The sequence below is a fragment of the Telmatherina bonti genome (genome assembly GCF_933228915.1).
Source record: "Telmatherina bonti genome assembly, chromosome: 2".
Taxonomy (NCBI): domain Eukaryota; kingdom Metazoa; phylum Chordata; class Actinopteri; order Atheriniformes; family Telmatherinidae; genus Telmatherina; species Telmatherina bonti.
In genome coordinates this window covers 29206482-29278570 of record NC_136620.1, presented here as the reverse complement: position 1 = coordinate 29278570, position 72089 = coordinate 29206482, and the positions used below count along the sequence as shown (strand labels likewise).

Below are 72089 nucleotides of genomic sequence, written 5' to 3'. Positions count from 1 at the left end.
GCGGATAACCTATTGGAGAAAGCAAAATCAATTGCATTATATTGAGTAGCACAGAGTGCTTCTTCCTGAGTCGGTAGCGTACCTTGAGGTCCTTGTTTTTTTTAAAGGGAGTAGAGTATTGCCACTGCAATATCAGGACAGACTTCTTTTGAAGTGCTGTGTGATTCTGTCATAATAAAGACAAAGGCTGACAAACCTTTCCTGTGTTTCAATCCAAGTGTTGCTTGGCAAATAGAAAACTTTCCTGGTGAGAAGTAGTTATGGATTGCCACAGTGGCTTCATCATTTTTATAACCTGTTCCTCTAATAATTGAGTGGGTGATATTTTCAGTTCACAGGTCTCTTAATTAAAGGTGCTCTGTTCTCTGACAGATGAGACCATTATCTCTGTAGAGAGCGAATGAATTGCTTGCAGCTCATAATAACATAATGAGTCCATTCCTTGCTTTGTAGAGATCAGATTAAAGTGTGTCTCATGGAAAGTTGGAGGATGTTCTGAGCACACTGATCTTTCTCAGAGTCTTGTCATTCTAGCCTGCAAATTACAGAGAAGAGCAGATTTTTCTGTTGGATTTAGTTGTTTTAAGCATGTGGACCTTCATTTCCACTCCAGATTCAGACATTTCAGTCTGTGGGTTTAATAACAGAGTAGCTAATCTCCCTTTGAGTAGGCTGGAATCGGCTTCTGGCAAATTATATAATATTTGTGATAACAGTGTGACTATAAATGTTTTCTCTTTTTTTTTTTTTTTTCTTTTTTAATTACAGCATTAAAAATAAGACCCATGGTGAGAAAAGGCCATGTGAACGCTCCAGCAAAGAAACTTGAGCTAACTTTTTCCAGCTTGAGGAAGACATCCGAAAGGTTTGCAGCCAAAATACTGCAATTTTCTGCCCTTTATTCACTATATGTACCCATTACGCATTTTTATAGATGGAGTGCTGCACAGTACACCTCTGACTTAGGTATTTAATTGGGTGGTTAGCTGCTGGGAAGTGACTTTACACACACATCTGCCTTTTTCTGTGGTGCATTACATAAAAAAATAGCTAAAGCAGGGTGAAGCACTACCTTATTAGCTATGATTCCAGCTAACCCTCTTATCATTTCACAGTCAAACGTAGGCCAATTAATAGTGAGAGAGTAGCTAGAGAAAATGTGGCCCTATTTATTATTCCCGCTGACCGTTTGCACCTGGAACTCTGGATCTTTTCTCCCTTTTTTCTTTCCAACTTGCCTTTGAATGCTTTTAACAAAAGCTCTCATCTGTGCTGCTCCAGTAATGATTAGTCTTTGTAGTTTTGCCCACATACTGTGGCCTGGACAAAAAAACTCAGACATCAATCAGTTTTCTTAGGCATTACCTCTACGACACATTAAAACAGAAAACAATGGGATTTCTTGTTCAGGTCGATAATGTAACCTGTTAAATCTGGTGCCACTTAGCTGAATGCAATCAAATGAAAGGAACATAATCATAATTCATGAGGTTGCTCATTTCTGTCCTCCCATGCATTATGATTTTTTCCCCCATTTTTTTTGCTTTATGAAACCATAAATAAAGCAGTTCTTGTTTTTATGAACCCCTTTCATGATTCTTATTTACAGTTTACAAAAAAAACAGCATGTATTTTTAAAGCACTGCTTTAGCTTCTTCTCTCATATTTGTTATGATGCACACCTACTTTATATATCAACATGTATTTTCCAACACTTTTAAATTCTGTCTATTTTGTTGTTTTTTTTTGTGCAATTTCCCAGCATGTATTCTTCACTGCACAATGTGGATTAGTCTATGAGAAAAGTTCCCTTTTTGTTGTTGCAGCTCTTCCTATCATTCATAACAACTTCCACTTTTTTCTAGGCAATCCATGCCAGCTGTGGATAGACACGGATGCTGTCAGGTCGTCTGTGCACGTGAGTCCAGACCATTAGTCTTGCCCAGGGAGATTGGATCTGGGGCAGCACTGCTGAAACAATGCTGTGTGGGTAATCGACCCAATCTGCTCTTTATGTCTGGAAAAAGAGGCACGTGACTGCACTATGTAATTTAAACAAACCAAATGAAAGAGAAAAAAAAAGGATAGATGTCTTATAGTTTGAACTTTCAGATCACCACATCCACACAAACATCTGTTTTCAGCCTCTGTGAATAGAACATGTTCATAACTCCAGCTGAGAAGAGGGAAAGTGGTTCTGCCATGAACTGAATAAAACTTACAGCTGCTTTTATTATATTATACAACAGTTTAATAAAAATGATCACATTCAAAGACAGAGTTTAACAAAAAAAAAAAGAAAAAAAAGTGACCTCAAAGCCAAACCTTTTACAGCAGACTTTAAAAAAATGTCTCCTCTCAGATGAAGCATGAAGGAGGAATTCATGTTGTCGACTTTCTCACATGTAGGTGGCAGTATTCAACACTGAAGTATTTCTTTGTAAATTATGGCTGGCATGAATAATGTTTGCCTGTATCCAGTGTAGGTACAGTTTTGTTTATGAGATTGACATCTGAGTGCAGTTCCAGGCAGCAGAGATGAAAATAACATACTGAGACACACAGGATTATAGAAGTGGAATCAATGAAGTCTGAAGCCATTGTTTGCTGCAGAAATGTTTTTTTTTATGAGTTACAATCAGCTATTTTACACATAAAAACTTATTCTGTGTTTTAGAGCGAGTTATAGTTGTGAATAAATGCTTTTCACATTCTCACTTTAAGCAGTAAAACATCACTGAGTATTATATACAGCTTTTTTGTTTTTCTACTGCAATATATTTGGGAAGTGTATCTGTACTTTATTACTTTTATATTTTCCATACATACATACATATAATTACACACACACACACACACACACACACACACACACACACACACACACACACACATATATATATATATGTATGTATGTATGTACACATATGATGTGTATATAATGTGGCTCTTGTGATCTTTTGATCTTTACTAAATAGTGATTTTTACCTTTCTTTCTTATCCTTTTCAGTCGATTCCTTCAGGTGTCACCACAGTAGGTAATGCTCTTTTTTACAACATCCAGAATTCTCCTCTTCAGTCTTCCTCTACACCTCCTGCTTGGTATTTAACCTTAGTATTCTTCTACCAGTACTCAGTTTCTCACTCTGAACATGCTTCAACCATCTTAGTCTGGCCTTTCAGCCTTTGTCTCCAAATCATCTAACATGTTCTGTCCCTCTGATGTACTCGTTCCTGATCTGATCCATCTTGTCGCTTCCAAAAAGAACCTCAATATTTCAATCTCTGCTACCTCAGTTTTGCCTCCAGTCTTCACATTCAAAGACAGAGTTTAACAAAAAAAAAAAGAAAAAAAAGTGACCTCAAAGCCAAACCTTTTACAGCAGACTTTAAAAAAATGTCTCCTCTCAGATGAAGCATGAAGGAGGAATTCATGTTGTCGACTTTCTCACACGTAGGTGGCAGTATTCAACACTGAAGTATTTCTTTGTAAATTATGGTTGGCATGAATAATGTTTGCCTGTATCCAGTGTAGGTACAGTTTTGTTTATGAGATTGACATCTGAGTGCAGTTCCAGGCAGCAGAGATGAAAATAACATACTGAGACACACAGGATTATAGAAGTGGAATCAATGAAGTCTGAAGCCATTGTTTGCTGCAGAAATGTTTTTTTTTATGAGTTACAATCAGCTATTTTACACATAAAAACTTATTCTGTGTTTTAGAGCGAGTTATAGTTGTGAATAAATGCTTTTCACATTCTCACTTTAAGCAGTAAAACATCACTGAGTATTATATACAGCTTTTTTGTTTTTCTACTGCAATATATTTGGGAAGTGTATCTGTACTTTATTACTTTTATATTTTCCATACATACATACATATAATTACACACACACACACACACACACACACACACATATATATATATATATATATATATATATATATATATATATATATATATATATATATATATATATATATATATATATGTATGTATGTATGTATGTACACATATGATGTGTATATAATGTGGCTCTTGTGAACTTTTGATCTTTTGATCTTTACTAAATAGTGATTTTTACCTTTCTTTCTTATCCTTTTCAGTCGATTCCTTCAGGTGTCACCACAGTAGGTAATGCTCTTTTTTACAACATCCAGAATTCTCCTCTTCAGTCTTCCTCTACACCTCCTGCTTGGTATTTAACCTTAGTATTCTTCTACCAGTACTCAGTTTCTCACTCTGAACATGCTTCAACCATCTTAGTCTGGCCTTTCAGCCTTTGTCTCCAAATCATCTAACATGTTCTGTCCCTCTGATGTACTCGTTCCTGATCTGATCCATCTTGTCGCTTCCAAAAAGAACCTCAATATTTCAATCTCTGCTACCTCAGTTTTGCCTCCAGTCTTCCTTCTTAAGTTTCTAAATGGTTTTATCCTGAATGATGTTCAAATGAGCTAAAAAAAAATCAAGGATTAGAGGAAAAAGTTAAAAAAAAAAAAAAAAACTGCTCCAGGGCTCAGATTTGTATCAGGGGGCATTCTACTTTCCTCTTCTATCATCTCAAATTTGCATGATGATACTGTAAGTAAAGCTTTTTAAAAAGCAGTTCTTACACACTGATGCATCTGTATTAATCCAGTTATGTCCTAGTAATATAGCCCAAGCAGTCACACTAACTATTGTAGGGAGCTTCAATTTAATAAGGTATATTTTCAGTAAATGGTGTCAATACTTCGCTGGGCCGCCTGCAGGCATGCGAGAACACACAGTGGGAAGCACATTCTCAAAAATGTGAAGTGAAACTGAGCTGGTACATTTGATTTTTCTCCTGTAAAGGCAGAAATTTCACTTTGCACAAGCAGAACTGAGGTACTAAAAATGACACCCTGCCTCAGAATCAATAACTCTTATTATTCCCTCAGGAAGTGAGCTCCTTTTGAGAGTTCCCCATCGAGTCACCCGATAATTGGTCCAACTGTGATACAAATCAGACAGCACCTTTGCTATGCATAATGAGCCAGTTTAGATGTCTTGAAGATATTTCACGGTTTCTTTTTGCTGATGTAAATCTCTTGTGTCTTACAATTCAGATTAAGCAGTGTGAGTGACAGATGAGTGGAGGAAGAAATGAGCATAAAAGCTTCTTTTGGGGATAAATCCCACATTCATTCTCTGCATTCACTGGTTTCCCAGTTTGTCAAGAAATTAATTCAAACAATCTTTGCATCAAACAAATATAACCACATTTATTTTTAAAGTATAAAATTTCACACTATAAAGGCCACTTTTCAGGGTTAATTGACAACCTCTCTGTAAGATTTACATGGACAAACACCCCGTCCCTCCGCTGGTCTAACACACTGTCCAGCTCTGTGGCAAAATAAAATAGCAATTGTTCTACTCCACCACAGAAAGTAGTTGGCAAATCTGAATAACTTACTCAATACAGGAAAATGGCAGGAGAGTGAAATTCCTGATTTGTACATCCCACAGAGGAGCAGGTACTCCAAATACTTCTCTCTCTTTATTAAACCGGCTTACAGGCACAGCTTGACGTTACAGGCACTGTTTGCCTTCTACTGGGAGACTCAAAAAAAACCAAATCTGCAGTTGACATTCTTTACAATGGCACCAGTCAGGCCGCAGGAGCATCCCCCACGGAGAGCGCATCCTCTGTTTGTACGGCACACCTTGCTGTCGGAGGCGGTTTGGCTCACTGCGGATCTGGTGAGGGGGTCCAGACTTTGAGCATAGTGTTCACATTCCTACTCACTAAGCATGACGTGGTGCTCACTGAGGTAGAACAGTTGTACCAAAAGACTTATTAATAAAGAACAGAAATGAGTAACAGTCACATCAATAAACTTAAGAGTGGAGTTGTGGGGAGGGGAGGCAGGGCAGCATCACGTTTCACCCACTTTTTCAGTACAACAGTATGCAGAGTGCTGATGTGTCTGGATATCTGAATATCCTTCTCTCCAGCTCAAACATCTACTGTACATCTCTCCCTTTCAGGCATAACAGTTTCACAGATGCGCAAAAAAAATTATATGATTACACCTACAAGCCAGTGGGTACAATTCAGTCATGTACAATACTTGCTCTGGGTATCTGGGCATGTGAAATCTATCCTTCTGACTCTCCCACACATAATTCCAGAGTGCAAATGAAAAGAAAGGGGAAAGACAACAAAAGGGGAAGAAAAGCAGACACTTTTCATGTCAGAGAGGGCATGTTGCCACGCAGAGAGTACATGTTCGTCAACACTGAAGAGGAGTCTGTGACATCCCTTTTTAAATGCTCCCATCTCTCCTGAAGGCTGGAATGACCTAAGCGAGCTGACTGGCTCCCGGTAGTGTGGGCAAGGCGAGGCTGGTCTGGGCTGTGCGCCAAATACAACTGGACACCCAGCCCTCTTTTTGGACTAGGACCAGCTGCTGTCCATGAAACCCCCTGTCCCCTTGCGCGTGATGATGCTGTCTGTTGATTTGAGGAGCCTCTCTAGGCAGGGTGCGTTGATTTTTCCTGGTGGAGGGCCTCGGGGCACAGAGTCTGTCTGAGTGTGGCTGTCTGTGCTGGAGGACACAGCACTGTCCTGCGTTAGGTCTCTGTCTCTGGGGGTCAGCAGGTGCCTGGGACCAGCCTGGGCCTGCTCTGCTGTAGGGGAGCAGATGGGCGACGTGTGGAGCCACTTCAGGTAATTGGCGGAGTAGGCTCCAGGTGGAGTCAGGTCTGTGACTCTCAGGGCCTTGATGCTGACCGGATGATCACTGACCGCCGCAGGGCTCACTGCTGCAGTTGTGGTCACTGGAGACAGCTGCTGGGACAAATGGAAACAAATTTATTTTGCCCTTTTAGCAATTTGCTGCTGAGCAACTATATGCATCAGTGAATGAGCCTACCTGGTATACCAGTACTTAGTTATTTAAGTAATCTTAAAAGTAACACACATACACATATGTGCAGAAATGTGACTATCATCTGCAAGATAACTTGTGAATTGTTAAATATTTGAATGGTATCAGTCTGACAAGTGATGATGTGTGGTTCATTATAGTTCAGTACCACTGAGGGTTGCTAGGTGATGGATTGCAACAAATCTTCTCCTGGCAATTATCGAGTCATTTCTTAAATTGATTCTCTGTGATAACAAGACTACTACTTCTGGAAAATGCAAAGTCATTTAGGAGAAACTGGTCCTGTGTTGTAATCTGTTGGCAGAGTTGTCAAAACGTTTTCCGCTTTATTTAACTTTTTGACAGCAATTTTCTAGTCTCTGTAATCATGTTCTTAGGTAAAATATATATACAGACTCTAAATAAAAGCTATGAAAGAAACACATTATGTACTTTTATGTTTTTTAGGTGTCTTGAAAAGAAACAGGGGATTTCCAATCACATTCTCATGAAATGGTTGGTGAAACAGTTTTTGGTTCTGCATATTGACGTCACGTATCCTATAAAAAGCAGAAACCAGAACCCCCCCCCCATGCCAACAGTAAGTAGACAATATGTCATTACTTTATAATATCATCAACTATGATTTCAACTGTTTGTTTGAAAAATCATTGATTCTTATTGTTTTTATTGCCTAAAGAATATGAAAATTATAAAAAAAAGAAAAAAAAAAAGAAAATCAGATTTCTTTCTTTTCTTTTTATAATTTGGTAGTCATTAAAAGAATTTAAGTGACAAAATAAATATTTATCAATCACAGAACATCCATGTTTGGTTTGGACACGGCACAGCAAGATGAAGCATGTTACATAAAGAAAGTCTCTGTTACTGCCTACCGACGGGTTAAAAAGCCATTGTAAACATTTTTTAGGTTTGAGTTGTTTTATGTGAAATTAAAACAGCAACTTTTCCCAAAGAGAAGACAAAAAAATAAAAACATTTGAACACAGTTTTATTTATCTTTGATGTATCTTGCTAATGACAGCATCAAGCACAAACGTTAGATAACGTGACATCTCCAAGCGGGGGTGTGTATGTCTGCCCCCTCCTGTGCCTTTTACAACCCTGTTAGTATAAATTATCTAAAAGCTCAAAGTTCAAAAGCCATATGGCATCACTAGCGTTACTACATGATCATACGGTTTATAATCATTTAGCATTAGCACTCCTCCGTTTAGCTATGGCAACGTGCAAACTAATGGCTTTCAAAAGCTGTACACAAATAGTTGATGTCACAGAATAATGCTCTAAATCTATGATTTAGTTTTGGTCTGTGCTTTAGATTAAATGCATACACTTTATTTTTATCCAACCCGTAAAAAGATGTTCAATATTGTTTCTGACTTTTTAAGGGGACGATGCGTAAACATGAAAAATGCAACATGTTTTTCATTGCTTATTATTACAGTTGCTTGTTGCAACATTAGCTGCTATCTTTAGATGTTGTTTTTCAACCTTGACATTCACTGCTAGCTTTGTTTAGCTATCCAAAAATCCTCAAAGGAAATGTCTTCCTTTGTAGCTGCTAAATGCTAATTGAACCGCTATCCTGCATTGTTGTTAAAGTAGCATCTCCTGTTTATATGCAGACAATGAGATAGCATTTTCAACTTCTAAGATTCTCTTAACCAAAACAATTATCTGAAAGAAGCTAAAATGTTCTCTGAGCATTAGCAAAGAGTAATAAATATATCTGCATCCATGATAATAAGTGTCCCTTTTTAAATTACTTATGGAAACAGTTTATAGTTATATTTGAATTGATGGAAAATGTAGAGATTAATGGAAACAAAAATAACATGAGCAGTTAAAAAGAAAAAAAAAAGATGAAGTAGCTTCTTAACGGTGACTTAAAACTGAACATGATGCTCCTGTTTATGAGGGCATTTCAGGATTAGTCTCAGAAATAAATCCACACCAGTTAAATGCAATGGAATGTTCCTGAGGACTGTGTTGACCATACTTATCCCAAGCGGGACACTACTCCAAAATTACATTTTGTCCCCCGTCATTGTTCTTAGGGAACCTGAGACTGCAGTAATTCTGCAGTAAAAATAGCTTTTAATCCTCCTTTCCTTGTCCCAACCCTGCGATTAAATAATAATGGGTATTTCAGTCGCTCTTTCACTGCGTTGTCACCATATGCTCTTGGCAGCGACCCATGTCTAACTGAAGAGCGCTTACACAACAGTGCTGCTTTTTTACAAGTTTACCTTAAGCCTCTTGCTCGCGACGGCTTCTTCAGTCTGGGTGACAGTGACTTGGTCTTGGAGTTTTACATTAGGAAACCAGCTCTTCAGCATTTCCTCCATTTTAAGAATGATATCAATATATTTCTCTCTGAAAAAGGGAAAGACACACATGCATACACAAAATATTAACTACTGTTGGAAGCATGTCTGAATAATGTAATAATCTTGCCAACATCTTCGTGGAAAGGTTATCTCTCCATCATGCGCACACAGGAAATATGCAGTTTCGAACAGCTAGTGAACACATTTACTATGTAAAGCCTGTTCTCTGTGTGTGTGAGTGAGTGTGTGTGCGTTGGTGGGGGGTGGGGGGAGGAGGGTACCTTGATTACATTTCTCACATGTTTAGAGCTCACACGTGGCTTGACGTATAATAGCGCTGCTTGTGTCTAAATATAAACACCAAAGCCACAAAGGTACCCAACAACGTCATTGTGGAAATAAACTGGGTGATGCCATTGGAGGAGGGCATAGCCAGAGTCCTGTTCATGTACCTGACAAAACCAGATGGTGTGTAGGGATTATAGGCTGTGTCATATGACCAGAACCTTCTTGCTATATTCCATTCAGAGCATGTAAAATTCATGTGAAAGATTATCTGCAACAGTGACTGCTAAAAAAGTCACTTTGATCCTATCTGCCATTGTGTTGCTGCAGGGGCTGCCAGCTGGCAACACAGAGCAGGCTCAGGGGAGCAACAGAAGGAGGGGTTTAGTCCACCTTCCAGCCTTTGCCCCGACTGTCTGTGGGATGCTGCCACACCCACTCTTTGTCTCCTGTATGGAGGTGGCAGCTGGTGGGAGAAGGCTTCAATTAGTCTGTGCAAGACTCAGCAGTCTACCTTGATGCAAAGCCACACAGTGTGGCCCGACAAGACATGCATCAGGACTGGGAATGCTGCTTTAACATCAGGGGTATACTCCATTTAAATCAGCTTTTCTTTCTCCGAAGAACTTTCTTCTATATGATTGCCTCTGGTATCTTCCTGGGCTTCCAATAGATTTTACTTTAGTTTAAAAAGGCGCCATATTGGGAAAAAAAATATCCCTATTTGAACAAAGAGGCATCTAGCTTCTATTTTATCATGTGAAACATCCAACATATTTTAAGATTATCGTATTACAAGGACTAAGACTCTCTCCTTTAAAGGGATGATATCATACTCCATTACACTGTCTGGCCAGCGGAGAGCTAATCAAGCAGACACGAGTGTGCTTCTCCCACAGTGGAGCCTGATACATTTTTAACGAGATGCCCGGCTAAAGTGTGACCCGGCCATCTCTGCAGTAAATTTATCCTGAATGTGTGGGGGTAGCAGTGACCTGCTGTGAGCCATGTGTCGGAGACATAACGGAAACCATTTAGGCAGGAAAAAGCATTTCTATGCGGGCGGGGGGTTTACTTGAGATTCTGATCCAGGTCTGAAACCACATTTTGGCAACACCATGTTTCATGGCTAAAATAAGCATATCTACAAAAACATGGAGATGTATTGGTGGAAATAATAAAAGCCATTGTTAAATCTAAAGCTGTAACTAGGTCACACTTACCCCATGAAGGGGTTCTGCAGGACACCCATGATCCTCTGAATCCTGTCCATGGCCACGCTCTCCTGGAAACTGCTGAGTCCTGGAAAAGAAGAAAGCTGCAGCATGAGCCTCATGAACTGTGTCGACAGCAGGGCTGAGTCTGTGCAGCAGATGGGTTTGTGTGAAATGTTTGTGCGAGGGAACAGACTCCTTGCTTCTGTGGCCAGGAAGTGTTGGGTCACACAAAGTTTAGGCTCAACCAAGATCCCAAACTAAGCAGTTTCAGAGCCTCTCTGGACATGGTGGTATCTTCCAGAGCCCCTTATAATGCATAACCGACAACACACAAACAGCAGCTGCTTGACTGAACAGCGTGGTACAGTATGTTCCACTTACTTTTGCCAAGTTTACAAGGAAGGATGAAGTGTGACATCTCGTGCTCTGAGTCGGTATAATATAAAATTTCCAAGAGTGTTTAGCTGCTAGGTGAACCTTCACCCAGAGTCCGCTCAATTACAAAGGGCGCATGGGGAATAGTTGTGGTTACTCAATAGTCCCACAACAATACATGATTCAGACATCTCACTCTAAAATCTAAGGAACAAATATTCCACAAAGGCCGACACGCTGTTCATTCACTCCATTCTTTTCCTCTTGGACAAAGAAACAGGAGCACTGAGAGATAGTGTCATCTAATAGCCATAAAAACTTGTATTTGTCTCTTTTTTTTTATGCAAAAATGAATCTGGAAGCCAAAGTTTCTTCACAGCTGGAGTCAGAAAGCAGGGTTTCATGTGAACTGTGGCAATATGAGTGGTCAATCCAGGGTGGAAGGAGACAACGTGCAAAGCCCTGAAATCAAACTAAATCTGCACGTAGAACATAAAAACAGAGCATACATGAAATGACTGACTTACTTTCTTTGTATCTCCCTGAACGAAGGCCGTTTAGGATTGATGACAGGGGATGAATGTAGCATTGCAGCTCCATGCACTGGAAATGATAAAAGATTGATTTGTTGGCAGGTGATAAATATTGCTCAAAACCGTTTGCAATGCTGATATCAGACCAACTGGAGCTGCTATTTCTTTTAATATTGATCAAGATGATTCAGACAACGGACTAGTTATGTTTGCCTGATGATAAAAAGACTGGTTTATCAGAAAAACATGACAAATATTCATCCAACAGATATGAGAGAGAGTCATCTTTTCTGGTCGTTTCTGTCAAATCAACAGCAGAGAGGATTTAGGTAATAGGGCGCATCTTAGTTTTGCTGACGCCGCCAATCGTCTCCTGATGGAAACAAGCATGAGTCACAGAGGTGCTCACCTTTCTGCTAAAAATCCGGTCTTTCTCTGATGCGTTGGAAGTGAGCTGCCGTTCTTTGCACCGCTCCTCTGCAGAGCTGTAAGGTCTCTTCAGTAGTAGCTGAGGGTTTTTGCTATTCACTTTTTCTCCCTGCTGTGTTTTACACAGTCCAGTAATGCCTCTGTCCCATTTCTCCATGCAGCCGGGAGATCCCCGGCTGGAGGCCTCCCTGACCTCGCTCCAGTTACCGTCGCCCTCTTTTAACTCGCTGCTCCGGCGGCAGCTGCTGTCAGACGGGCCCAGGTGTGGAGGGGTGCTGGGGGACGAGGAAACCTCTGTCTGGCCGGGCTTTGTGGTGCGGTCAGACTCTTGTTCACTCTCGTTCTCCTCATTGTCACTAGCCAGCCAGTCAATGGAGTTGTCCGAATCTGTAGCAGACATCCTCAACTGCAGGCTCTAACTAGCACTGATCATCACTGTCCTGATGGAGAGAAGGTTGCTTTTAGTGAAACAGCCAAACAGAAGTGAAAGACAGTTGGAATAGGTCATTAAGTTATAGAAAAAAATGGCTAAAATTGAACTGAATGGAGCCTGGAGCATAAAATAACCTAGTGGTGTGACCTTGAATCAGTCCAAAAACACTGCATCTTTAACTGGGGAGATATGAATAAAGACACAGAGAAGCACCATATCATTTTGAACAGATGGTGGCAGACAGACCACAGTTGTTGAGACCACAATGACCTGTTTGTTTTGCAGCACCTGAACCAGAAAACACACGCCAAACACACCATCAAAGGCAAACGACAACATCATATTCCAGGGCCTTAAATCTTCATCAGGCCACCCTTCAAACAAATGTCTTTCACACGTTCAAGCCTTTATAGTTTTCCTATCAGTCACCCCCCCTCCCATGTGCAACGATCACATTCATTTATAAACACGGTTGGCTTGTTTATTCAAAGGGGACAGTGGTCTGCCACCACGACAACCAGTAGAGTCCAGACTTCCAGTTTGCACAAGCAACACTTGTGAGGTGATTAAAAACAAAACAAAAATCAGATGAAAAGATAAAAAGGAGGGAAAAAGTACCACAGTTTGTTCACAACAGTCGAATAAAAAAACAACAAACTCCAACGCTCCTTATGGATGCAACGTGTCTTAAAGGAGCTTCAACGTTTTCCCTTTCCTCTGCGATTAGTTTATAAAGGAAGTGAGAACAGCATTTTCAGCACACACATTATTTTTGGCCTCTGAATGGTTAACGACCGGCATGCCTGTAGTTTCCTGTGCAATTTGGGGGTAGAAGAGGTAACTCCTCTCCAGTTTTTCTTTTTTTTTGTTTATTTCAGGATGACTACCTTCTCATCTTGTTTTTTTTTTTAAAGGTGGAGCAGAGATTCATTCGTTTATAGAACCCAAGATATTCATTAAAGACACTACTTATACTTTTCTATTTAGCTGTTTTTTTCAACCGAGACTACAAATCAAAACCGTGTTTGAAAAAATAAGTATTTCATATTTAAAGACAGAGTTTTCACAAATCTGTCTCTGTTTAGTTATTACAATTACCAGCAAGTCAAATAGAACCTCTGCTAAAATTTTTAGAGAACTCAAAGTGTGGCTTGTCCATTGTCAAACTTTTTTTTTTTTTCTACCACAGCTTTACATACAGTTAAAAAGATCTGGCATCCACCAGTGATGATCTAACTGTGCGATAAAACATTTTGCACAGCCCAGGCTTGTCCACAGATCCATGCCCGGGGCCTCCACTCCAACACCTCATGGATTCTCCATATTGATTCAAATCCTAGATTTTAGTGAAGCTTCTCACAGCCTTTATTAATTTATTCGGAATATATAGTACATATATAACTCAAAAACGTCAGAATACATGTAAAATATCTGATGATCTACACCTTTTCATCTACCTGTGTAGGTGGGGCTCCGATAGAGATGCTGTCCACCATTTAACACTTCATAGCTGAAAATCGCATACATTTTCCGTCATCCAGAGGTTAAATTTAAAAAAAAAAAAAAAAAAAAAAAAAAAAGAATCTTATCTTCCAACACGGAAAAAGAGAGATGATCAGATATATCCGCCTGAACCGGATCACTTATGCGAGAGACACAAAAGACTTCCTCATCGGTCGTAGTAAATTTGGCAGCATCTGCTGCTAGATTATATAAACCCACAGAGAGAAACATCAGTCCTGTTTCTGCCTTAAATGTTACCCAATAAAACGGACAAAACACAAACAATTCTGCGTTTTCCGCGATTATCGTGTCTGTATCAAATTCCTCTGGATGATTTTAAAGATACATATGATCAGAGTGATACATCTTAACAACATGGCTCAAAGAGACTGTGAGATTGTTCCGAGTGGCTGGAGATGTGGAGGGTTCCTACCTTCTCGGGATGCGGTAGCTGGTCCAACTCTCCCCCTTTGTTCAGCGGTAAATCCGGCAGGACTGACGGGCAGAGAGCAGCTGATGTGCTGGACGTGCGACGTGTGAGCCAGTGATCTGCCCGTGTTGCTTCTCCCAAGGCAACGTGTCTGGGAGGGCGGGACTAGTTGGAGCCCGTTCTCCTATTTGCTGCGCGTGTGGCCTTGACTGACCAATCAGCGCTTTGGCTTGCTGCAGCCGCGGAGCAATAGGCGAGGCCGGTTTACATATGCAAATGACATGGAAATGACACAAACACGTGGACACGCGGATCGGTTTCATTTCAGCAGCTGGGCGAAAAGTCAAGCCAGGGCTGGCCCTGGTCAGTCTGCAGGCATTCTTCCTCATTATCATCTGGATGATGATGCTTGACTCGAGGCATGTCGGTAAACTGAGCCGGCCTGGTAAAAGCGCCGTCAGCGGTTTGAGGGACCTCAGGAAGGATTTACTCAAGGACAATACTCTGTCATTTTCTTTTGGGCAACAATTCTGAATTTATTAGATATTAGTAAAGTATAGTAAAATGTAGTTGTACATAAATGTCTTTAATTTACAGTAAGAGTTTTACATTGACTTGTGTACATCAAACAGAGGAAAAGAGCATAAATAAATAAATTATGAATACATTTCTTAATCTGAATGATCTGTCAACCTCACACAAATTTCTCATTAGATTAGGAGTGTTAATAAATGTTAACACAAGTTACAGTTGGACAAGGTAAAAAAATTTTTGGACATTTATGAGCAGTTCATCAGAATTTTTTAATTAATTCAGTAATTAGGCTTCAAACTGAATATGTACAGTAAGTCATTGTGGGGGAAATGGAGGCTATATTCTTGTCCAAAGTGTTTTTTTTTTTTTTTTCTACAAGAACATGTGCAGGCCCTTTGCTATTGTATAATAAGGAGTCCATTCAGTTACTTAACAGAGTTGCAAGTGGCTTCTACTGATGTATGATAATTGGCCATGATTATTCTGTGTACATTTTGTTATCTGTCATATTGGGGAAGGGGGTGTCCTAAACAAGATAAGAGTCTCACCCCCATGCGTACATGTCTTTACTTCCTCAACCGGTCACACTCCTCCACATACACACTTCAATAACAGTGGTTTCAAGTTTCACTGATAGCAAAAGGAATTGCTCAAGCAAAAACGAAGAAAAAAAAGGTTTTCATATCTTTAACTTTCACAGCTAAAAAACAAACAAACAAAAAAAAAACAACAACAATGTGTGTGATCTAAAATTATGGAAAATCCAGGGGCCTAAATTATGGTCCCTGGATCCTTAATGGGGTCTCCAAAAGAGCACAGGTGTCCCCTAGGTTTTGTTCAAAGCCCCTGTTATGTATATTAATGCCATGTTCACACAAAGATGTTTTGAAGTGTATTTGCTTAAGTGTTTATTTTTTTTTATCATTTGGGTGTTGTGTTCACATGGAATCAGTGTTTTGGGAGTCCAAAAGGCTAACTTTGCACCATTTAATTTATGACGCACGTCTGAGCGCCACAGTGCAGATGATTCATTCTTACTTTGAGCAAAAGGTAAGGCTTTATGTTAGTATTCATCTTCACTTTGGTTTTACCAAAGGAAAGGAATCAGCCATAAGGCATAATTAATTATGAGAAGCTAGTTAATGACATTATAAAACTAAGCGTGGTTAAAACATGGGGCATGCGGGGGGTCCATTCAGCTTTTTGTTAGTTCCATGAAGAGGGTCCTCAGAGAAAAAAGGTTGGGAACCACTGAGCTGGAACATCACTTCAGGCACATTTTTTCTTCATTTTTAGGCATTGAAACCTTTTTATGAATCCCTTAATGCCATTAAATGACATGTAAATTGTTGAGAAGTATAGTAAAGGCTCAAGGGCAGGGTTCATATTTTAACAGAATTCAAAACCCAAACAAAGCAAACAAACAAAAGACTTGTACATAAACAAGTAGATAAGGCTGTGCTTCTGTGAAATGTTCCACCATGTAAATTTCTCAGTTAATCCTTAAACTTCTTGTCATTAACAGATACTCTGATATACGGAAAATGAATTCTTGAAATGATGAAATCTCTTTTACGAATAAGACTGCCTGTTATCATGGGTGCAATTGGCATTCACACTGTGTTCAACATGCATTTTTAAAATTGTTTTGAGGCATAGTGACTCTATTCATGACTCACTGGACCCCTGTTTGCCTGGGAGGGTGGGATTAGAAGGAGTACACTCTGTCGGGGGCCAGACGAATATTGAGCTGGAGCCAGTGAGTCACAAACCTTCTCACAGCAAACGAGATCACGTGCGCTTGCGAGACACCCACTCCAAAAGCACAACCAGCCTCCTCTCCTCATCTCCCTCAATTGACAATGAGGAAGAAGGAGATTTAAAACGACACATCTCTTCCCCCTCTTCCTCCAGCGATAGCAGGTTACACTATGAAAAGAAAAAAAGCTTGGTGAAATATTCACAAACCCAAGGACACTGCTGCCCAGACAGCTGGAACAACTCGTTTCAAATTCATCTGACTTAAAATGCATAAAATGACTTCTTGGACTGTCTTCTGTACTTTCTGTAACGAGATTGTACCATGGCAATTAGATTCGAAGAGCAATTTGTGGCCAAGTGATCATAGGGGAGCGTATGTGAATACTTTTGTTTTATGTGCTGCTGTCAAAATAAGGAACAAGCAGGACAAGGGCACCAGCTGCCCTGAATCCAAACGGAGGGTTTACTCTGTACTGCTGTGCCTTTAATCACATCCTGCTGTGAAGAATGCACTCCACACACACCAGAGCACCCATAAAAACTGGTCGAGATGACACAGCTGCTGGCACAGTGAACCACTCATGTTGAATTCTAATTGTCCTGTAAGCCGCAGCAATCTTTTAACCATCCCATAAACAGTCCCCTGTCATTCTGCTCCCCAGGCTCGGATCCTCCGGTGACCCCAGACTTTGAGACGACAGAGAGCTTCCTCTGGCTTCCCAGCAAACTCTAATTTCCCTTTGTTGTCGATAAGCCTTCCATGTCACTGTGAAATACATCACATCCACTTCAAAGTACAGGAAACAGACACATACATTTGCTTTAGGATCAAAGAGGTATTTTAGTCATACACACGCAGTATTAAATGCATAGAAATCAAGGTGTTCATACGACTTCGCAGCCACTCTGTCTTCTTTTGTTGAAAGGGTATATCTGCATTAATAACATATTGTCCTACTGACTTCAGTAAATCTTTCGTATGATCTCCAGGAATGTGTTTAGGTCTGAACAATAATCCTGCTCCATTTAGCTGTTCTTTTTTTTTCAATTTGTAATTTGCATAAAGAACAACAGCAGAAATTTGCAGCCTCTTCACAAAGCAGCACTTTCATCTGTGCATTCTACTGTCAGGATCCAAGATGAGTCACACAACACAAACCGACGCTGCGATCTTTAATTTGTCAGACAGGCAGGCTGAGTCTGTATCCCACAGAGACGGGTTGTCTCCTGCTCTCATTCATAAGAATATAAAAGCCCAATCAGAGACACACCCACTTCATTACAGAACACACACTGAACATCTCTCCTCATCTAACCTTCTCTTTTAAGAAACAAAGCTGGTAGGAAACATCCTGGTCACACCTCACCCCATGGAGTGAAATAAGTTTGGAAGTCATGTGTCATTTTTAGATTTTATTTTCTGACAGCATTATGTATTTAATGCAGCAACTCACCATTAAAAACATTCACTTCCATGTTGCAGTACTTGCTGATGGCCTGGAGCGTCCCATTTTTCAATTAATGCTGTGTGGCGAGAATGTTTTTACCTGCAAGTGCGTTGCAAGCTGATATGGGCGTTGATGTAAAAGTGTTTGGGTGCCGCTGGAAGAGGCACGTGTTTGTTAGCATCTTGTCTTACTAACAGCTGTCCCTTGAAACAGCTTGTGCATATGACTCAGCTCGGTGTACCTGGCATTGGGCCATATGCTATCCTGCCCCCTGACTTTCGATGACGTGTACAAGAAGGTATTATGTGTGTGATAATGTGCGAGTGTGTGCAGTGTGTCGCTAAATTGGGACACCATTAAGCAGGCTTTTTACAGTATTGTTCACATTATGGCTGCATAGGTTTCACTCACATGGAAAGAATGGAATGCTCATAACTATGTGAATGGCAACCAAAACTACTGAAATGTAAACACAAACATGTGAGACATGAAAGCATGGATCAGGCTGTGAAGACAGGCACAGACTGAGCACAGTTGTTGCTACAGAATATTTCATCCTTGAAGCGGCTCATAGCTTTGCAATAACAGGATTACATAATTTCTCTCTGTAACATTCACACAGCCTGTGATCAGCTGTTTCAAGGCACCTCCAATCTGTGGACATAAAGGAAGTCTGCTTATAAAAAGGATTAAAAACATTTAGCTGAAACACAGTTTTGTAATCGGGGTCCCATACTTGATGCTTTTGGCACAAAAAAATATGTTTGGCTATTTTAAAGGTGTCCATAGATGTAGAGGAAGAAGACATCCCTGTAGACTGGATGTAAATGTGGACAAAACTCCTATATGTTTGGTCCCTTAAATTCGTTATCTGCTTGGTTAGAATAAAACAAACAAGTAAAAAACACATCCTCCACATCTCACTAGCTTACTCCTCCAGATATGTCATCCCATGAAGTAAATTCTAGTTCCGCAAGTTAACCCCACCCACACAGCAGAAATGTGACTGCATGCAGTGTGGGCACGCTTCAGCAGCAATGTGTGTGTGGGGGGGGGCGTGCCAGTTGTACGCGCAGCCAATCATATTTTGAGTTAATGTTCGAGGTTATGCAGCGAGAGGAGAAGTGATACTGGCTGTATTTTTGTGACTTTAAAGGGTTGGACTTCTCGCACTCCGTCATACCACCCTCCCCTCTGCCTTTGCGCCTTTTCCTGGTCCAACTTTACTCAGTCACATGTGCTTCATCCAGAGAGAAAGCTCCCTGACCATTTTCCACACAGACAGTTCACATGCAAGCAGTTGAGAATGTCTGGCAGCAAATCACTGTCAAATCTCTTATGACTGTAAATGTGTGTGTGTGTGTGTGTTTATACACACTCCAATGTCTGAACGGCTGCCAGAGAGGCTCAAGCGACAGTGGGATATCTATCTGCAGGGCTGAATGTTACATGTGACCGGGGTATATTTTAACCAGGTTATGTAAGTGCTCCAGCCTGCGCTCTCCATGCACAGATGAGGAGGGCTACGCATGATGCAGAGGACTGTGAGCTTACCACTAGCGTTGCCTTTGCAGCACATTGAATAATTCCTGCACAAGGCTGGAACGAAAGCCAATACACACTCCCCAGAAATGGGCTTCTCTGTGTTGCTTTTCGCTTCAGATAGACCTTTAGTGACAGTCTCTTGTGAGTTAGAATTATTACATCTTATCTTTGCCATTAGCAAATGTGTTCATATTGATTCCAGATGATGTAATGGTTTGAGTTTGAAGCAGCAGTATAATATAATCTTAATGTGAAGGGTTACATAAGGGGTTTTATGAGAGGTAAAAACAAAAAAGTACTGACAGTTCTTCTCACGCTTGTCTATAGCTATTAAAAAGAGATATCTCTGTCATCTTGTGGCATGAAAAAGCAGATAATTGAGTAGCCGTTACACGTCTGAAACAGGACGTCTTGATAGGTTGACCACTTCTTTATCGGAGGATCCCTGTGGAGAGCTGATGAGACGGTTGACAGCAGGCTGGCAGCCAAATTCATGTCCAAAGTAGAGCTACCCACGCTCCCTCTGCTACCAGTTTTATGGGATTGTCACGTGGGCGGTTTAGTGTGAGATCCCATCTAGAAGTGATGTAATATGGGCTGATAATTTCTTTGCAGGCAACCATCCAGCCTCACATAGAGGGACTGATGATCATTATTCTTCTGTACCGTGTTGTAGCAATGAGTTTTGACCTGAAACTTCAACCTGAGCCTGTTCTTACAGAAGCATGATGCAGAGGTGTGGCCAAACCTTTCAGTGATTAAAAAAAAAACATGTTTTTTAGAGCTACAATATTTTAAAGTTGTAGTACATGTAAAAAGCAAAAAGACTGTTAAGTTTTTAAGAATATTTACATTCATTCAAAGAGCAGACACTTCAGTCAAAGTTATACCCAAGTGAATGGGAATGGAATACACTGGGATGACATGGGTTCGTGGGCTCTGGTTGTGTGAATGCTACATCCTGAATGTAAATGAGCTGATATTGTGTTTATTTCTGAGCACCTAATACAAACTTTACAAAGCAGCAAGGGTTTAAGTTTATTTAGGTTTAAGCTGTATAAGATGCCACATTGTTTGGCATCGGTCATTGTTGCATAAACACTTCTTCTACATTGGAAGCCAGAAACTTTTTGAGCCAGTTCACAAATTCTATCAGTGTTTCTGAGCAATTGGACACCTTGTTTCCTTCTAACTTTGACAGTGTGGACAGACAAAACATATATTTATATATAGAACATATATTATTACAGGTTGCATATGTTTGCACGTAGCCACCAGAGGTAAATGTTGTATTTGTTAGTTTATTCTTTGGGTTCAGATTTTTTTTTCATACTGCTTCATTTGACTTTTTGCTCATAATAGTGGAAAAATGTATTTTTATGTCCATGATTCAATACAAGTCATAGACACCAGTATTGCAGATTTATTCTTAATGTCACTAAAGGTCTTCTCACACCGGTTAAGAAAAAATTTCCTACCATCACACATTAACATTATTTGAGTAGTTGTAAATGATTAATTGGTATTTACTCAGTTATTACATCCATGAGGATGCTAAACTCAGGGCTAAAAGAATTGACACACTTTGTCTTCACAGAAATGTGTTCACCAACCTTATGTCATGACTCTCAGCACATATGCAGAAGTCAAAGGCAAAAAAAAGAAGATAGTAAATAAAGTAAAAGGCAAGTCCAATGAAAGAAGGCACGAGTGGGCTCAATGCCTCAGAGAGCGTCTTGTTTAATAGACTGACCATGTGAGGCTGCAGCATCTGGAAAGTGTGATGAGGTGACGAGGGACAGGTGTTCACTCCCGCTGGGTGCAGCTACAGGCAGAGAGGGAGAAGAGGTCGAGCAGGAAAAGCTATCGCAGAGAAGCAGAGCAAGGAAATGACCATGGAAAAGCTGAAGCTGACAGTAACAATTTGTAGACAATAAATAAGATTGATTCATGTAACCTGTAATCAAGAAAACTGGCAGCTGTCTCTACTTCCCAATGTATGTATTTGATGACTGTGATCCTGTCAAAAATAAAAAAAACGGACATAATTATCTTTAGCTGGCTTTGGACCGGTTCTGAATACACTATTGCCCCAAAAGTACAGAGAGTAAACATTATACTGCATGCAGTGGGCAAAGATTCAGCCATGTTGTTCTACAGTTACACCCATGTTAAAAAAACAACAACAAAAAAACATCCCAGCTTTTGATGCAATAACAGCATAATTGATGTTATGAACTGATGAGGAGTTACAGTGTCCTCATACAGGAGATAAAATATCAGCACTTAGTTTCACCTTCAGATGCTTCATATTCACAAGTCTTTTCTGCAGTCAAGTGAAAGACACGTATTAACCATCCATTCAGGGTTACATTTACAGTGTGGTTAGAATCCGACCTCAGAAATTTCCTCCCTGAACAAATCTTTAATAGCTGGGGTTGTTCGTGGCCAACACGTGTCCTTGGCCCTGCCCCAGGTGTGAGGTTTCTGCCTTTCTCTCCAATAGGAACAGAAAAGCTTCAATGTGGGCTTTCTGTATGTCTTTTTTTTTATATTGTTTCTTTCCTTTTTTATGCTTCTATTGCAGAAATACACTTGCATAATATCATGAGGCACCTATTAGGACTACAGCTCCCTTTCCTTTGTTTGGATGTCATCCCAACCTTTAAACTGAAAAAGTACCTGGAACCTCTCCAGGTTTTTCTGCCTCTGAGGAGCTGTACTGTTAGTTAGAGGGACACAAAGAGGAGTTAGCCTTTCCTCCATCACCTGCTTTAAATCAGAAACACCAGGATACCCCATTAAATGACAGCTGTGCCCTGCACACCTTGTAATGTATGAGCAGAAATGAGTCTGAGTAGTTATTTAATGTAAAGTATTTACATTTAATGTAAAGTATAACCAGTTTATTTGAGACTAAAGCTAGCAATCAGCACAAGGTACAATGTTTTCAGGTGGAGAGCCAGAGCAAAGCCTGAAACAGGACAGGGTTAGATAAAGTGAGTGGGAGGACAGGTGTCGAAAGGTGGTTTCTACAGAAAATACAAGAAGAACTGGCATAAATGACCTGAGGGACAGAAGGGTCTGATGTACTGTTGCTCCTGCTGCGTCTGGAGACTTCCCCACTGCGGCTTCGTGCTAATCTGGTGTACACGTGACACTCTCCCACTCCCCTGCCCCCAACTTTCTCTTTCACTCACTCATACCTCCTATCACTCTACGTACAGTATACTAATCCTGTTCGTGCTCCCTCACAGCCTTTTCTAACTATTTTGATTTATACATCCCTTTTTTTTCTTAATTTCTACAGTCATGACTGTAAGCTTCTTTTTTTTTTTTTTTTTTTTTTTTAAAAACCTTTTTCTTGCGTGATCCTGCTTTATTGACAAAAATACACATGTACAGTAGTAACATTGTGTTTTTGTAGAATGAGACTAATGTACTGTTAATATAAGAATAATTAAAAACAAATTGACAAAACTGTCTTGGACAAATAAAAACAGTTTGCTGATCAGTGGTCCAAACAACCTGCCAACAGGTGAAGAAGTCTGATTGAAAGTTGGAAAAAAAACACCTGATTCCAGTGGTCGCTTCAAAGAATGGTTCAACAAAATATTAGTTTACAAGTACAGGGAACTGTATTAGTTCATCATGTTTGTTTGCTGATATTTTAAGATATTTTTAGTGAACCACAATTCAAAAGCAATGTCATGATTTTCATTTATTTATTTTTATTTATTACTTTTGTCAATATCAACTTATTTCAGTGACAGCTGTTATTTTTTCTTCAGTAATGGGAGGATATGAATACATTTAAGGATGACTGTAAATAGATCATTTACAAATATCTACAGTACAAGTCAAAACTGTGGTCACACTTCCCCTTAAATTCAATCCAGTTGTGCCCAAAAAATTGATTGGTAGTGGAAATGTATCTGTATATGTATCTGTATATGTATATGTATATGTATATGTTTCTGTATCTGTATATGCATATGTATATGTATATGTATATGTATGTGTATATGTATATGCACGTTTATTTGTGAAAATCTGTATTTTGTTGATTGAATCACTGAGGAAAAGAGCCGGTGGGCTGCCTGAGGCTGGCCTGAGTTCGAGAAACAGTCACATTATTGTCAAATAGTACTGTTCAAATCTTGATCGATCCATAATTCCTATTTATATTAAAAGGAAAATGTGAACCACTCTGGGTGTTTGAGCAAGATCCTCAACTTCCAGCTGTTCCTGATCGTGATATGGTGGCATAATTGCAGTATATAGCTAGTGTGTACTCCTGAGTTTGTCATCAAAGAAGTAGTAAAAGCACACCTGTATAAATCTTTCATTGAATGCATCTGGCATTTCCCACCCAGGCGATTACAGGTATTGATGTTAAAATGAATAATCGCTGAATCCCTCTGAGCTTCTTTAGTCCTAAAGTTGTGTAAGATGTTACAACTGACTCTTCCACATGTGCTTTCTGTTCTCTTTGACTATTTCCGATTCAACAATAATCAATTCCAATGTCTCACTGAGTCATGTCAGGTTGTGAAAGCATTTGCTACAGTAATACCCCAGAACAACCTCACCCTTCGTAATATGGAGGCTGGCTGATTATATAGATCTCACCTCTGCCTTTTCTCTTTCAGGCATTGGGAAGAATTATTGACATGTAAATTTGGTGAAATAACTAGAGAAAAAAAAAGATATACATTCATCAAAATGTTAACAATTACAAAGAGGTCATATCCTTACAAGTTTGGTGGAGTTTATGTGTGAAATATAAGTCATTCTGTCACATATTTAAAGAGTCAATACCAAGGTCCCAGTATGAAGCAAGCTACATGTAGCATTGTCTGAAAGCTCCTTTTACACTGCCAAAAAAAAAAAACTAACTAACATCCACTAGTGTCTGGCTTGAGTTTGGCAAACCGATGTCTATTGGCATTCTGTGTCTACAGAGTTAGTCATAGTTCTGTGTATTTATGAGTTTCAGCTCCAATTTAGCACAGATGTAAATAATACACACTTGTTGACATGCTAATTTACACTGCTGTGCTTGGGACTGAAAAAGTGGGGGCACAACTCACTCTTTCACCAATAAAAAACAGATCATAAATCTTGCAAATGTTTTAATTTCCAACTCAACACATGTCAAGAGATGTTGAGCAGCTTTTCACACCTTTTAATTTTAAATTTCAAAACATTATTCTGCATTTCTACTCCCTAATAAACAAGTTGTATGCGGCCATTAAGCGTAAAAGAGGAGAAGTGACAGACTTGTGTTTCAGTCTAAACATGAAATTATCGTTTATCACTTAATTATTTTATTTCTTAATTTATGCAACTGGTCTCATGTTTGGACAAACTTTGCTTTTCTACAGTACTGCATGTGTACTTGGGATGCTTTAGCAGTATCAATTTAATCAGAAACCAACAACTGCAGCCTTTTGATCACGAGTCATTATGTCAGATGTTGGTAGTGAGAATAGATTGTCATGTCATGAGCAAAGTCACCCATCAACTCTACAGCTGTGGAATTTGTCATTTGATTCTGCAGCACACTGTTTATGATCTCAGAAAGATGAGCACAAATAATCCGTTATTCCACATTAAGCAGTGGATGAAGCATTCTGACTTGCAGGGAGTCTTTCTAACTAATTTGCATGTACTGTAATGAACAGATGAGAAGTTAATACAAACTATCCAGAGATGTTATCTTAAGAGTATCTTTGGTCCTCCTGGATTCTGTTTATTGCACAAAAAATAAATTTCTGCCACCTTTTGTTTCATACACTTACCCTACGATTGGAGGTTTCAGTTTGTTTGAGACAGTATTGTTTCCAAACAAACTGACTCAGTTTTATGTTGTTGGGTTTTTTTTTCAAACATTTGATTTGCAAATTGGTCCAAAACCTACTAGATTTTGCCTATAAAATAACTATACAATCTGAAGCCATTCTAATCCTTAATTTGGGTGATGCCTTGGTAACAGACGGGCATGGCCATCAACTAATGACTTTTTTTTAATGCATTTTCTCTTTGTCCGGCTCTTGTTTACCATCTCTACATTTGAGCAATATGTTTCTCAGCACACATGGCTGCAGCCTGGGCATTTTTGCATTTCTAATGTTGTTGAAAGTGACAGTGAGCAAATACATCATTGATGAGAGGATCTGCTTTTGAAAATTGGACTTTTTATCAAACAAATTATTACACTGAACAGATCATGATAGTGCATAGCAAGCAAAACCCGGGCTTGTAGCGGTAAACTGCAGGTTCTGTTCAATTTAGATAAGCATCTATGATTATTCTCCCAACAAATAATCACTACATACAGCGGAAGGAAGATATGTAGATGGAAGAACATATTTGATACTGAGAATAATTAATCACGTCAAACTGGCTTTGTTCATAAAATTTATTAGCAGATAATGTGTTGGGTTTTCTTCTTACAGCCTTTCTCAAGTTTGCATGTATGCTAGTTGTTACTGAGGATAAAGAACTGTATAAAACAAAAAGACATCATTTAATTACATTTCAAATACAGAGAATAAAACAAGACGCTGATTTTACGCTCACTTTCTGCACTCATGTGTTTCAGTGTATCTTTTAGTGAAAAATACAAGAACAGTGATTGCTAATTGTCCATTAGATTTACTGCAGGCTGCAACTGCATCTCTTGTTTAGCTTTGACCATCTTTCAATCTCTACCACAATTTCACATGAGTCTGAACATGAGGGTCGTGTTAAATCCTCAACCAAAGACAAGTCTTTGAGATTTGGTGAGAATGAATAACAATTACTCAAACACACCTTAGAATATTTTGACACTTTGAAAGTATTTATAGAAGTGTCCTCTCAACTAAACCTGGTATGATGTCAGTGTGTTATCAAGCTGTTAACTCTTTGGATTTTCCCAACACACAAGGTTACAAGCCTAAAATATTCCTTTCCAGCTTATGAGATGGGGTGTGTTAAGTGTGGAAAATTCCAGGTTTTCTGGAGAGGAACAGTTGCATGTGTGTTTACTCCTCCATCCCTCCAGAGACATTAACTAGGTCAAGCACAAATGAATCTGCCAACAGCCTAAAGAGTAGTGGTGACAGGGCGGGGGGAGGTGGTGGAGGATTATTCTGTGGACTCTGGGCACAAATCTCATCGTCAGGATGAAATGCTGTCAAGTAATTTTAGCCCAAACCTCCCCCACAGCCCACCAACCTCCAAAGGAGGTCTGAAATCTTGCAGCATTGTTTGGAGCTCAGCTCCATAGGAGATTGGTTTACTCTAACAGTTTAATAGCCACACAGCTAATTGCTTTGGCCATAGCCACAGTCTAAGCCAGTGGCATTACAGCCATTTACCCTGCAATAAATCTTCTTTTGTTCACGTCTAGTAATCCTGAATAATATATCTTTGTTCCCCTAAAGTGCTGCATTTTCCTTATGTGTTTTACTGAATGTGCTTCTACTTAAGATTTCATATCGTGTTGGTCGCCTGGAGTTAAGCCCATCCTCTCTGTGGTATTTTCATTCAGTCAATAAAACGTGACCATACAGCAAGTGGGAGTTATTTTTCCAGATATGCCGTCAGTGCTTCCCCTGTGATGACAAATCAGTCTGCAGCCATGATTGTATTTGCCCTCTGCAAATATTAAAGTCACAAAACACTCTTCTCTTTATTCTTCTCTTTTCTTTCTTTCTTTTTTGGGGGAGAGTTAATAGCGCAACAACGTTCTGTCTTTTAATTGCAGCAGCAGCAGCTAGCAACAGCAGTGCTGTATGTTGTAAATGATGCTCTAACATATAAGCAGCAGGCAGAGAAAACCATATAATTATATATGCGGGATAGATGACGTAATGGAAACTAGCTTATACAATATTTGGGTTTTTTTTGCTTGTACCTCTCTCATACACGTGGAAAAGGGGTGTGTAAAGGGAGAGGAACTGGCCTCAAAACAGAGCTAAGTGCATAGTCTTATAACTAATTCTTTGAGTCTCAGCCAAATAGCTAATTTATGGGACCACAAGGTCAGGAAGTTCAGACTGTCACAGATGGCTAAGCCCAGGAGCTGTAAGGCTGGTATTCCTCGTTGAGAGACAGAGTGGGGGATGGGTTTTGAGTAGGTCAGCTGGTTTGTGTACATTTCCTCTTACTTGTAAATGTTTTGAAAGCCATACTGTTTTTCTATCACAATCCACTTTTTCTGTTTAAAAGAGCCCATTTTGGGTATCTTGTGTGGATTTATTGATGGAAATCTGGATCGAAATCCTTGCATTTCCATTTCAACACTGATGTAACCTAATTTAAAGACATCATGGTGGTTTACAGTAATGAGCGAGAAATCCCTGAATCCCCACCAGAAATCAACAGCGCCACACAAAATGACAACAGATGCTGCTTTTCTGCACAAGCTGTGTTACACCTGATCCGGAAACACTTCAGAAGTAATGCCTGTGCATGTAACACAAGGTGACCTTTAATTATCCTTTGTCTCAGTGGAGCTTTTCTGCTCATGCCTTATGAAAACATTCATTCTAGTTCAAGCTGCCAGTGAAGTGCTTGACATTTCAGTCTGCTGTGAATAAACTCTCACTCGTCGTCCCCAGGAAAGTACCGGTCATCATGACAGCTACTCAACTGGGATTGATAAAACTCTAAAAACTCATCAAGATAAAATTACATAAAGAGACGTTTTCTATCTAAATGTTCCCTCTGTGCTTTAGGAATTAGAAGTCATGCCACACCTTTGCCTTATTTAGTATGTGGGTGTTTGTGAATATGCAATTTTTTTCTTTTTTTATGAATCAGTTTGAGGATGTCTGTGGTGCTCTGCATTTCTAGTTTGTTACCGCAATGGGCATTTTTTTTCTGTACAAATATCACAAAATAACAGATTATTATAATTACTATTAGATAAAGTTAACGTTTTATTGGAACAATATTACTATTGATAATCAACATGTTGTGAACTTAATATTTATATGTAGCAAAATAATTGTGAAAGTTTGATTGTGAACCCTGTGTGAAGTGTAACCTTGGTGAAATAGTATATCAGGTGACTGTCAGTCCTGCCTTTTAGCTTTAAGGACTTTTTGTTCATTTGTCTGTAGGGTGCTTCATCTGCATTGTTTAGTGTTTCCTCACACAACTACTTGTTTTTTCAGTTTTTTGGGGGTTTTTTTCAAACGTGTCTGCTGGAATAAGGTCAGAGACTTCCAATTGTCATTTCAAAACATTCACTTTTTTATTCTGTTACCAACTTTTGGCAGTAAAACTAATATGTTCTCTAAAGATTCAGTTCACAAAGAGGTATTCTGGCACTTTCCTTCAGAGTTTGCCAGAACATTTCAGAAAAGCTCAATCAGTGATGGCAGGTTTTCCTGGCTACTATTTAAAAAAACAGGTCCAGACATTAAGGGAACAAATTGGGATGAAGTTAACATGCTTGAATGCAACATTCTCCTGATTTTGTGTCAATGAATAATTTATACAATTAATGTTAAACTTTCTGTAGTTTTGTTCCGCTACATACTGTGACCGTCAGATTGGATCGAAGGGGAATGGTTATATTATGAATGTAGTTTATTAAATGAGTATTTTCACCTGAACTTGTCAACATGACCAGAAGTGTGTTTCATCAAATGTACTGTCACTACCTTCATAAATCATTGTACAAAAAGTTATGTATAACATATTCTGCATTTGCTATTTATTTTCACGACATCACAGCACTCGTACAGTCTGAACATTTGTTCATTCTGTCTGTGGTTTCAGTCAGAAACGGTGACAACAAACTGGTTAGTATGCATTCACTTTGTGAAGGTTATGAGAAACAAAAAAGATACAAATTCTTGGTAAACTATTCAAGTTTTGTGCTTTGTTAACATAATTTTGTGTGTGCGAGTGCGGTCATTTTCTTCCATTTATCTGGGGTCGCAGGGGCGACTTAAACTGTTGTTTAAATGGCTTGAAATGTACTATTTTTAACTTAGCTGTATCTCAGTTTTCTCCTGATTACGTATGTTTGCTAATTCTAAAGAGCTTCTGGGGAGAGAGGGAGGAAGATATTAACAAGAAAAACCTTATGGCTGTTCTTCCCATATGAGGTCTGACCTTTGTCATCAGCTTTCAAGAAGAATTTGACAAGACACATTGTGAAATGAGCTGTCTGACCTGACATGAGAATAATTTTCTGAGGCATTCACAAGGAGCCAGTCAAATGTCACAGATGAGCCATACGACATCCAGGAAATTAGTTAAATAGGTCAAAGGTCCCAGGGTTCACTGTTTAATATGTGCAGCAAATATCTTCAGTGAACATTTGCTGCACATTGAACACCTTCTTGAACAAGCTGTGGTAGTTTTAGTGCTTGTATCTTTTTACCTCCGCCAAGGTGGAGGTCATGTTTTCCGTTTGTCTTTTTAAAAGTAAATCTCCAAAATAGAATAAGGAACAAGTGATCAGATCTTTGTTACATCTGGGTCTTCAGCAGGTAAAAACAAATTTAGCTAAAACTTAATGCCTTTGGGTTTTTTTAGATTCGCTCCTCATGGATTTTTCTTTCAGTTGTTTAAAGTTTCCTTTAAAAACTCTCCATAATAAGTTATGTGGTGGTTGGCTGCCATGAACATAGGTGTTAAACAGAAAACAAAAGATTTTTTTAACAATCGCAAAGGCACAAAAGTCCAGAAAGATGTGATAACTGGCTAGTGGCTATCAACTGTGTCAATGCTGATAGTAACCTTGCAGTTGTTTGAAAAATTCAAGATTTTGTCAATATTATTTTTAAACCAATGTGTAAAACATTGATTATTATTATCTGAGACATGATCCGAAATTAAATCTCATCCAAATCAACACAGTTCAGGGGTTACAGGACACAAAGTTTACATCCTGTGGAAGTGATGCTTCATATGTTGTATAAAGAAAATTAAATAACCTTAAGAGTTTTAGATCTGCTGATTTTATAATGATTCTGAATGATTTTGAAGAAAATAAGAGTAAAAGGTGTTTAAAATTGGCAGATGAAACTGAAATGATTAAATTATGACCCCAGGCTGATCCTTCAAGACTGTGTTTGTTAAACCAGGTCCTCAGGACCACTGCCCTCATGGTTTAAACATAACAATGCTCAACACACCTGAATGAAATGAACTGATCATTAAGAGGCTTGCAAAGAACTTCCTTAGAGAGCTCATTTGTCTGAATCAGATGTATTGGAGTAGGAACACATCCATGCAAACTTGCAGGGCAGTGGGTCTGCTTTAAGATGAAGGTTATAGTGAATTTATGCCACCCCCACATGTAGATGCAGTTCCCAATGAACTGGTCTCAGGCTTGTGTGTAACATCTCTCTGGAACCAAAGCTGGTTTCCGACTAAAATATTTACTTATGAGGGGATGATCACCTGTTAGTGGGTTTCAGTCCCACTCAGCACTCTGCACCCCGCCAGAGTCAGCTAGCATGCTTGCATCTGGATAAGAGACAGTCAGATGTAACACAGCCTGGCGCTGCTGCTTCTGTTTTGCCCACGAGTCTTAGAGAAAGCATTTAGTCTTTCTGTGTTTCTAATCCTTTCCATCCATGTTCCCCTCTGCAATTACGGCGCTGACAACAAAAGAGTGAATATATTATGAACTCGAGTGAAAGCCTGTGATTATAAGTAGCTCGCTCATGTGTCCATGCTGTGACTCACGAGTGTGCTTCATTCAGCCTCCCACTCAGATTTGCACATGTCATCTGCGGCTCTGTCTCCATCCATGCTGACATCAGAGGAGGCTGTCTCTCCTCCTACATTGCCTCCAAAGTGTGATCATTTGGATACGTAAGTATGAAGCTTCTTGTTGATGGTTGTGATGGACAGCAGATACAGAGGGCCCCCATACTGCTTGTCTAATTACCAGGCCTCATGGGAACAAGAAGGCAGCACGCGGTGTACGCTATCAGCCCAGTGTACTCCATCACTTCCTGCTCTGCTTTTTATTCTGTCCTTGCCTGAAGCCCAGCCAAGGAACATTGTTGGTGTCTCCTCATTCTTCCCCTTTAGTGCTCCAGTTACTCCCTCACATGCGCTCCGGCCGGAGCTCAGCAGCCTTTGTGGATGCTCTGACAGACGGAAACAGAAATAGCTCCACAAATAGACCTATCCTCTGTGTCACAGGGGAGCGCTAGCCCCACTTCTGTGTGCTCTTGCCTCCTATTTCATGTGTGCCTCAGGCCAAAACAAGTTAGCAAGGAACCACAGGGAAATCAAATTTAGGATTATTAGATCATACTGAAAGTATCAGGGGAGGAAGAAAAATGTGTGCATAAATACATATTGTTATGAAAAGAGTTTGATTTCTGGGGTGTCAATAAAAGATGCATGTGGTCTTGATTGAATGAAATAAAAATGTTTACTTCACGACTGCTGCTGTGGCAAATTTACAGTCATGTGAAGGGCTCTAAATTTGCAGCATTCTAAATAAAATGGGCGACTAGCTCTTAATATAGACAATGAGAAAATGAAAGCAGCCATTTATCTCCTGGAAGCCATTAACAAAGTGATTGGATTACTTGAGACCTCGCTTTTTAGTGAGACATGTTACATGATGCCTCATATGTGACAGGCAAGGACCAGCCCTCACACAGGAGACTATGTGGAAACTGGGTCTGCACTGAGATAGATTAATGTGGCAAAGAAAGGAAAGAAGTTTTCGCAGTGTTTTACGTTTAATGTTAGGATTGTCCGCTCAATAAAGCTCATGCTGAGGAAGGCTGCACATCGAGTTCTTTCAGCAAACTCTGCATATAAATCCAGGAGAAATGTTTGATGATGTTTCACAGTGTGTGAAAGTGGGAGGTGAGAGACTGCCACTGACTGAGTCAAATCTCCATCTGTGATGCAGTTCCCATGTAGCGATTTCTTCATGAATATCTTTTTATTTTTTCTTCGTCTGTCATGTTTTGACAGATGCAAACACCTTGTCTTCCCTGGACTCCATATGTGCTTGAGCCAGTTTCCCACTTTTTTTTCCCCTGCAATGATGCAGCTCTGTATCATCCCTTCTCACTCTTTATCTGCTTCACCACTGAGGCTCGTCATATTTGCACAACACCTCACAGAATATCAGCTCACGGGTGCTGAGAAGAAGACAGCTCATGTCTTCTCTATGTTCCTGCAAAAATAGAGTTTTTTTGTTTTGTTTTTTTACATTTATTGAAAATTTAAGCATGGAAATTATTTTACATGAAAGCAAAATCCTTCACCTTCTGGATGAAAGAAACACATATATTTCATATAGATATGGTATAAATATAACTACAGCTATCTAAATAATTCACGAGTGTGGCCTGTGCTACAAGATACTCCAGAGAGCTACTTAAGGATTGAGGCCCAAGGCATGAAGCCTTTGAGTTACTTTTGGAGGAAATGTGGAGAATGAAATATCCCAGGACAGTAAAGAGGCTTCAAAGCCCTGCTACATTATTAAGCTGCTCTCTCCATCTGCAGCAGACAGGGGCCTGAGGACAGATTCACACCTGCTTCAGGATGTGCAGCATAACACAAACATGCACTGTGGTGTGTGCATGCAAAAATAATTTCATTTAAATGAAACTTTAAGAAGATTCTGAACAGATGTTTGAGATCCAGAAAGTTCTAACATTTGTTACCAAACATATTCCAAACTCAACAAAAATCCAACTGCATCCACTCAACACAAAGTTCACTGATGTAAAAAAAAGAAAAAAAACCCTGCTGGGTGGTAAAGAAAGAGTACTTTTGTTTAGACTTAAATTATGGAACATTATTTCTGTGTAAGTCTAAAAGAATATGTGAAATGATCACACAACGTACAGACGCCAGTGTTTGCACAACATCTGGGTGAACTTTATGTTATATAGTAAAGGAAAATTTTCATCTGTAACAGCAAATCATATTTAGTTTAACCAGAACTTCATTGAATTGATGTTAATTAGTTTGTTAGCCTAAAAATTGGAAACAACAATACTCAGAATAGTGTAATTAAAACAAATGACAACATTCAATGAACGTTTTTTTTTGTCAATTTTTTTATTGCAAATATGTGAAGTAGGTTTAGTCGTATTTAGTTCTACTCTTAACTGCAGTCATGGAAATCTATTTTACAGAATCAGAAGGTTTTCTGTCAGGCTAAAATGACTCAGAAGAGAACCGTGAGAGGACAGACGTTTTCAGTACTGAGTACAGCTCAAACCACAAACATGTCATGGAGGTTCAAGTGAAAGCTTTCTGGCAGATTACTGTTGCATAAGACAGTTGCACAGACTGGGTCTGCACTACATGATTCACGTTGCAACACGGACATTCTGCGGTTGAGAAAGTGGTAAAAGAGTAAACAGCTGTCTGATGCATTGACATGGTCCTCCTTCATTCTAACCCCAAACTTGGCATTAGTTACATAAAAACAAACCTGACAGAAGCCATACGGACCAATGAAGTTGCATTATAAAATTATGCTGCAATTAACACATATAGTATGCTCACTTACCTCAAGCTAAATATTAAAATGATTATGTGAACAAAACACTAAGGTCCTAAACACAGATTGTTATTGACAAATTCAGACTTTGTCATGAAAAAAAAAAGAGGTAGGGGGGTGAAGGATAGTCAAATTGTGAAAAAGATTCCATGTTAATGGTCATTTCAGACTTGAGATATTATATATATATATATATATATATTTTTTTTTTTTTTTTTTTTTTTTGACACGCAGAAATTATGTGACAATGATGGATTTTTTGGGGGGGGTGAATTATGTAAAGTAATCTTACATGTCACTTTTTCTGAAACAGCGTTTTTCTGGGCATATTTTCTGATTGAGAGTAAACCCACTTCTTAAGGAACCACTGTTATTTTTTTTTTGTACATATTTTATAAAAAAGTGCAGACTTTTACTGTTAAGCCCTGCATCCTCACCATAGCTGGTGGGATGGTTGCTGTTAGAGATGGAGAAGTCCATCTTGCTTCAAATATATTTTTTTATGCTTGACGCCTTTAGAAGAACTGGTTCTTTCAGCTCTCAAATGGCTCCACATGTAGTAACTCAGAGCTTAATTTAATAATCTTGAGTGGTTTGTGTGTTAGTAAACTATATTTCTATGTAATATTCTCACCAAAGGATTTTTTTAAATTAAAATTCTACAGTAAGTATTGATTATTTTAATCAAATTTTAAATGGAAAACTGAAACTGGAACCAAAGCAACACTTATTTGTGCTTGAGGGAAATTGTAATCTAATGTTGTAGTAGGTTGTTTTTTAAAACAGATTCATTACTATCTTCACACTACTTTCTCAGGTCACAGTCTATCTCTGATTCTTAAAGCTTTGGGTTGTTAAACGTAGCACAGATGCAGATTAATGACCTTGCATCTGTTATAGCTCGGAGGCTCAAATGTCCTTTGTAGTGAAAAAACTACAGAGATCACCAGACCCCCTCCTCAAGTCAAGCCCAGGAAGCACACTAAGTCACAGCTTCATGATCACACAAAGTACTTTATAATCTTAAAACACAAATCCTCCCTCTTTTCCTTTTCTGTCCGCCCTTCTGTAAAAGTCACTCAACACCCCTCCCAGCTCCTCCATGAGTGAGTAATCAGGAGGTGAATGCTGGGATTCCTTCGAGTGGCTGACCTTATAAGGCGGTCAGGAAACTGCTGATTTCAGGTTTCAGGACTCAAATGTCTATATCTTTCCTTTCTGCCACGACAGTCCCCCCCCCACACCTCTCCCGTATTACATTCAGCATCCTGTCGTTATCAGCTCATGTTTCAAGCAGGAAAAAGGCCCATGCTACATGAATCCTATCAATACCAGAGGCCCTCTTTAATCACCGGCACAAGCAGCTTCATATGCTGCATCAGGATGAGATGAGTAGAGATGACTGGATTTTTTGTTTCTATTTATTTATTTTAAAAAAATGGAACTGTTTTGAAAGCTTTCTAGTTGTGAGATGAAATGTTTTGTTTTTGCATACAAAAAAAAAAACAAAAAACGCTTTGTGCAGTCTGTATGTTCCTGTTCTCTAATAATCGTCTGGGATTTTAAAACTTCTTTATCCTAGAGACATGAGACAAGACCTAAGGAAAATATTTTAGGTTTTGTATTTTTAGACATATATAATAGGTTTAAAATTGTTTTCTTTTAATTTGCTGTTTTTGAAGCTTTAGTTGTTTTTGCAACTCAGTAGCAGGAAAAGGGGAATTTCCTGCTTTAAAAGGCTGATTTATAGTCGATGTTGAAGATTATAGTTAACAAGTGACTCACTAGTTGGTGTTAAAACACACTGAGAGACCACAGAAGAATATTTCTGTAATTGATATCTACTTGAAACTACTTTAAGAGAGGGAAACATGACCCGAGGAGTAGGCTACTGCTTTGTAGTACTGTTTGGATATTCATGTACTTTGAATGCTGCATAAAAGCCAGATGATTGGAGAGCCTTCAAGCACCCTGAATCTCAGGATGAGCTGCACTTTGGCTCTGCTACATCAGAAACAGTCTAGATTGAAAAACAGAGACTTTCCAATGAGATTTGTTGTGAAGGAGTTAGACGTGAGACCAGAATTACTGGACAGGATATTTTCCTGTGCAGCTTTAATTTTGTAGTGAAACAATTCAGAGATCAAACCGTTCAAAGAGTTAGATTAAAAAAAGAAAAAAAAAATCTTTCTACCCTTTTTAAAGTGTAAACATCCTTCATGTGTTATTTTGCCCATTAGAGTTTTACATGCTTCTGACACCTGCATATTATACCACAAATCACACAAGCAAATGAATTATTGGAAGATCGACTTGCCTTTTTGGTCTTTTAATTTGCATCAAAATGCAACAGGCTTCACACAAAAAGGCCTCATCATTGACATCATAGTCGCTCATCTTTCCATCAGGCTCGTCTCAGCAAGAGTGGAGTACCTTTCTCCCTCAGCTGAAAGTTTTTAATGAAATGTGTCATTCTGATTCAGCATGCTAACACATTGAATGAATCTATGTTGATTTGCAACTGACAGGATTCAGAGTCACAGCTTGGAAATATTGTTGTTCTTTTGTTTCAAATGTCTCCAACAGGATCCCTGCGCATCAAAAGATAAACCAAGTCTGGCGCTATTCAGCCTCATTTCGTTTGCGTTCTCTGGCAATGGAAATTAAGACTGATTGCATCCAAGTAGTAATGGTTACAAAAAATGTTTCTTCTGCCTCAACATAAAAAATGTGCCTTATATTGTGTTGCATCCTGATACTAATCCATACATATCCTGCATATAAAATGTTTTATATACCAAGACTCTTCTGCATACCTTGATATAAATATATTTTGAATACATTTATACCGAGGTGGTATTTTGATTTTCCATATTGTGACATTTTAACTTAACTAAATTAAAACATTTAAACATTAAGCATTAAAAAACTCCTGCATTTCATTTTCCAGACAGAAAAGATGAAATTACAGGCAATGAGACGTTGCACAGTGTTTTGTCTGTGACTCCCCTCGAGCCATCAAATAAAATTTCCCCTTTGTAATATCACCACAGGATCAGCGCCACGAAGAAAAAAATGTTTCATCCTCAATTTTGGCCTTCAGTCAATAAACTGCTGACTTAATATTCAACACTTGAAATGTGAACACAACATTTACAGCAGAGCATGCTCATAAAAGAGGAATATAATTGCAAAAAGCGGTCTGTTTGAAGAGCAGCTCTGCTTCCTCTCAACGTTCACCTTCCAGATTACAGACACTTGTGGTGGTCCATATCTTATCTTTAAACATTCATATTTCAGCAACTTTCCAAGTTAAAAACCAAAACTACATCATGGGATTCAAACAGTGTAAGAATGAAACTGAAGGCATGTGTACATGTCGACTTAAAAAGCTACATTTGCATTTTATAAAATGATACTTGATAACAGATACTGTAGACTTCTCTGTGGCGATTTTAATTTTATCCACATGAATTTGAATAACAAATGTCAAATACAAAGTGGCTTTTCAGCTCTGACTGTAACCTTCACAGGTTAACAGAATGATGCTCAACACGGCAGACACAAACTTGCCTTTTGTCCAGCTGGTACGTGTGATTACTTTTCTCTGGATTCCTCCAGAGTGAAGTCTGGGCTGTCATACTTTATTCACAATCCAGGAGTTATTACTACATGACAGACGCCATCGGTAATGAATCCAATTCCACCATGAAATGGTTTAAGAGCAGAATGGGGTGCTTTCCAGGATGTTCCTGGGCAACTGGTCTTTCAAGACTGTCATCCTTGAAAATCATACAAGCATAAAAACGTCGCCCTTTGTTGAGACAAGCAGAGCAGAGTGACGCTTTGATAAGGTCATGTTGTTACATGTCAGGCACTCAGTCCTGTTATTGTCTGTCGTTGCTCCAGGCTCTCATAACTCTTAACTGCCTGGTCTGGCAAACACCCAGTTAGTAAGGCAAGTTTCTACATAGTAACTAGCTTTTGTTGCCTGGCTTCTAAACACTGAGCTTCTGTGTCAATATAAGAGCCAAATTTTATTTATCAGCATGGCTTGAGGCTTTTTAAAGCACGCATCATTTTGTGCAAAACCTACAGTGGCTAGGAAGTGCAAAACAAATTAAAATTTCCAAAAACACATTTTAAAAATTCAAAAACAAAATGACATTTAGAGAAAAACAATTTACAATATAAAAAACAAATTTCAATTTCAAAAACCAAGTTTAAATTTTAAAAAAGAAATTTAAATAAAAAAAAAAGACAAATTCTCTTTTTAGGAAACAAATATACATTTTTTTTTAAAAATTTATATTTTAAGAAACAGTTTTAAATTTTTAGGAAACAAGTGTACATTTTGGGAAAAAAAAAATAAAATTAAGAAAACAAAATCCTATTTGAGGAAACAAATTTAGATTTCAGGAAACACTTTTAAAAGAGCCGAGACAATCTACGATTGGCAGAACACTTCCCGAAACAAATTAATAAAATGCTGCTTTACACGGAAAGGGAGGGACTGAAACACTGGAAGTGGCACATTGGTGACATCATTTCGTAGTAGAACCAAGATAGTCTGCTTGTGAGAGCAAAGTCACTAGTGCAGTGATGTAAGCACAGGGCTATGATGCAGCTGTTTGTGGGTTTGATTCCTGATTGTTGATTCTGACAGGCACAATTTTTATTTTTCAGCAGAAGTAACATTTTTCTAAACCATTACTACTTGGATGCAGTCAGTCTTAATTTCCATTTTAAATATATATATATATATATATATATATATATATATATATATATATATATATATATATATATATATATATATATATATATATATATATATACAAGTGTAATGATACAAAAGAAAAAAAGAGTACAATGTAAAAAGTATTTTTTCTTAAATTTTAATGACCAGTCAACATTCAATTCCAATTATTTCACATTTGGAATTCAGAGATTATAGAAAAAGTAAAAAGAAAAAAAAACAAAAAAAACACACGCACAGACGTAAGTGCCCAAACACAGACACACACACACTCAAACAAGTTATTAACAAATTAAAATAAAAACAAACAAAGTAAAATGAACTGGACTTTTACGTTCTGGACCAGGAATTGCCACCTCTGGCTGTATTTGTACTTTTAATCAAGCAAACTGTTGTGGTTCCTGTTTCCTGGTGGGCGTGGTCGGCATTCTGGCAGGTAGAGCAACACCTGATCGGCATCTGGCAATCAGCATCGCCTGTATTTGGATCGAAGTCATGACTCGATGAAATCAGTTGGTTTCTATTATAGAATATGTATGAATTGGCTTAAACTTTGTGTATGTTGATTTGTGTATGTAAAGTGCCCTGTGACAACATTGTTGTGAAGTGGCGTTATACAAATAAAGCTGAATTGAATTGAAATTGAATTGTATTTCAGACCAGTCCAGTCTGCTGATCGTCACCAGATTGTTGATTGCCTTGTGGTAACAGCGCTCTGCTCCTGATTATTTGCTCAGTGTGAATTCTCAGTTAGTGACCTGTCCTGTGTTTTTCCCTGCCAGGGCTCCTGCCTGTTTTCCGCCTGTTTGCTTGCTTGCTTGCTTGCTTGCCTGCCTATCTGTCTGACTGTACGCCTGCCTGCCCGCGGACTCCCCTGCTTGTTTGTTTCTCACCTGTTTGCCTGCCAACCAGCCTTTTCCCACACTGGGAGATCATCGGAACCCCGAAAATACCTAATAAACCATTTTCTGGAATTCTGAATCATGTCTGCTCTCTGGATCCAACTTGTGTCTTTGCATAACACAGTTTATTTGTAAAACTACTCATGTGTAGAGTATATTTGTTGTATGTCTTATTCTGGAGAAACAACCCCCTGAATTGGATTGGTTTTCCTTCATTTTAATCAGGAATGTTCTCTCATAAAGTGGCAAATTGTGATGCTAATTTAATTTACGGGACTGCTTGCAGTATTTTAATACAGATACAGGAGTGATCTGCGATGGACTGGTGACCTGTCCAGGGTGTACCTTGCCTCTCACCCAATGAATGCTGGGATGTTCTCCAGCTTTCCCTTGGTTGGACTAAACGGTTCAGAAAGTGGATGGATGGACATAAGTTTGATATTTTTGAGGAAGCAAATGGGAATCAAAATTGATAGCTGCACTATTTCAGTGTATTTAAGAATCAGTGATAAGACAACAAACATGAGTAAGACTAATGAGGCAGCTTAGAGTGACTTTGTAAGGAAATGTTTAGTATTCAACAGGTGCTTCATAAAACCTTTTTTTTTTAAAAAGTGCTATTAAACACATATCAGAACAAAAGCATCACTTCCAAGTCTTTATGAAGTCAGAAATTCGGAGTGGTATGTGCACGCCTCAGGAAAACTGCAGGACTTTCTGCAGTGTCCTTCTGAGCTGCACCTTCTCCTCTGGCTTGCTGTCTGGGATCATGTCAGCGCTCCTCTCTGCACTCAGCTGGATGGCTGGCCTTATTTTCCTACAGTCCTGCAACCCATCTTGAGTAATGTTCCTGCAGAAGTCCACCTTCACCACCTCCAGATTGGCTCCATGTGCCGCCACACCCTGCAGGCTGCAATCTGTGATGCGGACGCAGTTCTCTAGATGGAGACTGCGCAGCTTCTTGCAGCTCTGCAGCACAGAGACAAGATCCTGGTCAGTGATGTGTGCGCAGCCAGACAGGGTTAGCGAAAGCAGGTTGGGACACCTGTGGTACAGATAACAGTCAGTAAAGTCATTAACCGCAGTAGGTTTACAAACACATGGCAGAGTGCAACACCTACTATTACTCACCAAGTCATAAAGAAGGGAGAGATTAATATGTCTTGAATAGGATAAGTCTTAAGTAAACAGTGCTCTTTGGTGTCTGTGTGCTTATTTTCAGATGTATGCCGCTGAAGTCTGAAACAGAATCAGGTAACATAGGAAGTCTATAGATCATTGGGCCCGATCTGAGCCAGGTATGTAAACAACACCACTGAGAGCCAGCAACACGATCCGAGTAAGAACAAAGCAGTTTAATACCTGGACCAAGCCATCCTTTCTTTACACTGTGCCCCTGGGGTTCACATGTTTCCGCCTTCTAAAACATTTTATGAAAACATGAGGTAAGTGCTATTGTGAAAAACAATTCCAGGATGTTCGATGAATTATAGCACGACAAGGTGCAACTCCTCTGCAATAACTTTAAAAATAACTCCTAAAAACGAATTTCAAGCATTGCTGCGAGGTGGATTTGTTTACTGCATACTTTGGGGCAGTTGAAAGAGTGCACTGCAGCCTACTGTCAGGCCAGTGCTATAGACACTCAGATGGCAACGGATCGGGGAAGTCATTCATGTTCCCTGATGCAGATTACATAAAGACTTACATAATCTTACCACTTTACTACATGTGAGCCAAACATATCCCAGTGTTGCGAGGGGCACTGTCCCAGTAACCCCTGAACATGCAACAGCACCATGTGCCCTGTTGCATGAGCTTTATCACTTTATCGGTGGGAGGTGCTTGCACAGTATTGACATGAAGAAAAGAAACTGTTTACTTAGAAGTGATAGAGGCATTGAAATGTTCATTCGCCTGCTAATGACTTTGTGTTTCAGCAGAGATAAACCAAATATGGAAGTGAATGGAGGCAGATATAACATGATTTAAAAACAAATGGTCAACCTTTGTTACATAATTTACTCTGACACAGCACATCTTCTCGCTTGGTGCAGATTATTCTTTGTGCAGTACAAAGATAACTTTACATACTCTCTCACTTTGGGTTGTCAAACACATTTGCAGAGTTGTTTTAGTTAAAGAACCCTCCACCTTTTGTGGCTTTAATTTTTTGTTTGTTGTGTCAGTCGTTTTGTTTTGTTAGTAAAAAAGGATTTCAATAAATAGTCATGAACATAAAAAAGCAGTAAAAGTAGTTTTGTATCAGTGTGAGAAGGACTGTTGTATATAGTTATCTATGCCACAGAAATGTCTTCGTTTTCCCACTCAGTCTATGTTAGAATCATGTAGTTCACATCTAAACAAACAGCTCAGAGGGCGGTCTGGTCTCTGCCGAGAACGAGCAGAACACGACACAGCTAGTGTGTAATCACCTCTCTAATGACCTGTTTGGTTTCCTAACGCTTATGTTGTGTGGTCAAATTGTCCAAAGAGCCCTAAAAGAAGCTAAGATGCAAGTTTACTGTGCTTCTTCTCCATTTTCTTGAGTTGAAGGACTTGTTTCAGGAGCCCTCAGTTTCCTAAAATTAAGGCAGGATATTCTTGAAAGCAGCTGTCTGCTAAAATTCTGTGTTTCTTGGAAACAGAAGCCATAAATCCAAAACTAACCCAAGATGTGCTTTACTGATTTTATGAGAAAAAGCTCCAGTTTGGTCAAATGGTGCAGATAAAAGTTTGGAGTGAGCCTACTCGGTAATGTTTAACTATAAAAGCAAGGGCTTTTTGTGCCACCCACTGTGCAACCTACGCTACACGACACATTAAGCATGATATTTCATGTTGTGTAATCTTAACAGTGTGACCGCCAGAAAAATCAAAACTGACTTGTGGATGACTGATTTATTCCAGCCATCTTTCTTTAAAAGAGCCTTGCATTTCAAACTGCACTCCAAAGGAAACCACAGATCTGCTATGCTTTATAGTTTTTTCCATGAAGATAAAGATAGACATGAGCTTGGCGTCAGATTTAAAGAGGCAGGCAAATGCAGACGCACATGCTCATTCTTTAAACAGCAACAAAGAGCCAATTGTAGGCTCCACCTGCCTGCATAAATCTCTAGTATGCAGCTGACTTGGAGCGTCTGTGGCCAAATCGCTCTTTTATCAGCCCCACAGCCTTTCCATGTCCCCTCCCACTATGTCACGTGCACTTGCTTTTCTCTCCCTCTCAGACAATATGGGAGGGTTTATCAGTATGCTATGAGTGCACCTAAAAGGCACCAAGATACAGGCTCTGAACAAAGTAGGTGGTTCTTGTTTTGACTCATCTCACTGATCTCATGCCTTGCATCACAAATTTCACAGTACAGGAAATGCTGACAGGGTCATACATTGTGCCACAGAGCCAGCCCCCCCCCACCTTCCACCATCCCCCTAGCTCCTTTGGTCCCAGCCAGCTGCGGTGGCTGAGCTCCCTCACATCAGCGGTTATTATTGGCTGCCTTGAAGAAATTATCCAGAGACCTCATTACGCCTCTCCAGGCTGATTCCTGCTTGGAGCTAGCCACACACACAAGGCCAAGAGCCAAAACAGCTTAGTTTCTATGACCTATCAAATCCAAATGTCACGTCATTCAGTAAATATAATTTGAAACGTGCCCATAGTTGTGTTAGTTCATAGAATTAGCCTTATGTCCTACAGATGTGTCATTTTTCTGTGGAGATATCCAGCTTTAGATATGCCATCTGTTTCTAATGACTATGTTCCCTTGCTGCTCAGAGCTAAACATGGAAGTTCGTCTAAGTAGTGTGCCTCAAAATACAACTATTGTGCTCACAGTCATGGCCTTGAGTAACCCTGAAACTCCCTCCCAAACTGTGTCCTCATCATCGAGACACATCAAACAATCCAAAAATACACATCAATCTATCCTTACATAATATAGGCTACATAAGACACACGTATCCTTTAGATTTAGGTAGTGGTATATACTTTACAATGCTACAGAACATGTAACAAAGACCACAGTGACAGAAATTCTACGCCTTTTTTTGTGTTTATAGTACAAACCAAGGAGACATTGCTTTAATGAACCCATGAAATATCAGATACTACTATTTTGGTCTCTCTGTTGGTCTGTTCTATCAGTGACCATAAGATTTTTTTTTCTCTTTTCTTTCTTTTTATCAATTGTCTGGACAAAATACTTGAGAAAAACAGAAGACATCTGCACACAAACACTCACATGTGGCAGACACGCGTCAGGAAAGTGCTGACCAGGCTCTCATGTTTACTGCAGATGTCCTTCTGAAACGAGCTCTTCAGCCAGTCCTCGATGTTGCACACTTGCAGGACCCTGCTGGAGTACCAGCAAATCGTCAAGTAACGCAGTGAGGGTCCCAGCACAAAGTTGTCCCTTTTAAGCTCGCAAGGGGAACTGAAGTGAAGTAGATTCCAAAGGGAGGGGTCCAGGAAGACCTCACGCAGCTGATGACAGGTAAGGGACAAGCTTCTCCGGCTGTCCTTGTCCAGGAAGGAGAAAAGGTGGAGGAGACACTCACGGTTGAGCTGACCAAGATGCATGGTGAGCAGTCCCGAGGTATACCGAGAGGCCTCGTCCCTGGGGTAGTGATAGGCCTGCTGGTAAGGAGCAACAATGAGCCCACAGCCTGTATTGTGTGACCTAGATACATGATGCCCCCTCAGGCACACGCTGAAGGCCTGCACATATAAGGCCGTGGAGTGAAGGCTATTTTGGGAAGACAACTGCCGTACGCTCAAAGATGGAAGTGTCTGAGCCATACGCTCCCTTGCCATCTGTCATGGATCTCAACAGGCAGCAAGCACTGGGCTGAGCCAGATGTTTACACTGTCCTGGCCTACTTCGCTGAAACAGACACCAGCACACACACACAACAGAAACCTACACCTTTTACTGACCAAAAAAAACCCAAAAAACTTTCAGTGCACACATTACTAATTAAAACGTCACACAAACTTAGTTTGAAAAGGTGTCTGACGTTGGTATTATCACTTTATTTACATCCTGCAGACATATCTACCATATGTGCAGTATGATGCAAGAAAGTTCTTTTCACAGTGAAAATAAAGTCTTTTTACATGCATGGACTAAATCTGTGATCCTTTAATTAATGCTATCGTGTCTGCATAACTGTAAGTAACCTTAAATGTAAAAAAAGCAATGAGCATAGAAGGACAAACAAACCATGGCCATCACAAGGTAACCTTACACACTTATGTAAGAGAGGAAAACATTTAATGGTGATGGTTTGGTATTAGACCTTCATCAGGAAAATTGTTCTTATAAATGAGAAGTTTTCTCAAACAGAAAGTGCCTCTAAGTATCCCACCAATCAATTTACAGTTGACATCAAAAGACATAAGTATGAGCCACAACACAGAGAGAAAACTTTTGAGACAACAGAAATCTAGACAGTAACTAGGATAAGATAATGGAAATAACTTGACCAGAAAATGAAGATCCATAAACATTTGTGATAGCAAGGGTTAAAATAACATCTCTGTTGTCCTCAGAAGTGTTTTAATGACAATTTTTACAAGTACAATGTTTTATTTTTTAGCATCTTTTCACAGTGGGAATACAGGATTTTTTTTCTATTCATTTTTTTTTTCTCTTTAATGGAAGCTGAAATGTATGTTTAGAAAAGTATTACAGATGTGCATCACATCTCAGATTATAAAAATGCACATTTTTATGAGTCACTGGTAATAGTTTAACTAGCATATGAAATGTAAACTTTTGTGACATTTAAAAATGCAGCAAACTCTGCATATCATTGTGACTCAGTTTTTTGAGACCTTAATGTAAAATAATTTGAAAGAAATTTGGAAATAAAGAAAAAAGTTAAAATAACCACAACTGTTGATCTCTCCACAAAAAAGAAAAAAAAACTGAAAATAAAATTTTGCAGCGTCAGTCCCGAATAATTGAGTTGAACTAGCATTTGTGAATATTTTCAACATTTAGCAAAGGTTTTACTAAATATTTACATCAGCTGTACTGGAACGCCTTACTAAACTATTTTAATGGCACATTCTTAGTGCTGTTGAACATCTGTATGATAATTAAGATAATCATTGTGTCAAAACTTCATAGTTCCAACCTAGGAAGTCTGACATGTGAAAGTCACAAGTACATATGTAGGACTTTACCTATAGCAACACAGTAAACCATGAGTCAGTTTGTGTTTGCTCAACAAACCACCGGATGTGCTGGTGGCAAAAAGCAAAATGCTGTTACATGTATGTCATCACTGCACACTCCTGAGTTTGTTCTGTTCCATTTGTTATAAATCAGCCTTCTTTGAAAAAATCCAGGATGATGGGAAATGCCACTGTTGGGAGGCCAATTACATTCTGTACTCTTGACTCACTGTGTCACGATGCCCTGAACCAGAACTCAACAAACACGACTGAACGCGAGCTTAATATTAGCAGCTGGAATTTAGCTTCCAAGAGAAAAAGAAGAAAAAGGCCACTTGTGTCATTAATGAGGACAGAGTAGTGAGCTCAAAGCCACCTGTGAGCAGGCAGTGAAGAGCAGCTGTTCCTCTGAAAACAGGAGAGCTTGTTCCGGCAAGAGCAAAAGGGTTTGCTGGTTGGCACGTGTCCCGAGGTTAGCTCTATGAGCTGCCTGGGTGATTTTCACTAGGAGTAGCGACGGAAAAGAAAAGCAACAGCACAAAAGTTCCTGGAAAAATTATGCTCTTTTTCAAAGTCATAATGAAACATATCAAAGGCTGTTTACCATTAAAAGTCACATAAAGGGTGTGAGGACACTTGTACAGAGGACACACAGATAACTGAATCCCACCTGGATGTGTGTTAACAAAACCAAACTACAAATTTCATTTTGCTGTACTTATTAAAACAAACTGTCATTAATTATGACAAAGTATAATGACATTATTCTTGATATTTATTATTATGACTTTGGTATTTAACTGGGAGATTTTCACATTTACAACCTTTTTTTTCTCACTGCTTTAAAAAGGAATAGTGGATAAAAGCCCTTGTATTTGTTGTCTTGGTGATAACAGAAAAGGGTTTATAATTAATGACATGACAAGAAACAAACATACATTACAATACTTTAAATTATAATTTTGTCATGTGAATGCAGCTTGAAACATATTGTAAAAGTGAATCCAATCAAGTCCAACAACCCCCCACTTTAAAATAAAGTGAACTGTATAATCATACTTTGTCACAAGAATGAATTAAAAACAATTTGAGATAAATTTTTCACATGGTTTGTCGAAGTTGACAACTTTTCAAAATGTTCTAATAAAATACTAAAAATAATGGAAATCAAAACTACAAGGCTTTTATAACATGAAAAATAAAAAATAAAACACTTAAAGTGTAAAAAAAATAACGCCAGGGTGCGACGTTACAATGACAGTGTGCTGACAATGACGTTCAGTCGACTAAACATGGAAATGACTGTGGGTCGCCATGGTTAAAATTTTACTTTAATATTCTGAATTATCACATGTGGAATCTATTACATACAGAGAACAGCCTACATCATCTGAGGAATACGTTGAGAAAGTGATGCAAAAATATACACAAAAAGCAGCCATTTAACCACGATACCTTCGAGCAGTCCATAAAAGAGATAATATATTTAATGGAAAAATTAACTATAGTAATAAAAAAAAATTTAAAAAAAAGACAATCAAGCACTGTGACAGATATCACAAACATGGTTGAGGTGAAACCAAAATGAAGTGACAAGCTAGACTAAAGCCGGTGAACTCTGACAGAATCATGGCACAACTGTTTGCATTGCTTGGAGAGCATCGTCTGTTCCGGTCTTCTCTGAGATATCCCCATCTGTTGCAGCCTCCCCTGACGCGGTGTCAGTCTCATTTGCTGCAGCCAAGTCTGTGCACACATCATCCTGGGCTTTCTCATCCAGGGTATGCATGTGTGTGGCTACGCCATCCATCATACCCGCATCTGTGGGTACTGTGTCTGCTCCAACCTTGTCCTGAGAAACTATTTCTGACGAAACACTGTCTGCTGAAGCTGTGTCCGCATCAGGCTTGTTTGTGGCTGTGCTGTCTGTAGCAATCTTGTCTAAGCACACTTGACCAGTCCTCTCAACATAGAAGAGAATGTAAGCCTTTGCTTTCCTCACTATGTCTTCATTGGTCAGAGTCACTGTGCTGTCATTGAAGTGGTACCAGCGGCCCTCGTGGCTGCCATATGCAGTATAATGCCCTGATCCAACCCTGTGAACACAGACATATCAAGCTGCACCTTCTGGCTTTTCACAGAACTTGATTTATTGCTTTTGGAGCAAGAAGACACACTGAGCTCAACAACAGAGCAGTGACACAACATTGCCACTTAGAGGTTAAAGCTAAGATCGCAGCACTTTAATTCTCAGCTTATGTAAATGTACTTTCAAGGACTCTCAGTCTGATGCCTTTCAATGTTTAGTGCTTACATGAATTTTTAAACTGCAGCTGTCCACAAAGCTTTTTAACTAAATTAGATCTGAATTGTTTACAAAGTGATTGGGTGAAAATGCAAAGAGCTGGCTGGCTGATGATCACGTTTAAATTTGTGGCTAAGTATTATTTTCTGGATTCAGTTCTTAATTTTGCAACAATCAAAAAGGTTTTTATACAAGTCTGACAAATCAAACTGCTGCAACAAGAATATGCTTGTAAGTCTTACCTGAATCAGGTAGCTTTAATTAGATTAGGTTTAAGCTCAGAAGTAATAGATATCAGTTATAGCTTTTCATTCTGGCTGTAAACTGAGATGCTTCGAGAGCAAAAAACACACTTAATGTATGGCAGCTCTCTTCTATACTCTTGACAGAGGAACTTAAATAAATCATGAACTGTTTTATACTCACCCAGATCCATGATGCACCACGACGGCAGCAAGGTCATACAGGCAACTCCCTGGTAAAGACTTCTCTGGCTGCAAACATAACAGCACGGGGTGAGTATTGTGGATGAGAAAGAGAGTTTTTGCACTAAATGTCTGTGTGTATACAATGGTTGACATGAAAAGACAGTTTCCTAAGAGAAAACATTTTCTATGCTCACCTTAAATCTCAAACTGTACTATCACTATGTGATCATAAGAGGGTAGGCACATGTGGTGTTTAACCTTTCAGATTAGCTTTATGTGATATTTGTTGTATACTTCAGGACAAAAGGGATGCATGAAGTAATTGATGCATTGAGAGTTTGGTTGTTATGCTTAGAAAACTTTCACTTTAAAACAAATCTATATTTGCAATATGAAAGAGCAGATTTGATGGAAGAACAGTGCCTCATCAAGCTTGTAGTCATTTAACTCTTAATATGGTGGATACTTCACCAGTATTTCTAATGATGTGATCTGCTTCAAATTAATCCAAGGCTTTTATGATGCAGAGATCAAACTGAAATCGTGTAATGCTGAGCACAAGCGTACTCCAACCTTGAACATCCAACAGATGCCCAACCAAACGAGAATGCAAATCAGCATTCACAGCTTCAGATAAAGCCATGGAAATAAGTGCAGGCAGCCTTCATAGCTGGATGGAGATCAATCACGGAGCTACAAACGGAGGGGCGATCCAATGATCCAAACAAAACATATTTGCTACAGATGGTGTAACAACACATGAATGTCATTACTGTTAAAAGGAACTTGGAGTACTTCATTTGTGTTTTGTAATAATGAAACAGCGTACACACAGTGCAAATATAGACCTGTTGAGTTTTTCCAGATATAGTTCAGCATAGGCCAACAGTTATTAATGTCTGACAAAAATGAAGATGTGTAATTCTTTTGTGGTTGTAAATCCAGTCACAGTTGCACATTTATATGTAAATTCAGTAAGACTAAATCACAAGTTTGATTAAAGAACCATAATAATTTTGTGTAGACAAACTTGTCACTGAATTCTACAACTTCAGGGAGATTATTTGTAATGTTTTATGTGTCTATATAAAGTTTACAATGCTGACTAGTGCTGAGCAATATGACAATATATATCATTAGGACGACAGAAAATGTCTATCGTTTCATATGAGGCTCTATCGTTTATGCCATGATAAGGTGTTATACTGCAGTATTTACATCAAGATGCTCTTTATGGCGCTGCAATATATAAATAAACATGGAGAAAGACGTAGCAGACGCGTTTAGGAGCAGGATAATTCACTAAAAGATGGCCAGCCAACCAAAACTGATGTGCTTGTTATAAAAGACAGGAAATTTCTGTCGCATGGATGTCTGTGTTTTGGGTATAAGAACACCGACGTGGAACTGGCATCAGACTAGTTCACAATTGGTGGAGAAAGCGCTCATAATAAACTCCAGACATAAACACTGCAACAGGCTTTTACCCGAGAAACGTCATACAGCCATAGTTCCCACAGATGGAAGGAGATCACTGCTGCCGTTGCCAAACACATCTGACACATAATTGATGACTGACACAAAATTACACAAACAATTTTATAACATCATGTATATCGTAGGGCTGCTCGATTATGGCAAAAATTATAATCACAATTATTCTGACTGAAATTGAGATCTCGATTATTTAACACGATTATCCTTTTATCTTTAACAACATGAATTTGTTTTTTTAACATTAAACCGTGACTTTTAAAAAAATTTCTTCCACATTTTGGATTTACAAATGGATTCCACATATTTTAGAAGACAAACAAATAACATGAAGCTTTGTCTTGACAAAGTGCAAATACTGATGTAACTTGAATAGATAAATATAAGTAAGGATTAAACAACGCTGCGCATTGTGATGTCGACTCCGCGTCGGGCATTATATGAGTTGTTTACCATGGTCCCACACAGTAAATATTTTATAACAAGTTTGTATTTCTTTTCTGCAACATTTGCTGAAGCATTGGAACTATTTTATGTTGACCTCGATGTACGTTTTATGCCCAACAACCGCTGTCAGGCTACAGCGCGTTTCTCTCATTCACCTGTTAAAAGACAGCTGATCTGAACCAGCCGATTAACGCGTTGCTATGGTAATGCCCTGTAACGGAGGGAAATTACAGTGATTTAACTTGCTGAACTACGTGAGCGTTTACACAAAAATAATGCAGCCAGTTCTCACTGACAATGGTACAAACTATGTTGTAGTGAACTTCCACAACCTACTGCAGTTATTCTACATTGACCTGCAGCCGGAGCCAACTGAGACTGGCCGCCTAGGAGTGCTTTAGGATGGAGAGAGACTCCCGCTGCTCGCCCGTTACAGTAACTGCAGAACAATATGTGCCTTCAAGTCAGTCGGCAAAACACCAGGAAAGTCTCTAATAACTCCAGTAAAAGTTGCTAGCTTTGTCGCTAGTCACTTTTAACAAAAAAAAAACTTGCCAAGTTGGCAACAGTGTCTGAATGAAACCAAAGCGGCTGTGGGAGGAGTTTACAGCACAGCGCTGCAATGCCAGTGACGCTCGATTGGCAAGTGAAGACAGCAGGAGAGGAAACTACAAAGAGAAAAATAATCGTACCCTTTTATTTTTATGATCGTTGAAAACCCAGATCATAATTTAAATTAAAATCCAATTAATCATCCAGCCCTAGTATATTGTTATGGGGATATAAAATGAGCTAAATCAGGATATGAGATTGTGGTCATATCGCCCAGCCCTAATGCTGACTAAATCAATACAGACAATTCCTACAATTTTTACTTCAGCAAACTATTAATTTGAGAATAAATTTGTTTTAAAAACACATTTGTTTATAATGACTACTTTATATAGTATGTGTTGGTTTGTTGTATTGTTTGTTTATGTCCTCAGAAATTAATGGTATAAATTTGCAATAAGGTGTTGACAAGAACATCATCAGAGCAAATGTGACTGAGTACTACATTTTGTATTTAGGGTCTTAAAATATGATCTATAAGAGTAACTGTAACCTCCTTTCTCTTGATTTTAACATTTACTGAATGATAATCATTACTTCCATGCTTTGCATATCCAGATATTACTTCTGTCCCCACTTTTAAGTGTTACCAAGGAGAAGATGCGTCACTGCAATATAAACTGAAAGTACAAATTATGGTCTCTGACATGTGCCTATCTCAACTCCAGTACAAACATCACTCATGACAAAATTCAATTTAATTCAATTCAATTCAGTTCAGTTACATTTATATAGCGCCACTTCACAGCAATGTCATCTCAGGGCACTTTATAGACACATCAATTCGCGACAATTCATAATAAATAACCGACAAAGCAAACTTAATTTTTGTTAAGTCGATCTTAAATGTTTAAGTAACAACCACTAATTCTTACCATTTGCCAAAAAGACTGAATTTATACTGTAAAATTCCCTGATAAGCTTTTTTCTGTTTCCAACTCACCTCAAGTAAGTAGCCCCTCATGTCCAGACCTTTCAGTGGAAATTCCACATACGTATCCACCTTGTTTCTTAAAAAGGCAGTCCAGTGGAACCGTTTCAAGTGGAGGCACAAAACCTGAAATATGTGGGAAATAAATAAATGAAAAGTCCCAAAATGCTGTAAAAACCTCATAAGACTGACTGTCTCATACCTTTGGCAGCTTCCGGATCCAGAACTTCTTGGTTGATTTCTGGCGTTTTTTACATTTATGGCAATAATACAGTTCTGTTTCATCAAGTTCTTCCAGGTCTGTGAAGCTATGTAGGCAGTCTGTAGAAAAAAAAGTCAAACAAATATTAAACAAAAAATTAATTTAAAAAAAAAAAAGGAAAAAAAAAAAAAAAAAGACCCATTTTGAATTCTATATAGAATGAAAGACATGTAGCAAATCATAGAAACTTACCTTGCAAGGTGCATGTTGGACCTGGCTCCTGGTCCTTACTTCTCTTTTGTCTGAACTGACTGGGAATGTCCAGTGACAGATCTGAAGCACATGTTCGGAGAGGAAAAAAAGGGCAACACTTTTTTCAATTTCATGCATCAGGTGTATTCTATCTCCTTAAAGGGGTGCTATTATGGTATTTCAAGTTTTCTGAGCTTTCTACAGTGTTACAGTGTTGAATCCTCATCAGACATGTGAACGGCACTGTTTTTTATCACCTAAACGCATGTTTGAGTTTGAGTTCCAGCACACTCGCCATTCGGTTTCCATGGCAACGAAAAACGCGTAGTTTTAGAGAGTTTTTTCTACTTCGAAATCTTTGTGACGTCCCAGAGGATAAGGTTCAGGGGATTGGTTACCTTCTACTGGTTAACAAGGGCATGTACAAATACATCAGGCGGGTGGAAAACGTCGGCTCAAGTTATTTCCAACGATGGCTGCTGAGTTTACCAAAGAGAGACATCCTGCTGCATTCGTTGCTGTGGGTTGCTGTTTTCCACTGTTTTCAGGGTCTGATTCAGGTTCCAACATGTAGGGCTGTATGCTATGTGTTGACATTGTATTTTGTGGGGGTTTTTTTGAGTTTTTTTTAATCCTTCTGTTTATGAGATGTTACAATGACAGCGAAAGCAGTTGCGGTGCGTGCTCCCGATGTAGTGCAGTGGCGGGAGGCGGGGCTTAATGCGGAAGAGTCTCAATCCATTCGTTTTGCCCACAGGCTGATCTGACAGCCTACGGAGAGGGTCGGTCTGAAGTAAATAAAGTGATTTGTGACAATAACTCCATCAATCCCAGCCCTTCTGGGCTCAGAAATAAAAATAAATTAGCCTGAAATGCACATAATAGTTCCACTTTAAACTTTATCATTTGAAGTACCACCAACAAAGACAAAGCTTTGAAGGGACATACCACTTTAAAAATGTATTAAAATACAGAAATAAATTAAAGCTTTTATTAGAGTTGGTGGAGTTGTAAACATCTGTATGCAGTTATTCTTAAACAAAGTAATCTTACCAAGAAATGGATCAAACTTCTGAGATTCTGTCCCACATATCAAGCAGTTGACTTCATTCTGAAGTACACCCCCAAAAATAGAAGTGACAACGCTGGCACCATTTCTGAATAGAATCAAACAAATATAGAAAACACCCAATCTTTCAAACAAATGAATTTAACAGTGTAAATGACAAATAATTACTACTACTGCAAATAATAATAATATTAAATAATAAATTTTACTTATAATGCACTTTACATTTTAAACCAATACTCAAAAGCGTCACAATAAGAAGGGTATCATAATTACTGATGTCTCCACTTGTTGTGATAAATCTTATTGTTAAATAGCTTAAATATAAAAACACCCGCACCAACAACACAATGACCAAAATCCCTTTTAGTTTCCATGGACTTACATGCAGCATTTGCCCTCTGCGGAGGAGAGTCTGACTCCGTCCTGTAGCGGGACTGGGTGAGATGCCCCGTTGCGACTGCACTGGAGCTCCCTATGGAGGTGGTCTAGCAAGTAACGCATGAATTCATGGGCATCCTGCTGCTGATAGCCTCTGTATAAATACAAGATATTTTTAAATCATATTACAGTAATAAAAGAAACGGTCTTAAGTATATAGTGTTAACAATATTCTTTAATCAAAGAACATGTAGTTCAAAGTTTACAGCTTGAAGTTCAGCATTAGTAGATTCATTCTGGCAGTCTCTGAGGTACCTGAAGCTTGGCATGATTTTCCATATGGCATAAAATAAAGAGTCTGGGCTGAAGGCAGTCTGGCTTCCTTGCCACAAGGAACAAAGGGTTTTTCTGAACTCCTCCACCAGAGATCTGTTTAACAGAAAGAAATTATGTTACCATGCTGGCAGTACTTTGCTGTAAAAAGATTTTAAAAAGCTTTTTTATGAAGGACTTTGTGCTGTGTCCAACTATAATCAAATGTTCATTTTCTTTTCTATAGCACAGTAAAGATTGTCATTGAGCATCATACAACTATTAGGAAAGTTGTCTTCAACTATCAGGAACTATTAACAGCTTTGTCAGCTTTATGCTCGTTAAAATAAAAGCCACATTGATGCCCAGAAATAATCCCTCGTGCAGAAGAGGACCTTACACAGTGCTGTCCCCTTGGCTGCGGGTGTGGTACATCCTTCTTCCTGCCGTCTTGCCGCTGCGTAGAGCTACTGCAGGCAACTCCTTGAAATAACAACTGAACTGCTCGATGTTACTGTCAAAGAAACACATTTTGAGATAAAACAAATTAAGTGACCCTTGAAATTACTTAACCAGCTATAATACTAAAAATCTGATATCCAAGTGGCCAAAGAATCAAATCACAACGTGTCTGAATTATCACATCCTGTATCTGTATCAGGCTGCACAGTGGTTAGCACTGTGACCTCACAGCAAGAAGGTCGATCTTCGATCCTCGGCTGGGGCGGTGCTTGGACCGTGGCCTTTCAGAGTGTTCTGCATGTTCTCCCTGTGTATGTGTTGGTTCTCTCTGGGTACTCCAGCTTCCTCCCACCATCCAAAGACATGCATGTTAGGTTAATTGGTCACTCTAAATTGCCCATAATGATAGTTGTGAATGTGAGCATGAATGTGTGTGGCCAGGGTGTAACCTGCCTTTGGCCCAATAGACTACTAGGATTGGCTCGAGCTTCCCAGCGACCCTTCATTGAACTAAGCAGTTAGGATAATGAATGAATGTGTCTGCATCCATAAAATGTTTATAAATTCGATCTGCCACTCCATATATTGTTTTATTGTTTTTTATGGTTGCAAGTCTGTACAATGTCCAAATGTTAAAATATAGCAAAAACACAGTCAATTTTGGTGTACAGTTATTAAGCTTTCAATAAATTGTATGTATCGATGTTGCCATCCAGCTGAATGTGACACAGTGGGTAAAACTTTTGTTTGTTGACGCTAACAGACTAAGAGACAAATTATTGGGGTCTTGCTGGGAGTAAATGTCTAATTTGGGAGATATTGTGAAATGTTACCATACTTGCTCTTATCAGGGCAACACTAAGACCAAAAAATAAAAATTATTCAGTGATTAATACTAACAGATTGCATACACCACGTCCTGCAAGCTTAACTAGCAATAACAAAAACTGTGCCTGTCGCGCTGAGCTGCTGGGAACGGCAGTCTGGCGCGGAAACAGTGCTGCTTGTTACGTCCGGAGTGCTTGCTCTGATGGGTCCGTGGCTGGGGGCATGAGGAGCGTTGACTGTGCAACAGGTGCCAGCAAGATCGTTGAAGAGGCAGCTGCTAAGGGCATTCGTTACATTTATGTGTGGACCCCTGATGCACGTTTCTGATGCGCATTAATAGAGCGCGATGTGACCTTTTGCCCGTATTTGGGCTTGTTCATTGAAATACATGTGTGGGAAAACAGTGTTGATGTACCAGTACATATCTGAATTATGGGGTCAATTTGGATGCTTTAATGTGTTAGGCGGGCTGAATAAATGCTTTTAATTTTAGCAAATGTGTGATTTGAATGCAGTTAAGCAAATTTTTAGTGAAGGCTCAGTAACTTGGTGTCAGGACTGTGGTTTATTTTTTATTTTATCTTTATTTGATAGGGACAAGTATGCGTCACTAATGATGGCACATACTGCAGCATTTTAGCCAAGGCTAATTTTCAATGTCCATCCCAAGTTGGGCTTTTACACAGTAAGAAAGTATACACAGTTTACATTGCATTGCGAAATGAAAAGTTACACGTATGTGCCTTTATATATACATACAAAATACAAATACGTATATATACACCAAAGTGTAAAATTAAGTAAAACACATTCAAGGCTGTCAATAAAAATCAGTCCAAAATAAGAACATTGTCAATACATTTAATCAAAACTACCGTTTTGCCATCCACATGGAAAAATACTAGAAGTGATGCAGGCCTGATTTGTCTTTATCCAGTTCTTAAGTCTGGAAGTTAACCTTTTAAAATCCGGTATGGTCTTAATGTCTGTTGGGAGTGCGTTCCATAACACAAAAAAAACTGTCTGCCTAAAACTAGTCCTAGAATAGGGGAATGTGCATTGTGGATTATGTGTTTACTTTTATTGTTTATGTGTGCTTAAAGGTTTTTTACCTGGCAAATTGACCAGTAGAGTGGAAACAGTTAAAAGAATATTAAAGGTTAAAGGTTAAATCAAGAATTGAAATGATATTCGAACGCGAGTAAATACATGTCCCTTTAATCATTGTGGCCACACTCCTTTTCAAGTGTGGGCTTAGCGCAGAAGGAAATACACTTGAAAGTGCCAAATATCTGACAAAACAGAAAATCTACAGTCTTTGCAAAGGTTTGAAACAATTTATTTACTAATTATTGATCACTTATAAGAATGAGATTTGAGTTTTATATTCAAATGTGGATTGTCTATAATGTTTCCATCAAATGAATCATAGTTTACATTGATTCACTGATGACTAACCAATATGAAAAATAGAATCACTTATTTATTTTATTTCCCAATAAAATGTCCTCAGCAGTTACTGTAAATCACGTTCTAACAGTGCCAGTCAAGATATCCATTCTGTCCACATCAACAAATATAATTAGGACTCACCACCTCAGTGATGGTGGCGTCACAAGATGGACAACACACAAAACAGCCACAGTATTTAGTCTTTCTGTTATTAGTTATTTTACTGCCTTAAAGGGGACACTACAAGTATTTGTGTAAATACAACCCACTACAACAAAAACAACTACGTTTCAAAACTTCAAACTACTTCAGACACGCATCAGTGTAATCCTTTAGCAATGAGGGAAAAATGTGTGTGAGCTGGAAAACTTGGCATTGACTGTGTCTTGTTTCTAGGCAGTCTCTGTAATCCCCCCAACTGTGCCCCAGACTATATTAATAAAGGATGACTGGTTGTGGGGCCCAAATTCTACAGTGGCATAGCTACTTGTTTCGGCCAGATAGTCACTGCACCACCCACATACTCTCTGCCCAGTGCAAAGTCTCACCTGAGGGACTGCAGAATGGCATTCATGAAGCATGTGTTGCCCAAGTTTCGCAGACCAGTCGCACCTAAAACCACCCCATCCTGAAAGACAAAAGAGGTGGCATTAAGATACTTGTACATTTTCTAGAAACCTTGAAAGAACTGATTAGAAACCGGTGAACATTTCAGTCTAACATTTCTTAACTGCTTGGTGTACCGCTGTATGAAGGCCAACTACTACTTATTTAATTGTATGTGGCCATAAGAATGTGGGCCCATAAAAGGGTAATTTAGCTTAGCTTTAATGAGCAGTGGTTTATTAAAGGCTTTCACTGCAATTTTAGTTTCTTCTTCTAAGAACAAAACAACTCTCAAGTACTCAATACTGAAGTATTACTTACATTGTCTTTCAGCAATTTGCTGTCTGAAGCTGGATTTTCCTGAAGTTTTCTTTTTCTCTGCCTTTCACCCATAATCACTGAACTGTGAAAAGATAAGAGCAAAGTATAATTTTACACTGATTCAGAAATGTTTGGAATCAACTAAGCATCATTCTGATATTGCAGTTCATTTTTTGGAAGTAGGTACATGTATGTTTTATCGTGGCTTTCTTGTAAAAAAAAAAAAAAAAAAAAAAAAATCATTCAAATTTTCATATTCTTTTATATGCATGATTTGGAAATAACTTGAATGACAATTTAAAATGAATACTTACTTCTCTAAACTCTGAAGATGCTCCCTCACCTTTTGCACCTGCCCAAGTTTGGTGTCATTGATGACAAAGTCATCACATCTGTAACTATACAGCCCACATTACATGTTTGGTAAATACTGATGCAAACATATTTGAACAGAGTAATAAACTTACTGATATTTACACTCAGTACAAGTAGAAAAACACAATTATGATTAAATATTATGTGTCACTGTCGTAGTGTCATGTAGAAAGTATGTGAACAAGCTTCAACAGATTCATAAAGCTTGTTTAAAAAAGCATTTGGTTCCCATAACACCACCACAAGTCTTTGATGGTTTAAACTTTTAATTTAAAGCCAAAACAAGATTTAAAACACAATTCAATTGGTAATAATAGACACTCACCAAAACACACTGTAGTTGCTACAGTCCATGCATACAGAATGATGGGCTTTCTCTTTCTCTTGTTTGTCACTCTTCCTCTGGCTGATGCCAATGCCTTGGTTCTCTTCAAAGTGCTTCTTAGCATGTCCATTGACATAACTAAACAGAAAGTGATGCATTAAAAACCATCAGAAATTTCCTGAAAAAGAAACTTCACTTCACCTGCCAGTGAGTTGTGTAATGGCTAAACAATTTATGTGAAGAGAAAATTGAGATGATTTAAAAAAAAAAAAAAAAAAAAATGCTTTGAACAATTGTGATCTTAGTTCTCAATCTTTTTAAGTGTAACTATAAAGTGTGTTGAGTTAAATTTACATGCACTTTTCTATTGCTTACATTTTAACTACTACATACACAGCATTTACACTGTTATTTTTCTGTTGTGCAATGCACCCCAAGTCTTCACAACTGATATTTTAGATAATTTTAAAGTTGATATATGTTGAAAAAGGCTATTGACAGCACAGCTTTTCTACAGGGTTTTGATCAAAAACAAGCAAGAAGACATTTGGAGAAATTTGGACAAAAAACATTAGTAATCCACCCAAGACAGTGGCAGCTGTTGTTAACTGACTTCTCTCTTTTTTTTCTCTTTTTTTTAAATTTGGAAAAACAGATTAAAAACGAGCAAATTATTGTCAAAACAGAAAGTGAAAATAATGATATTTAACTAGTTACAAACAGAAATCCTGCATCAACTTACCGGCCACAATGCACTATGAGACAGGTTAGGCAGATCCAAGGACTCTTATTAGATCTGCAAACTGGGCACAAAATATTCATTTTCACTTAAGCAATGGCATCAATACCTCACAGTTTAATGTGTCAGATAAAATACTATATGCAAATCGTGATTCCCTCTTGTTGATGTTGCTTGTGTCTCGTTAACACAACTATTGCGGGGGAATTAACCTTACCAGAGAAATGAATAAAAAATATTCCGCATCCAGTTAATCACTATATGTTTATAATGTCGCTGTAAAAACTTGAGAAAAACACATCTTACCATTACAACACCAAGAGGACGGTAAGCCGTTGGGGAACCTGGAGGAATCGGAGGCACAACCGACGTTTGAGCTCAGATGAGGGCACTCCATCAGCTTACAACTGCGAGAAATTCTGGGGAAAAAAACAAAAAACAATACCGGTCGCACCAGGACCCGGGTAGCTAACAATAGTTAGCAAATTAACCTAAACTAGCTAGCTAAAGCTAGCTGACCAACTAGTTCTGATCGCGAGCGCACGTTTTCTTGTTTTTGCTAACCCCAGCACGTTTGCTAACTCCTATACAGTCAGCATTTTTCAGAGGAAAAGGCTTTATATGAGATGAAAGTACTGTAGCTTATGCCTCGACATACTGCGGGATAAAACAGTGAGGTTGTCTTTGGTAACAGCAGGTAACTGCTCGCGCTCGCCACAAACAAATGGAAATAACTTCAGGAAGTGACGTAGGGTCTGCCGGCTCTGCCGTCAGGGAGTAAAAGCCCCGAAGAGGAACAATGATTAAAAGCCCCGAAGAGGAACATTTTACTGCTTCCGCGTCCTTTATACTTCCATTGTTGCAAGCACATATTTATATTGTGCTAATTGTCCCAAATATGCCCTTTAAAGTCTCCAGCTGATCCAAAATGCTGCAGCTGAGGTTCTGATGAGGACTAGCAGGAGAGATCATATTTCATCAGTTTTAGTCTCTCTACACTGGCTCCCTGTTAAATCCAGGATAAAGTTTAAAATTTTTTCTCCTCTCATCTAAAGCTCTCCATGACCAAGCTCTATTGTACATAAAAGATCTTATAGTTCCATATATTCCAAATAGAGCACATCGCTCTCAGACTGCAGGTTTACTGGTGGTTCCTAGAGTCTCAAAAGTCTCATTCGGACAGAGACGTTCTAAGAACTGCGTTCTGAGAACTAATAGCGTTCTAAGAACTGTCCTTCGCCAGAGAACCGTGTCACTTTGCATTCGGACATGAGTCTTTTTTTTTATTTATTTATTTTTTTTAATGAACTTTATTGAAACAGTGACAGGTAGTACAAATAGGTTATCCATACAGAGCAGTTAATTCAAACAAAGTACATAACAGCAGGACAAAGAGAAAAAGGAAAAGGAAAAAAAACAAAAAAAAACATAGTAAAACTTAAACTAGTAAAACTTAAAACTAAGGGGTTATAACAGCTTAAACATATTACAGGCAGATATAGTTTTAATTGCTTTTTGCTTTTTAGAATGAAGGATAGAGGTGATGTATAGCTTGAACTCACCTACAAAGGCTGAGAAACATGGTTTTTTTCTTATTTGTGAATTTACAGTTATGAATATGGGACTTAGCCATAATAAGGAGGAGATTTATCAAATACATACTAGAATTGTCATGAGAGTCCTTTGTTATGAGACTAAGCAGTACATCCCTCCAAAATAAAACAAAGTTTACATTAATTTTTTCATGAATCAGATTACAAAACCTTTGCCAGAATATTTTAACAGCTGGGCAAGACCAAAATAAATGTACAATTGTTTCACAGGAGTTCATGCAGAAACTACAGAGAGTATCAATATTTAATTTGAATCTATTATGAATGTAGACTTTAGCTGGATAAATCCTGTGGAGAAGCTTAAAGGATACTTCTTTCATTTTATTTGTGATCAGAAATTTATTAGGGAGTAGCCAAACACTCTTCCATGGGACATCATCTACAAACCTATTCCAGTGAGAGATAGCACTTGGATGTGATACAATGTCCATTTGAAATAAAGCTCTGACAGATCTGTTACTGTTTCTGGAATAACTGGACAGACAGATCTTCCCAACACGGGTATTAAGAAGGGATTGCAGAGGTGTATTCTGGATGCCAATCCTCTGTTGATGTTTAAAGAGCATACAAACTCCAGAGGGTATAGCTCCAAACACTTTGGCATACTCCATAGGTGTTACAGGAATATTAAATTTAGAAAGAAATTCGTGGTATGTTAAGAGAAGGCCGCTGTTGTTAAATAGCTGATCTACACACACACACTTCTAACACACACACACACTTCTAACACACACACAGACACTTCTAACACACACACACACTTCTAACACACACACAGACACTTCTAACACACACACACTTCTAACACACACACACACACACTTCTAACACACACACACACTTCTAACACATACACACACTTCTAACACACACACACTTCTAACACACACACACACACACTTCTAACACACACACACACACTTCTAACACACACACTTCTAACACACACACAAGTAAATATTCATTTTTCTATAAAGAGAGATTTGTGTTTATATAAGATGTCCTTGTTATTCCAGATATAATATTTGTGAGGTGAAAAATTATGTTTGTAGATAAGTGACCATGATAAGAAGGCCTGGCGATGAAAATCTGACAGTTTGAGTGGGACCCTATGAACATCATAATTACACCTTAAGAAAAAATCGACACCACCAATTTTTGATAAGATATACAGCGGAATGGTGTTCCAGATTGAGTTGGGGTTTAAAAAAAGTTGTTTCAGCCAATTTATTTTGAATGTATTGTTCAAGGAATGGAAATCAAGGAAATTGAGACCACCCTTTTCATAGGAATTCATAAGGACACTTTTCTTTAAGTAATGCGCTCTGTTTTTCCAAATGAAATCAAAAAGCATTTTATCAATCTCCTTTAGTAATTTATCATCAACATGCAGGGCCAAAGCTGCATATGTTAGACGAGAGATGCCCTCTGCCTTAGTGAGTAGGGTTCTTCCTCTTAAAGACAAGTCCCTCATGAGCCACTGATTTAGTTTTTTTTGTGTTTTTTCTATGAGAGGAATAAAATTACGGGAACATCTTGAGTGTTGGTCTTTGGACAATAGAATACCTAAATATCACACCTCAGTTTTGACAGGAATGTCATACAGTGCAGAAGTAGCACAATCTTTGATTGCCATAAGCTCACACTTGTTTATATTCAGGCAGAGGCCGGACGCCTTTGAAAAAACAGTGATAACATCAAAAGCAAAAGGGATTTGGTTTTCATTTTGTAGAAAAAGTGTTGTGTCATCCGCTAGCTGAGTAATAAGTAATCTTCTATCCAGTAGAGAGATACCTCTCAGTGCACTAGATTGAATATGGTCTGATAAGAGTTGAGCAACTAACAGGAAAAGGTAAGGAGAGGCAGGGCAGCCTTGCCTGATGCCTCTTGATAAACTGAATCTAGGAGATGTACCACCGGCTAATTTAATAGAGCTGTTACTGTTCTTGTAAAGTGTGCTAATAGCTGAATAAAAGTAATCGCCAAAGCCAAATTTCTTAAGAGATTGTAAAATGAATTGATGCTCCACCGTATCAAATGCTTTATAAAAGTCGAGAAATAATATGAAACTTTTATCCTCTATAATTTCTGAGTAGTCAAGTATGTCCAAAACTAACCTGATATTATTTATAATGTGTCTCCTGGACATAAAACCAGATTGGGTCTCCACAATTATCGAGTCCAGTACAAATTTAAGTCTTTTTGCTAAAATGGTAGCAAAGATCTTGTAGTCATTATTAAGCAATGAAATTGGTCGCCAATTATCTAAAAATAATTCATCTTTGTCTGATTTTAGAATAAGGGTAGTTAGGCCTTGGGTCAGAGTTGTTGGCAGCTTTTCTTGATCGACACTTTCCAAAAATACTTCTACTAAGAATGGAGAAAGTTCATCAGCGAACGTTTTATAGAATTCAGAAGTCAAACCATCTGTCCCTGGCGATTTATTAATCTTTAATTGTTGGATTGCTTCCGTCACTTCAGTGAGAGTGATTGAACTGTCACACCTTTCTTTTTCATTTTTAGTGATAGTTTTGACTGTTAAGGAATTTAAGAAAGTGTCTGCGGATGCTTGACAGAATTTAGAAATCGCTACAGTACTGAGAGATGAGTCTGAAATCTTCAGTAATAATTCCATCCACATTAAGACGAATTATGTTATTCACTTTAGAATGATGTCTTTCAAGGTTAAAAAAATAATGAGAGTTTTGTTCACCCTTTTCGAGCCACCGTGATCTTGATCTAACGAAGACTCCCTTGGCTTTTTGGTTGTACAAGTCATCTAATTCAGACTGTAAATTAGACAGCTCCAGAATCTCCTCTTCCGAAATGTTATTCGGGGAAATTTGAGATAAATGAGAGATTTTTGTAACCACTTGTAGTTCATGCTGCCTTTTGTGTTTAGCAATATCACTACACGTTTTCCTGAAATACTGAGCAATTTCAAATTTAAAAAGTTCCCAATTTAGGCCGTATTGTTTTCCTCTAATGGCTTTAGACCAAAAGTATGCAATTCGTTCTTTAACATGTTCCTTAATAGAATTGTTTAATAAAATTGAACTATTCAGTTTCCAAAAGGCTGAGTTAGAAGCATTTGAGTTAGAGGAAGAAAGGTTCATTTTTATAACAATGGCTTTGTGATTTGTGAGGGGAGTAGGGTGAATGTCCACATTAATATGATCTACAGCAAAACTTTTTGAGATCAGCCAAAGGTCGATTCTGGAGTGACTACTACGTGGTGTAATAAGTGTCTTATTACACCACGTAAAGGCTTTCCCATGAGGGTTTTTAACTCTCCAGATATCATGCAGGTTAAATCTTTCCATAAAATTTCTTAACTTGGTGTTGCTTCTGTTAGGTGCACGAGGAGGCCATTTATCTAATGAATTGTCTGGTACAACATTTAGGTCACCACCTAGCAATAAAGTAGCATTTGGAAATTTATCTAAACATTTTAACAATGTATTCTCTAGTGACAAGAAAAGACCATCATTTTCCTTCACAGAGTTGTAGCCATACACGTTAGAGGTAATAAAAAAGTGGTCATTACACTGGATTGTTTGACAGATGAAGTGACCCAAGGGGTCACATTCAGTGAGTAAAACCTTCCCACAGAATTTGCTTTCTAAATTAATCACACCAGCTGACCGCTCTGTGCCATTTGCAAACCATATGGAGTTTCCCCATTGACATTTCCAAAATTTGGCATCATCAGAAATAGAATGAGATTCCTGTACAAAGCAGAAGTCCGTGTTAAATTGTTTAGCAAAAAGAAATAAAGCTTTACGCTTAATATTATTGCGTAACCCCCTAGCATTAAAAGAAATAAAAGAAAGAATAGACATATTAATGTGAACAGTTATGAATACAAAGAATAATAAAGTCTTATTCTACGGACCCTTAAAGTTTGTTTAACAGGTAGTGCAAGATCGAGAACAGCACCAGTAGAAAAAAAATAACCTTGTCGAATAACTTAACGCTAACAGATGCACCCACTCCTCTTTTTTTTTTTTTTTTTTTTTTTTCTTCATTCGGACATGAGTCGGAGACCCGATCGCTACCGATCTGACGCAACCATCTGCGACAGTGACGTGTTATTTTAGCGCCACTCAGCAACAAAACAAACCGCGAAGAGGAAAACACCACAAAGGAGCAAAAATGGAGAGCGACAAGGCCATCGTGTTCTTTGTGTGCTTTCGAACCCCCTCTGGATTTCCTCGGCTGAAAAAACGGCCAGCAGGGCTCTGACTTCGTCGTCCGTCCACTTATCAGCTGCGTTCTCCATGCTTCCGTAAACAGTGGTTTTTAAAAATGGCGGGGTCTGACGATGCGGAAATTAAGTAGCGGCGCTCAGCGCGAGGGCGTAGCTATCACCTACGTCAGCCTGCTTCGTCAGATGCGTTCCTACAGAACTAAGGAAGGACCCGGAAGTTGAGTAGGCGCTGAAATGGTTATAGGAACTCAGGGGCATGGTCCCTAAGTTCCGATCTGTCCGAATGCGCCAAAGAACTGAAAAGGTTACAGGAACGTCAAATGGTTCCTACAGTGGGAAAGAGGCTAAAGAGTACTATGGGAGGAAGGGCCTTTAGCTATCAGGCTCCTCTCTTATGGGAACCAGTTCCCACCTTGAGTTTGGGAGGCAGACTCCCTCCACACCTTTAAGATCAAGCTGAAAACCTTCCTTTTTCATGATTCTTAAAGTTAGGATATGAGCATCTCCTGAGTTGAAGTCTGCATGTACGGGACCCAACTGTCCAGATTATGCTCATTGCTCTTATAGTCATGGGTAGTCTAGCCAACCATTACTTATGTAGCGATGAGGATGTTACCTGATGCACTGAGAAGTACCTCACTCTATTTCTCTAATATATTAATGTATAAATACATGACAATATTGCCGTCTCTAACTTATTTCTCCTTTTTTCCGCAGGTCTTTCTGATTAAGTGCAGTTGTACATGTTGTTCTGTCTTTCCTGTCGTCTCCACCCCAACCAGTTGAGGCGGATGGCTGCCCTCCCTGAGCCGGGTTCTGCCGGAGGTTTTCCTCCTGTTAAAGGGGAGTTTTTTCCTTCCCACTGTCGCCGCGTGCATGCTCAGGATGGGTGATTGGATCGAAGTCATGACTCGATGCAATCAGTTGGTTTCTATTATCGGATATGTATAAATTGGCTCGAAATGATGTGTATGTTGATTCGTGTATGTAAAGTGCCCTGTGACAACATTTTTGTGAAGTGGCGCTCTGCAAATAAAGTTAAATTGAATTGAAAATTGGTCCTTTCAATAATAATTCAGTCCCAATTCTGAACTTATGTCTTGAAATTGAGACGTTACGCAGGAAAATTTATATTGTAAGGAAAATATGCAGAAATCAGCTTCAAAATTAATCAAAACATTACAGAAGTATATTTTATTGTAATTATCAAACAAATTTAAAGAAAAACTTAACCATGTTTCAACCCTGAGCATTGCAAACTCCTTATAAAAGCACCATCTTGAGTCTCTGCAATACATTTTCTTGAGTGATATTTTAGAATACATATGCTGAATACAACACACTGACTAATAAAAAAAAGTCTCACCAACACATTTGCCTGGAAATAAGCAAAATAAGCAAGTTATGCAAAATCAAGAAAATGCTCTATTTCTCAGTTAAAGCCCAAAAGATTGTAAATATTTCATGACATTACAAATTCTATGAGAATAAATGCAAAACATGAATTATTTTACAAACTTTGAGCTATAAATTATAATAACAGAGGATGCACAAAACTTCCCTGTACAAAAACACGGTGAACTATAAATGATGTTTCAAAATGTTAGAAGTAGACCTAAAAAAAAAAGTCTTCTCAGAGATAGACATTTTTGGCTTTTTTTCTTTTTAATTTTGGGAATGAAGCAACAAATAGTCTATTTTAGAATTGACTGAATTGGTCCTTAACATGTAGAATTTGCAGGAACTTTCCATCATGTGAATATGAAATTTTTTTTATTTCTGTGTGACAAAATAAAATATATGCAGTTGAGTAACTCTAAAGGCAAATAAATGCAAACCACCTTAATCACTGAGAACCTGAACGTAAAGAAGCATTTAATGTTTTACCTGGAATAATCATCAAAATTATTTACTAAAAAGTCTTATTTTGTAATTTTTAGTTGATTGACTTATTGATTATTTACCTTTGCTCCTACCCTTTAGCTCATTTGTTTGTTTGTTTTTTATCACAGTCTAGTAACTTAGATTTATGTAGAATTATTTCAAAAGCATGGCTAAAAGTCTAAAAGCTAAGACAGCCAGGAAAAAATACCACGCATGTATAATAAAGATAAGAAAAAGTAGAATACTGAACAAAATTTTTGAAATTTCACATGCCAGTGAAAGGAAGGGAAAAGAATGTCAAAGTTGAACTTGTTAAAATGTTATCCACAGTCAAACCCATGATGTATTTGCTTTCATGCAACGATAAATTAGTTCCCAAATGCAAGCTGGTACAAACTGTAAAAATTGTATTATTTTCTATGTCATTTCAATTGCTCTCTCCTGAAGCGGTGAGTCTGATTGGGGGTCATTAGTTTTCCCCTGGGCCTTCTTCTTTGCACTCTTTTTCCTAAAGAAATATAAATATTAGAAAAATGGCAAAAGATCAGCATCAGTTTGTAATAATTCGTTTGACTCATCTGAAGTAGCAAGAAGGAAAGACAAACAATAATGGTCTTACTTAGACTGAACTGTCAGGACAATCGCAGTTATGATGACAGCTATAAGAATGAGAGCAAGCAAAACTCCACAGATGATTGCTGTTGAAGAGACCAGAAGTTTAACGTATAAGCATTTGTGTAAATGGGGTATAGACAAAATAAGCATATGTGCAAGTAATTTCAAGGTTCTGTTAATTTTGCAAATAGGCATTCAATTTGATGAAGACTATGCATCTTCTCAAGGCATTCAAATAAATATTACACTGTCTTTACTGACCAATAGGAGTGTCTGAATCGTCTTCTTCTGGCTCGTCACCATCATCTGAGAATTAATAAATGCCAGTTTGATGTTTTACAAGAAATTCCCATTACAATTCATCTTTTTATTCTTTAAACGCTTTAATGATCAGTGACCATGTACATGAAAGGCCTCACCATGAATGCCATCACAGGTGGTGTTGCAGGTTTGATAGTCAAGAAATCTGTTGCCATTTCCGAAGCATCCAGTCCAAAGGAATTTTTTGCACTTGTCATTAACTGAGTCATAGTAATATCTCAAAAAGTTGCCGTTACATCTACCTTTGTCACGTTTAAGGTGACATGCTTTGGATGCTGTAAATGAAACATACCATAACCGTTATCAGCATGATTTATAATGCATCAATATTGTGCTAATTAAGCTCATTTGTACAGTGGCAAAAAAACAAAAAAAATCCAAATGATTCTTTTATGCACAAGAAATGAAGTTTTGGACAATAAACAGTGTTGGTTCCTTATGTAGTTCTGCCTTTCACCACTTGATGGCAGATTGATGTAATCAAAATGCTGAAAAGTGGCTTTCCAGCATCTCAAAGAGCATGAAATGATTATTTTAGAAAAGCAAAAGGAAATCAATTTTAACAATGCTTATGTCTGTTAAACTGACATTCACACCGTCCCTTTCTGCAATCTGTTTGAGACATATAAATCAAGATTACCTTTCTCTCCATGCCTTTGGCTCAGTTATGCTCATAAAGGTTTTATGATTGCGTAGTCACCTCCTTGTCTCTAGGGCTATAAAACTCTCATCAGCCAATTCAGCTTCAAAGTCCAACAACGGACTAAAAGAAGGATTTTTTTCATTCCCCTATTTACACTGCCTTCAAACTGCCAATAATCTTTAAACATACATTTGATGTATCATTTAAAGTAGAGAAAGGGTGTAAAATTGAGACATTTGAGTGATTTTCTTTCACTTTGATTAATTCACTTACTGTCCGTAGGATAAACCTCCTCTGCTCTCGCTGAACAGTTTCTCAGACACTCTATGTCATTTGCAAAACGGTTGGCATTTCCTCCTTGGCCATGGTAAAGGAATGGGTTGCACGTGTCAGTAGTGGCATCATAATGTACAAAAAACAGGTATTCTCCACCTTGACCTGAATCAGTATCGAGTTTGCAAAATTCTGTTGGATGATAAAAAGAAAGCCAAAAGTTACAAAGTCTCAGCAAAACATCTAAGCTGTTGGGTGATTTAAAACCAAGCTACTGATATGCCTATTACAAAGTTTCTGTATGATACATATTTAAGCAGAAAATATGAGTAAGTGTATCATCAATGTTTAACCCCATCAGCAGAGACCCACTCCCTGTTTTTATGATGGCAATAAAATGTGTCATTTATTTTTCACTCCTGCTGCCCTTCACTGATTCAGAGAGAGGAAGTGGTTTTAAACTGTTCTTGTTCTACAAAATGCACTTTGTTTCAGCAGGGTCATTATTCCTTAATGCTCTCATTTCAAAAAGTGGTTTATTTAATATCAGTGCTGAAATTCTGAACCTCCCAATCATAACCTATTGCAATGAGGTTAACTGGAGCTCCAGGTTAGTTTCAGTAAATAATACTTTACTGAAAGAATGATCTCAGAGTTTAAAAGTTTTGAATTACAGAGGAAAGAATTGTCCAGTCATCTTAACATTAGCAAGAGTATTTAAATAGTATTCACAGGGGAGGAATGGACCGTACAAGCTGTCATTTCAGCACCTGAAATAAACATTAAGTCAAAAACAGAGATAAAATGTAATATCAGTTTAAACTTAGAGACTAACGTATCAAGGCTTCCATAATCTCATAGATTATTTTTCAACCTCTGCAGTTTACCCCTCAATACACCAATACTGTGTTATTCAGTCTTGATAAATTCAGTTCTCTCAGATAACACACACAGAAATGACTAAAAGCCTTCTCTGTATGGCCTTTATACATCTCCTCGTTACTGAAGAGGCTTGAGGCCATGTGCAGAAAGCCTGGCTTGAAATGTGAAAATTCTCACATTTCCCAAATGAATACTGATTATGGTTTTAAATGAAAGTGTATTCAAAAGAAAAAATTAGTTTTCCGCATACCTGGAGTTTCTGAGTGGCTGATGTGGAATGCTGACAAAAAAATCCCTACAAACAGCAAGATCTTCATTTTGCTGCCTGCCTTTGTACCGTCTCTGTTGGACTGACTGAGGGTTGTAAACTACAGTGGGAGTGGGTACTTAGTAGTGACCTTTGGACCAAGGTTTCCCTAATGATGGCACCTTCATTCAACACACAAGTTAATACCAGCAGTAGAAACGCACTCAATTTCCTGTTTTATTTTTTTGTCAACATTATTATGACAAGCTGAAAATGTTATAAAGTGTTTTCAATTTTATTTGAATGGTAAATGGTAAATGGACTTGTACTTCTATAGTGCTTTTCTAGTCATACAGACCACTCAAAGCGCTTTACACTACTTGTCACATTCACCCATTTGCACACACACTCACTCAACACACTCATACCCTGATAGGCACATTGGGGGGCAGTTTGGGGTTCAGTGTCTTGCCCTAGGACACTTCGGCATTTCAGGGGAAGCCTGGAATTGATCCCCCAACTTACCAGTTGAAGGACAACTGCTCTTCCTCCTGAGCTACAGCCGCCCCAATCCCCCTTCTTCAAATTAAAGATGTAATAATTATTAAATATAACTTAAAGAGTTTATATTTAGTTGGTCCCCTCTTGGGTCGGTGATGACTCTCTGGTTAGAGTCGCCGAAGGCTCTGGTTACGGGGATGGCTGTCCCCGGCTTGTCCTGGTCCTTGGGGGGCCCTGGGAGTAGGGGGCATGCCCAGTGCCGCGGGCGGCTCACCTTCTGGAGGAAAGCTCACTTTCCTCCAGACTTAAATCCCTCAACCCCTCTTCCTCCCCGCTCCCCATCACACACAGGCAGGGTATTGGGAGGTGTGCACGTGGCGCTGGGTGGTGAGAAAGGCCATCAAGGTGTTCTTGATCGCTGCACCCAGCCTCGGCTCACCTCCCAGTTTTAATTACACTTAGACACCAAACACCAAAACACTGACGACTCACATGATTAGGGGGAAGAGCATGCGGTGTATGGTGGGCGGGGCTGCTTAGGTGGTCCCTCTCCCAACACCGCGTGGCACTTCCCTCAATTTTAATTGCAACTAATACATACTTCACAATCAGTCATAAGCGGGGGGGAGGCAGGGACGATAGGGTCTTCTCATGCCCCTGCTCTCGGGGCTTTACTGGGGGGGGTACGGGTGGGGGAAGAGTGCCGTCCATTAGGCCTAAGTCTGGGCTGGCCTGGCTGTAGGAGGGTTGTCGCCGGCCCTGGGGGGGTGCTGGGTCGGCTGCATCTGTGGGGTGGTGGGGGGGACGCTAGGAGTGGTGGGCGGTAATTATGGGGGCCCTGATCGGGGCCATCCTGTCCTCTGCCCCCTCTGAGGTATCTCACATGGGACATGATGAAGGGGTGAGGTGAGGATGTGTGGGAGTGGGTGTATGGGGTTACAGATGGATGGTGGGATGGCTGGGGGGGGATTAGGGTTGGGGATATAGGTGGGTAGGGGATAGGGATGTGTGAGGATGAGTAGATGTGTGTGTGGAGGGGAATGTTGGCGCGTGGGTTGTATTGGGGTGTGCCTGTGTTGGAGGAGTGAGGGTATGTGTGTGTGTGTGTGTGTGTGTGTGTGTGTGTGTGTGTGTGTGTGTAGGGGGGGTGTATATGCGGAATGGGATGTGTGAGTGAGGGTGAAGTTTGGAGGGGTATTTGGTGGGGCATGTGTGGTTGGGTAGAAGTAGAGGGATGGGGTGGCGGGGTGT

General features: G+C 38.8%; 3 protein-coding genes and 1 long non-coding RNA gene across 4 annotated transcripts; 1 reads left to right on the top strand and 3 right to left on the bottom strand.

Annotated features, from left to right (window-relative positions):
- Positions 1–5253: 5253 nt before the first annotated feature.
- On the bottom strand, positions 5254–14689 carry ciartb (circadian associated repressor of transcription b). The gene is made up of 6 exons (XM_079253292.1): positions 14467–14689; positions 12078–12537; positions 11663–11738; positions 10767–10845; positions 9178–9304; positions 5254–6825 (listed from the first exon to the last, which is right to left on the bottom strand). Exons 2-6 carry the CDS (start codon positions 12495–12497, stop codon positions 6433–6435), a joined length of 1095 nt encoding a protein of 364 aa, XP_079109418.1. The 5' UTR covers positions 12498–12537; positions 14467–14689; the 3' UTR covers positions 5254–6432.
- A 24460-nt stretch (positions 14690–39149) lies between these two features.
- Positions 39150–44740, bottom strand: fbxl22 (F-box and leucine-rich repeat protein 22; the record flags this gene model as incomplete). Its single annotated transcript, XM_079253304.1, has 2 exons — positions 39150–40966; positions 44169–44740. 2 exons carry the CDS (start codon positions 44738–44740, stop codon positions 40618–40620), a joined length of 921 nt encoding a protein of 306 aa, XP_079109430.1. The 3' UTR covers positions 39150–40617.
- Positions 44281–66406, top strand: LOC306765810. The gene is made up of 3 exons (XR_013771580.1): positions 44281–44420; positions 48844–48928; positions 66190–66406. It is a non-coding gene; the product is annotated as an uncharacterized lncRNA (long non-coding RNA).
- On the bottom strand, positions 47472–60307 carry usp3 (ubiquitin specific peptidase 3). Its single transcript, XM_079253281.1, has 15 exons — positions 59956–60307; positions 59653–59713; positions 58911–59048; positions 58525–58608; positions 58211–58292; positions 57832–57911; positions 54942–55055; positions 54545–54658; positions 54234–54383; positions 53833–53936; positions 52780–52860; positions 52528–52646; positions 52338–52451; positions 48840–48907; positions 47472–48204 (listed from the first exon to the last, which is right to left on the bottom strand). Exons 1-15 carry the CDS (start codon positions 60044–60046, stop codon positions 47736–47738), a joined length of 1869 nt encoding a protein of 622 aa, XP_079109407.1. The 5' UTR covers positions 60047–60307; the 3' UTR covers positions 47472–47735.
- Positions 66407–72089: the final 5683 nt, after the last annotated feature.

What these genes read in the sequence shown, in the direction of transcription:
- ciartb (XM_079253292.1), bottom strand. Translation starts at nt 12,497, where the DNA reads ATGTCTGCTACAGATTCGGACAACTCCATTGACTGGCTGGCTAGTGAC. An exon ending in TTCAGGGAGATACAAAGAAA is followed by an intron (nt 10,846 to 11,662) that starts GTAAGTCAGTCA and finishes CTTCTTTTCCAG; the next exon opens with GACTCAGCAGTTTCCAGGAG. An exon ending in TCGCGAGCAAGAGGCTTAAG is followed by an intron (nt 6,826 to 9,177) that starts GTAAACTTGTAA and finishes TTGTCCCAGCAG; the next exon opens with CTGTCTCCAGTGACCACAAC.
- usp3 (XM_079253281.1), bottom strand. Translation starts at nt 60,046, where the DNA reads ATGGAGTGCCCTCATCTGAGCTCAAACGTCGGTTGTGCCTCCGATTCC. An exon ending in GTCCTCTTGGTGTTGTAATG is followed by an intron (nt 59,714 to 59,955) that starts GTAAGATGTGTT and finishes TTTTGTGCCCAG; the next exon opens with TTTGCAGATCTAATAAGAGT. An exon ending in GTGGTGCATCATGGATCTGG is followed by an intron (nt 48,205 to 48,839) that starts GTGAGTATAAAA and finishes CTGTGTTCACAG; the next exon opens with GGTTGGATCAGGGCATTATA.